This window comes from Nelumbo lutea, chromosome 6, assembly GCF_056320005.1.
Source record: "Nelumbo lutea isolate HS-2025 chromosome 6, American lotus-T2T, whole genome shotgun sequence".
NCBI classification, from domain to species: Eukaryota; Viridiplantae; Streptophyta; class Magnoliopsida; order Proteales; family Nelumbonaceae; genus Nelumbo; species Nelumbo lutea.
In genome coordinates, this window is record NC_142689.1 from 41,869,352 (window position 1) to 41,941,440 (window position 72,089).

Here is a 72,089-nt window from a genome sequence, read left to right on the forward strand (position 1 = left end):
AATCAGAGGCAGTATAAGTACATGATCTGAAATTTTTGTGAACTTGATGTTTTGTTATCTTTTAAATCACTTGCACCCAATCTGAATTGGTTGTATTGGATTAGGACTGATGTTTGTGAGGTCCAAAAAGAGCTTCATATTTTTGATGTAATGGTATTCAGATCTGAATCAAGGCTGCTTTCATTATAAAATTGCAGATCTGATTTCAGGTCTCTGCAATCAATTGAGGCATATAAGACATTTAAGTTGGGACTTGAAAGAGAAGTCTTAAGCTCTTGGGATCAAACTTATTTCAGACCTAACTGCAACAGATTTTAGACCTACTTATTGATATTAGGTTTGGAGTTTTTGTAAGTGACTGTTCTCAAAAGTCAAGTTTTCAAATCTGATTTTTTTTTTTTTTTGGTTAGAACTTGAAGAGCAGCTTGAAGATCATAAATTCAGCAATGATTGTAGATCTGTTTACAGTAGATTTTAGATTTGTTTACTTATGTTCATTTAAGTTTAGAATAGTGTGTAATAAACTCCATTGCTGATTTAGCTAGCTCTCTTTTCCATTGAACATCTACTTCACACTTGAATGTTGGTTTAGTTTCAGTAATGGAGCTATGTTTTTCTAGTTTGCAAATTTATTAGTGTGGATCAGATCTGCGTACGTTCACTTACATTGCTGAAATTCTAATGCAGATCTGAGCACACAACAAAAAAAAAAAAAAAATCAAATAACTTTGGTAGTGTGCTGATTTCAAGAACTCTTAGACTTCTAGGCTAGTTTCAATCTTGTAAATCACTTGTTTATCACTTGCATATCAGATTCCAAGAGATATTTATATTGGCTTTTGATCTTGTTTTTTTAAATTTATTTTATTTTTTTTGTTAGATAGAATTCAAACTTCTTGGCCTTGTAAGTTTTTGTTGTGTATTACAGACTGGTTAAATTATTTACATTGTTTGGAATTGTGTATAGTAGTCTTTTTATTATTTGGTTTAAATTATTTTTAGTTAGAACAAAGCTATTGATCTCTCTTGCAAGTAAATTCTAGCAGAAGAGGCTCCAACCAAAAGAACTCTTGCATATCTGGAAATTAATCTTCAGGAAGTCCTCTATACACCCTTCTCTTTACTTGGAATTTCTCTTGTTAGTTTTATTGTGACTCCCTAACACTAGGAACATTGAGGACAATGTTCATCTTAAGTGTGGGGGAGTGAGCCCGAGGCAAGGGTATGGGGGCTGAAACCATGCACCTCATTCACCCCAACACACATATGCAGGCAATGACATCACCAAAAAAAAAAGACTGGAACCCCTCAAGTTCATTACTATTTATTTGATGATTTTTAAGAAGGAATTCAATGAGTTGAGGGAGACTGATGTACTTGTTAAGTTTTTATTCTTGTGAATGACCCAATTTGATATATGCATGAGAAAAGGGGAGCTGAATATGCTTTTCAGCATGACTAGCCCTAACTATCTTCATGTTTATGGAAGCCCTTGATTTCATGGTTAATGGTCAAGAGAGCTAGTGCACATCTGAAGTGCTAATTCTTGAGGGTCAATAATTGCAAAGAAGGACAAAAGCCCAAATTGACTCCGCTATTTTGAGTTGAATAGTAAAACTAGCAGCTCAGAACATGAGTCCTACCTCAAGTAAGTGACCAGTGTGAGATGGAGCATAAGATGCACTCACACCAAAAAAAAAAAAAAAAAAAAAAAAAAAAAAAAAAAGGAGAGAAAAGTGTGTGAGATGGAGCATAAAATGCACTCACACCGAAAAAAGAAAAAAAAAAAAAAGAAGAAAAGGGTGAGATGGAGCATAAGATGCACTCACCCTTAGAAATAAGTAATTGTGGTGACAACCGAGGTTCAAAGGGGCACTCTAAAGTTGAACTCTCATTGAGATTTAGTTATAGATGTGAAACTTAGTGAAATTTGATCATTAACCTTGACAATTAAGGAGCTGATTTATATATGAATTAGGAGTGAAGGCTAGACTATGAGGAAATTCATATTCTCCTTTCCTTGGATCTGATACATATCTTAAATGGTAATTTACAAGAATAAGAGTTGAGCACTTACAAAAGTTCCCCGACTACTCAATGCATTTCTATCTTAAAAAGTTCACCAGGTAAATGGTGAGAACAGAAGGGGGGAATGTTAAGTTTATGGCTGATGTCTTTGCTTGAGGACAAGCAGACTCCTAGCTGGCAGCTGATTGGCTCCTAGCTGGTGAAGGACGGTACCTGAGAAGAAGACGGTGAAGGATTCCCAGGGACTTGCCCGATGGGAATACTCTAATGCTTAAGTTAGAACGCTGGAGAAAGTAGTAAAGAGTGCAAAGAAGGCTAAGAGTGCAGGTCACGCTAGATCACTGAATGCTCAAGATGAGCTCGAGAGAGAGTTCAGATATACTAAAGATGTTCAAGATGTTCAAGATACCTTTTCCCCTTCGACCATAGGGCTCTTAAATATGAGTGTTCTTGTCAAATCGGGTGTAACTGCCACTGGACCTCTGTCGTAGCCGTTATCTTCCAGGGCTGTGTGAGTAACCGTTGCAAAGTACTACCCAATCGGATGAGTGACACGTCCCGGGAGGACAGATACACCACCATCTATTGAGAGACATGGGTGCATTCTGTCGGGTTGGCAGGGACTCCGCCGTCAATGAGGAGACGTGGTGCAGTCTGACGGGTACGGTCTTGTTAGATAGAAGCTTCCTGATAACATCGCGTCACTTAGTAGCGAGTTACCTTGTAGTGAGCTATCCCGTAGCGAGCTGCCTTGTAGTGAGCTATTCTGTTGCAAGCTACCTTGTAGCGAGCTCCCAGGGCTACTTCAAGGTGATTCCTCTTGAGGTTACTCTTAGGGCAGTTTTTCTGCCTAAGTGTTGGAGCAAACTGGTTATCCTAGCTTGTGAGCTGGGATAGACTTATTTTGGAGTATTCCCTTTCAGTACATTGGGGATCCTCGAGCTCGCGCTATAGCGAGCTCACCCTATGGCGAGCTGTGACATAGCGAGCTGCCCTGTGGGCTCGTTACTTAGTCGCGGTCAGGCTGTGGTGCTGAGCTGTTACTTGTGCTGAGTCATGTCCACATGTCACTGTCTCAAGAGGTCGAGTAAAATCACCCTCCATCATGGAGCATTACCAAATTGCTAAAGAAAAGAGAAGTGAAGGGAAATTGGGATTGTGATTCAGGTGTAGCCATCCCAATTTAATCCTATTTTTTTGTTTTTATTTTCAAATTCTTTTTGGTAAAGTAGTGTTTTCAAATTCTTAGTTAATTATTTTTATTTATTGATAGATCTGATTTATTTATTTTTTCTTTTGTTTCGTCCTTAGGTATAGTTTTTATCTTTGTTTTCATTTCTTAAGCAAACTAGATTTCTATTTAGGATTGTTAGGTTCTATGTTTTCTTTATTTTCAGATTAGAAACTCATTTCATTTCTTGGATTTTTATTGCTGCATACTCTTATTTTTTTATTTTCTGTTTAATCTTTAGAGTAGCGATGTCCCTTCTTTATCTTCATTTCTGTAGTTTTAATTTTTTGCAAAATTAGTTCCTTTATTTTTCTGTTTTCTGTAATTATTTGTTTCTTCCATTAATTAGTTATTTAATCGGGTAATTAATTGTTAATTAGGTAATTATTCAAAATTCTGAATTCGAGTTTAAATTTAAAAATTTGAATTTGAATTTGAATATGAATTTGAATTTTGAATTTAAATTACAAAATTTAAATTTCAAATTTAAATTAAAAAATTTAAATTTCAAATTTTGAATTTCAAAATGCATTTGCATTCCAACATTTAGGGTTTAATATGTTCTAGAGAATGCATCATACTGGATTTTTTAATTGCTGAAATTATCTTGTTAGTTGTTAATGCGTTAGGGTTTTTCATTTTTTAATTGTTCCCTTTGCTGAATTAGTTTGTTTTATTATTTTATGTTAAATTGCTGAATTGCATATTAGAGATAACTGTTCATGCATTTTAACTAGTTGCATATTTTTTGTTTATTGTATTTTTTCGTTAATCCATTTAAGGGCAATCCAATTTAAATAAGATAAGGTGGGGATTTCATCACCCTTCCTTAGCCCAAAAACCACCACCCTTTCACGTGCAATTCACCCTAAACCTTAATTTAAATTTTCGATAGCAAGATCCTTTAGGGGCCCCACACATTTGGTTCAAAAGTGTGCTAAAGTTTAGGGAAGCTTGTGATTACTTTCCATAACCGGCGGTTGGTATTTAAGGAAAGAGGTTAATTGGCTAAGCCTAAGTGGGTTTTTTGGTTACTTAATTAGGTCCTTGCGAGAGCAAGGGGAGCCTCCCATATCCCCACCTCTTACTTGACTAACCAAAGGAAATGGTATAATTCCAAGTGAACCTAAGAGGATTCACATTAGTTGAACCACTAGTTTAGGAAACCTTAGGTCATCCCCTAGGTCATGTGTGAAAGGCTTGCATTTAAAAAAAAAAATTAAAAATTCAAATTTGAATTTAAATTTCAGGAATTTAAATTTCAAAATTAAAATTTGAATTTAAATTTAAAATTTCTAAAAAAAGAAAAAATTAAAAATTAAAAATTCAAATTTGAGTATAAATTTCAGAATTTTAATTTCAAAATCTAAATTTGAAATTAAAACTAAAATTTTAGAAAAAAAGAAGAAAAAGGGACTTTTGAGTTGTATGCTGGGAAGGAGATGTCTAAGGAGAGAAATAGTAGAACCCATACCTGAGATAGAGAGATACCTCCATCACCAGCAACGCAAACAAATGGCTGGGATCGATGATGAATAGCCTAGAATGCTGACGGAGTATTTCACTCCAACCCAATATAACTCTTCATCCTACATACAATTGCCGGATACCGAAGCCTTGCAGTATGAGATTAAATCAAGCACAATTTAGATGCTTTCCTCTTTCTATGATTACCCGAGTAAGGACCCATACAAACACATAGATGAGTTTTTGGAAATCTGCTCCACTATAAGGATCCAAAACTTTAATGACGATGCCCTTAGATTAACTCTTTTCCCCTTCTCCTTGAAAGACAAGGCCAAGCATTGGTTGGGAATTATAGGGAGACCTATTAGAAATTGCATAGAAATGCAGCAAGAATTCCTTAGAGAGTTCTACCCTATAGGATGAACCAACACCATAATAAGAGCCATCACTAGATTCACCTAGACACTGGGTGAACAAATTCACGAGTCCTGGGAGAGAATGAAAGAGTTGTTGAGAGAGAGCACACACCATGGCTTGTCCTAGTGGCAAATTGTCCAAGCCTTTTATGTGAGGATGAAGCATATGCTATTTTCAAAATATTGAGTGAAAATTCCATCAATAACGCATCATTGTATAACTATGAGAGGTCGGTCAGACCTTCAAAGAGGGCAGGGCTCTACGAAGTTAGGAACCGTATAGAACCCGAGGCAAGAATGGACCTGAATGCAATCATTAGAAAAATGGACAAGGTAGATGTTCTAGCCCAAAAGTTTGATCAATTCTTCACATATAACTAGTAACTGGCTCCATCTACACCTTATCCTGATGTTTGTTCCATTTGTGCTAGCCTGGCCCACCAAGTTGATGATTGTCCAATGGCGGTCTAGTTTCCACCATTTATCCAAGAACAAGTTCAGACAACCTAGAGTTTCTCGAGTTCCAATAATGACCCATTTTCAAATACTTACAACCCTGGGTGGAGAAATCACCCTAACCTTTCTTGGAGGACACATCAACCTAACACACAATACTAGCAGTACCATCCATCTAACTCCATGCCCAACATTTTTATAGGCCACAAGTGTAAAGCCAATTCTAGCAAACTTACCCTAGGAACCAGCCGGTCCAACCTTATCAGGTTTACCCACAACCTCCTCAGACTAGTATAGTTGATGACAAATTCATGTGGTTCCAACAGATGAATCTAACTCAGCAGCAGTCTATTGCTAGATTAGAGAGCCAAATAGGACAGCTAGCCAAAGCTAATGTGAGGAGAGAAGTAGGGCAACTACTGAGTCAATCGGTTGCAAACCCTTGAAATCAGCCACCGAGTTTTCCTCCACAGAAGATTCAACCACCTCCTAACAATCCTCAGTTTGAAAATGCCTAGGCTATTATGACCTTAAGGAGTGGGAGGATTTTATAGGACACATGAGAAAAAGAAATTTGAAAACATCAGTGTAGAAGAAATTATGTCAACTCTGGAATCACTTTCGATCGGATCTTGGGGCCAGTGTAAATTTGCTCCCCTCTATTATTTCTAAAAGGTTCAAGATCAGAGAGTTAAAACTTATCCTGGTAATTCTACAACTAGGTGATCGGTCAGTCAAGAGTCCTCAAGGTGTTATTGAGGACATCATTATCAGAGTAGAGGATTGTTACTTTCCAACGGATTTTATCATCCTAGACATGACACCAACCAAGGAACTGAACCATAACTTGATAATCTTAGGATATCCGTTTCTAGCTATTGGCAATGCAAACATCAACTGTAAATTAGGAGAAATGGACATTACATTTGGGAAGCAGAAAGTCTGATTAAATGTCTTTAGTGCCACTAAGTATCCAAACCTAGGAGAAGATGAGTTCATGGTAGAGGTAGTGGACAACCTTGTAGATGCTCTGTTTACCCTTTAGTTAGCCCAACCTGAGCCCTATCTATGTAAGAAAGAAAGTGAGTCTAGGAGTGTAGATATGAGAAGTGAGTGAATGCGTCTGGCTAAAGACGTTAAACTTAGCACTAGTTGGGAGGTAACCCAACGTAATTTTCAATTGCTTTTGCTTTTAGGATTAGAGTTTTTGTTTTCTTGATTCGAGACCAGTTGATAGATCCTGAACCTGTATTGAATCCTTACCTCTTGATTGTTCCCTTTGACCCAAGTCCCTTTTGCATCATTGGGGGCAATGGCAGTTAAGTCGGGGGGTGAGGAAAGAGAGAGAAAAATTGAAGAAAAAGAAATAATAATAATAATAATGAGAGTTAAGCCTTTAGAAATGCAAAACTAAAAATTTTACTGAGAAAATTTTAAGTTTTTCCATTAAAAGAGATTCCCAAACAGAAAAAGTTAAGGAAACTGATAGAAGAATATTGAATTTTGTAGAAGATGGTAGCAAGTAATAGGAGTCAAAATTAGTCTTATTTGAATATTGTCGAAACCGTTTAGAAGTTAGAAAATACTTCCTTGTTAGCCCCTAGCAAAATAAGAAGAGAAAGATTGAGAAATTAGACAAAGATTCTTCAAGTCATTAGAGACAATGGGCTACCCCTGAATAGTGTTTCCAAAAAAAATAAAAGGTTAATGGACACCCTGGACTTAGTAACCAGGTCTCTTCACCTAAGTCAACTATCGAGATTTGCCTCAAATGGAAAAGGGAATGGCCAAAGACAATCACTTAACACTTAGTAACCGGGTCTCTTCACTTAAGGCAAGTGTCAAGATTCGTGTTAAACGGTGGAAGGTAGCAATAAAAATAAGTGTGCCTCTCAAAGTTCAACGGTAGAAATTCATAGTCAGAAATTGTAAGAAGAATACCTGTTTAAAATCAATCTCAGATTTTCTTAACAAACTACAAATGGAAGAGTATAAAATATTTTTAAGCTAAGTTTCTAAAATATTCAAAGCAAGATAGTTTTACCCCTTAATCCCAATACTAATCTATACAAAGTTCGAGAATTCTGGAATTAGGATACTTGGCTGATTTTGTCAAGGATGATCTTGCTATGGGAATGCCTTCTTTTTATATTCAGTAGGATTTTAAGGCTATGTTGGTAAGGTACTAGCAATGATCAAATTCGGGGGTGTGAAAACTCTGTATTTTGATGCCTTAAGGGCATCATTTCAAGGGTATTTTAGGCTTTAGAATAGTCAAAATGTGCCATTTTCCCAATTAAATTCAATATTGTGATCTCTGAGGGTCCCTATGCAAATCCTGGGGAAAACTAGGGAAGTTTCAGTGTTGAAATGCAATTTTTGAGAAGCTGGTGTGAATTCTAGCTGAGAGATGTGGTGTTTCTGTGAAAAACAGAGCATAAGAGGGCGCTTCTATCTGCCAAACCCAGATAGGTGCCCCTCCTACTATATTGGCATACTCCCCTCTCCTTAACAAATGCTAGGGCACCTCCCCATTCATTCTTTTTACCTCTAACAAACCCTAGCCGCCCTAGGCTATCAAATCTCCGCCCTTCACTCTCTCCTAACCTCTAATCTCAACCATCCAAGCCTTAGCAGCCCCTCATACTCTTAGATCTCTCCCTAGATAGCATCCTAGTTGATGCATCAATTTTTTGTGCTAAGTACCTCGTCATTCAGTCTGCTTTCAAGTGGCTGATGACTCAGAGGGCGCAGTGGAAAATTTTGCTAGGTGAGGACCTGGATGCTGAGCTAACCAGGCTGAGATGGTAGTGGACTAGGTGCCGAGATGACTAGAGGGCCGAGCTGCATATTAGGTTTCAAGCTGGACAGAGGGCCAAGTTGACTGGTGGCGAGCTAGATTGATTGTTGAGGTTCGTAGTTCTTTAGAGACCTGCAAGGAATCAATGTCAGAGGACCCAAGGTGGCTAACCCGGCGAGGTCGCTCCGATGCTTAAGTCAGTACTCCCATAGTAGATTGCTAGCTAAAAATCATAAAGTATGAGAGCTAGAATATGCTTACTTGCCCCACCCCCTTTGCCATTGGGGTTGGTGCCTTTATATAGGCATTGTTTGGCATGGGCTTTACGCACCGCATCCGAGATTTCTACGAGGTCGTCTAAGTGGTCCGAGATTCCCAGAGGCAACCTCCATGCACGTTGACCACCCTCTGAAATGTTCGGTACATGGGCCAACTTCCAAGGATCATGGGAGTGTTGGGATAGGCATGCCAAATTTTTTGGTGAGCATGTCTCGCAGGTCGCCACCTGGACCTCAATTAGGCCGACACGCCTTCGAGGGAGGTCGCTCCTTGCGTCATGGTCACTTCGGCTAGTGATGAGGTGCTGCAGGTCGGCCTTGGATGAGGTGCTTCTTGCCGACCTGAATTGTGGTCGAGGTCGCCAGGTCAGCGCCTATGCCAGGTTACTAGGTTGGCGCTTGTGCCAGGTCGCCATCATCTTGGCTAAGGTACGTTATTGCCTAAGTGGTTCCGGGTGTCACCCAGCTGTTCCGAGATGCCACATGTCACAATGTCATTAGAGGGCCAAATCTGCCCTCATCACTAGCCTTGCACCTCACTCTTTAAACCTCAACCAATGACCTTAGGGCGCCACATCACACCAACCAGTCACATTCCTCCATTCTAGGCGCCCAAATTTGCTCCCTCCATTCTGGATGACCAAATCTCAGCCCTACATAATATTGGGTGCTCCCTCCTTTTTTCAGCCTTAGCATCTCCTTAGAACAATCCTAATCCTCCATTCTCAACCCTAAGGTGCCCATATTTCTTCAATAACCTAGCTGCTGCCCCTCTCTTTCTCTCTAATCCTAGTTTTGTCCACCCTTCTCTATAATAAGGACTCGAGGGGCCCTTGAGAAGGGGTTGGTCAATTCATCCAGTTCACAAGGCTAAGGATTCTTGAGGTGTTTAAGGGTTGTAGAAGGGAAGGACGCCCAGTCTTTGTTAGGAGGGGTTCCTACAAACAGTCTAACCAATTTGTAGCTACCACCACTAGATTTTATTAGCCATTCCTTTTGTTTTCTTTATTTTCTTTTATGTTATTTTTGGTTGGATTCTTCCCCCAGGTAAGACGGAAGGCTGTTCTTGAGAAGTTCAAGTTTAGAGGAAGAGGAGAACACCCATGCAAGAGGAGGGGTTCCTGCTTCTAGTTCGCGTAGCCACTACTGCCACCTCTGGATTTGGACCCCAACCAGTTTCCAATAGTTTTAGATTTACTTTTTACGCATGTTTTTATTTTCCGTTCTTTAATTTACAGAATTATCACACCTTAAGGGCATCATTTCAAGAGTATTTTAGGCCTTAGAATAGTCAAAATGTGCCATTTTCCTAGTTAAATTCAATATTGTGACCTCTGAGGGTCCCTGTGCAAATCCTGGGGAAAACTTGGGAGGTTTCAAGGCTGAAATGCAATTTTTGGGAAGTTGGTGTGAATTCCAACTATGAGAGGGGATATTTCTGTGAAAAACTGTGCATAGGAGGGTGCTTCTTTGCCAAACCCAGATAGGCACCACTCCTACTGTATTAGCATGCTCCCCTCTCCTTTAAAAACCCTAGGGTGCCTCCCCACTCATTCTTTTCACCTCTAACAAACCCTAGCCACACTAGGCTAACGAATCTCCACCCTCCACTCTCTTCTAACCTCAAATCTCAACCATCCAAGCCTTAGCAACCTCTCATACCCTTAGATCTCTCCCTAAATAGCATCATAGCCTTACACCTCACTCCTTAAACCTCAACTAATCACCTTTGGGTGCTACATCAGATAGACCAATCACCTTTCTCCAGCTATAGGCGCCCAAATCTGCACCCTCCATTCTGGGTGCCCATATCTCAGCCCTACATAATATTGGGTGCCCATATCTCAGCCCTACATAATGTTGGGTGCCCTCTACTCCTCTTTTTAGCCTTAGAACAATTCTAACCCTTCATTCTCAGCCCTACCTATCTCACCTTTCCTAGTTATGTCCACCGTTCTCTATATAAAGGACCCAAAGTGCCCTTGATAAGGGGTTGGTCAATTCACCCAGTTCACAAGGCTAAGGTTTCTTGAGGAGTTCAAGGGTTGTAGAAGGAAATGATGCCCAGATCTTGTCAGGACAGGTTCCTCTAAGCAATCCAGCCAATCTGCAACTACCGCCACTGGATTCGATCAACTATCCCTTTTGTTTTCTTTGTTTTCTTTTAGGTTGAATTGTGCCCCCAAGTAAGACAGAAGGCTGATCTTGAGAAGTTCAAGGGTAGAGGAAGAGGAGAACACCTAGGCAAGAGGAGGGGTTCCTGCTTGTAGTTCGCCTAGCCACTAATGCCACCTCTGGATCCGAATCCCAACAAGATTCCCATAGTTTTAGATTTACTTTTTATGCATGTTTTTATTCTCTGTTCTTTAATTTCTAGTTTTTATTTTATTTTTGCAATTTATTTTTATCAAACTTAGTTCTTGTCTTCCTTTCTGTAGATCTGAAATTCGGCAGGTAAGACGAAAGGCCTAGCTTGAGGAGTTCAAGGGTCAAAGGATTGATCCAGAGACTGCTACATTTGATCGAGTTGCAGATTTTTTATTTAGTTTTTTCATTTATGTTATTTATTTATTTTTCTGCAGTTTTTGCTTTCAACATTGTTAGAATTTTATTTTTATGGATTTCAGTTCAGTTAATTAAATTTTGTGTTTCTACAATCTCAAATCTTGTTATTTTGTCTGGATTGTAGTACGTAACAAAATTTTCCACTTTCCTGTTGATATGACCCCTTTCTCACCACTAACTACGTTTTGTTGTTATTTTGAGAATTGAAAATTTATAAATATTGAAACTGGAGTTTCGAAGTGGTTAATGACACGCTTCCGGACACACCGGTAGGATAAATGAAGAGTAGGAGGTAAGGATTGGGAGACACAACGATTGTATATGGAAGCAAATAAGAGAGTTCATCATGTAAAAATGACAAATGGAAATAGAAGAGTTGGATTTAAGGAAGGAAGTTTCTTTTTGCTGAACAAAAAGTGGATGTATTGAACATTAATGAAGAAACATCCTTTTTTTGGGGGGGCATTATTGTCTCACTAAAATACTAGTTGAACACATAAGGAAAATATACCATTCATCAAATTAACTCATCAAATGCTGAAAATCAAATTCATCATCTTTCATGAAAATAGTGAATAGTTTTTAGACCCACTCAACCAACACGAGGACCAATGGAATTGTAACCCTGTCCTTCACCCGCACCATGGCAACAGAAGGCATGACCTCAGAGGGTTCAGGGCAATAAGATATGACCAATGTAGAGATCATTACACCAACTACTATCTCTAACATTTTTCTGTCTTCAAGAAAAGCTTTTAGAAATGTCCATTCAGGTGGGTTCACTCTCAAAAAGAAATGATACCAACCCCCAAGCTCAAACCTTGACCATCCGCACCACTAGTGGGATTCCTACCCCGTTCATATTCACTTCTGGTACAACATAACCAAGTCGACGACTTTGAAGAGGAAGACCTTCATGTCTCTTAGTCTATCTTCCCAATCAAGCCAACATCACTTGAAAATGATCTTATGAGGAAGGAAATGGAAAAAATGAAGAAAGAAATCTAGAAATTAAAAGGGGTTCATAACTTAGGGACCACAGACTTTAAGGAAATAGAGGTGATGGGACCTCCGAGAATGGTATCAAAGTTATTTTTATCAAATAGTGACTCCAAAGCCTAGGTACTACCTACACCAGTTTGAGTAAGACTCAGATGGGAGAGGGAAGGGCTTAGCCACCCCTCTCCCAGGTCCAATAGGTGGGGCCTATATGGTACCTCAAGCAAGCAATCACAAATAAACAATTATGATAACAAAAATGAAGCACCAAAACAAGCCAACATAAAGGGGAATCTACTTTATCAATTTTTATGTTTTTTATTTTTTATTTTTTATTATTTTCTTTTACTTATTATTATATTTTCATTATAACATTTGTTTTATTTTGTTATTTAAGGGGTTAACCCTCAGGTTGAAAGCTTGACACTGACTGAACACTTTTCTTAATACATCAGGGTGATCTTCCTGCTTTTTTTCCTTAACCACTATGTCATCCACATAACACTCAATCTCCTTCTGTATCATGTCATGGAGGACACTTGCCATTGCCCTTTGATATGTGGTCTCGACATTTTTCAAGCCAAACAACATCATCTTGTAATAGAAGTTCCTAATTGGCGTCCTAAAGGCTATGTGAGGCACATCCGTGGGGTCCATAAAAATCTGATTGTACTTGCTGTATGCATCTAGGAAGAAGAAAAGCTGATTTATTGTTGTCGAATCTATCAAGACTTCCTTGTTTGGTAGGGGAAACTCATATTTGGGACAGGCTTTGTTCAGGTCCCTAAAATTTGACACAACATCTACAATAAGGTTGGAGGAACTTAGTTTATAGTCATGTCCTAGGAACTTGACTAGACAACTAAACTTAAGATATTGACCTGAATTGTTTGTTCTTCTTCTTGACTGGCACTATGTTGGCTAGCCATTGAGGGTGTGCTATAGGTTTGATGAACCCTGATTTTAGGATTCACATGAGTTTTTCTTTAATCTTTAGGGCTACTTCTGGCTTAAAGACCCTTTGAGGTTGCTTTATAGTCTTGAACTTGGGATCTATACATAAGGGGTGTCTGACAAGGGCTAGGTCCAAACCCGATATCTAGTCGTACGACCCAAGAGAATACATCTTGGAACTTTGTGAAAATGCACATAGATCAGTCCACTTTTCAAACGGGCCCTAGTATTTTGCGATAAAGAAAGGTTCTTACCTTTCAGCAATGTGATCAACTTTTCCTTTTCTTTGGGTCCTAGTTTGGTTAATATGTACAATGGCCGCTTTTCCATTCCTTCTGCAACCATGTTAATTTCTTCCAAGGGTTCTTCTACCGCATCGATGGAATCCGTCATACACTTGGGAGGTGCTTGGATTTCATTGCAATATTCTAAGGTTCTTTCCTTTTGTTCCTGTCATCACGAGTAAGGCTTAGCATTTTCTGGTTTGATTATTAATTATGAATTTAGTATATCTCACTGTTGTACCTCTAGTGTTTGTGATACTTGTTCAGGTTGCGATGCATCTTTCTGTGATGAAACTACGAGAATGTCTTTTTGTAGGAATGATCTAGTGAAATAGTTCTAGTTGAAGCATTACTTAAATTTTCATTAAGAGAAATTTACAATTGTTTTGATCATGTGATTTGAAGATGGCTTCGGGTATACTCATATGTCCAAAGAAAAGCATATACATATATTATGAAAATAACTTGGTGACAATAACTATAACTTGCGATAAGGTCACACATATCATGCTTAGAATATCATAAAATGAATTATAACTTTTAATTACCATAGACTTATACCTCAGGAATAATGGCTTTCTTGGCCGTCGATGGTTTGCTGCCCTCGTAACCTGTGACGATAGTGTAGTAGCTCTTTCCATCATCTCTAGTCATCCATACACATCTGGTTCTCTTCTTTTCCAGTGCTGTTGAAGGCTCGTCCCACACAAGGTATGGTAGTTGTAGTTCCTCTACTTTGGCTATCCTCGTTTCTCCTTCCTCTTCCAGCTCCATGTAGTAGATCGCATCTTACAGGTAGGCATCTAACATGTCAAAAGGAACCTTGGTTGTCAGGATTCTTATCACACATCCCTTGTTCTTGGCTTTTATGTATTGATGGTACATCGACGGGACCAAGCCCAGGTCGTGTATTAGAGGCCATCCTAGTAGGGTATGGTAGGTGGTCCTCCCCGAAATGACCTGGAAGTCCTACATGATGGGGGATGACTCGATTACTACTTGCATTTTGATAGACCCTTCTGTGATAGACACGTTCCCATTAAAGTCAGTCATCTCCATAAGCAAACCCTTGACCATCTCTTGCTGTATGTTCATAAGTTTCAATGTATGGATAGAAAGCAGGTAGACAGAGCTCCTAGGGTCCACCATGGACCTTCTCATCTCAAAACCACCCACCCTTGTTGAAGCTTAATAAAAAATTGTTGAAGCTCCGGGTTTTGTTCAAATATTTTATCAGCATGTCAGGCTGATATTAGCCTAGTGTTCCCACTACATTGATGCTCCCCCCTTGGGTATGACCCGGGAGGGGATCTGTTTCTACTCACACGGAGTTCCTCTTCACAAAATCTTCTAGTTTTACTTTTTGTACAAACAACCTTCTTAAAGAAAAACAATCCATCAGGTCGTGATGCAGTGACTGGTGGAAGTTGCACCATCTTCCCCCACACTTGTCTATCTCTAGATCCACCCATACTGGTAGTGGTGGCAAGTTGATCACTCTAATCTCGACCTACTTGTTCATGATTATTATTACCTCCTTTTTGGTGTAGGAGAAAGAAAAAGGGGTTAGTAAGTCGTTCTTCTTACCTTGGGTGTTGTTTTGGTAGTAAGGCCCCTGCCTGGGCCCTGAGTTGTTGCGAGGCCTCTGGTCCACTACGTAGGCTTCATTCCTCCCATATTGCCCCAGTATCGGCACGGATTGGGTCATGATGTTTTTGACTGTGCACGTTGTTCTTTCTGTGCACCTCCATAATTACCTGAATGTCTCTACCTCAACATTCTTGATGCCTATTCTATAGGCAGGTTGTATCCCTTATACACATTGCTCGATGAAACCCATCTCCATGGTGTGGTCATGGAAGACAAAATGGGTCAATTTCTAGAACTGCATAACATACACCAAAAGATCTTCCCCTGCACGGTGCTCCATGTTCTGCAAGTCAGCCATTGTCAGCTTCCTTTCTAAAGTGAACCACTTCGATGAGAACCTTTGGGCCAGTTTAGCCAATGGGTTGATGCTACCATTAGTGAGTTTAACAAACCAAGTATACGTTGGGCCTGTCAGGAACTTTGAAAATTTATGAACCTTTAGATCCCCATCGAAGGAAAAGGACCTAATAGCATCCTCGAATTTCATACATGCTCTTGTGGGCTTCCCTTCTGCCTATCGTACTGTGGCAACCATTGTGGCGGAGTGTAACCAACGGGAAAGGGCTTGTACAAGATTCGATCGAAGTGTGGTTTTTGTAGAGATGATTGAAGCTTAAGTCTGGTTGCGGCTCTCTACCACCAGCCCCTGGACATATTCTCTCAGCTCATCCCTGCTGAGTGGGGCTTCTATTGTTGGGTCTTGAGGGAGGACCTTGGACTGTTTGACGGTATGTTGTCTCGATAGCATGGGCACGGGGTTAGCCCTGATAGGCTGTTCTGGTGCAATAGGATTAGGGTTGGAGGCGTGATGGCTAGTGGGGGCAGTTAGGGAAGCGGTGGCTGGAGTGAAGGGAGATTGTTCAGTCTGGGTCATCTGTTGGAGGAGGAGCTGTAGGGTGGTCCTTATCTCATTTTTCTTCTACTCGATTTTGTCAACCGAGCTTTAAATCGGGTTTCGAATTCATATACTTTATTTGAGAGAATTATGATGTCGCCTGGTCAGTCGTTTCCATCTTGTATTAATTTCCAACTTCTAGGATGGTATCTTCTAGGATGGTGTTGTGCTCTTCAGGGATTGGTGAAAGGTTGATTTTGTGGGTGGCCATCCTCTGTGATGAAGGATGCTACTAGAGATTCTAATGTAGGTAGGGGTGATTAGGATATGTGGGAATGGTCTCCTTGAAGGACAAAGGAAAGACGAGAGTAGAAAATCAACCAGAAGGCTAGAGCAGAAGAGAGTGATAAGACAGCTGAACTGGGAATCCAATGATTAAGTGAATCAATGGTCAAATGAATGGCTTTTGTTATGAGGAGAATCGTCATTTATAGGGAGGGATCCCAAGGTCTTGAAAGGAAGGAGCCAAAAGTGCTCATTTTCTATGGGAAAAGAGAATATTAGATTCACTATCGGTCATTAAGGAACATTGCTAGGGCTTCTCCATGTGTCTTGTGAGATCTCTCAAATGTTGACTTTCCTTTCACTCGAGGATTCTCATAATCAACATGTTCTATTGCCTTTCGCATCTTATTTAACCGATGTGGCACTAGTGACATCATTGTGTAGTGGGCATCCCTTTTATTAAACCTATGTGGCACCTTATCATGTATGTAACTTAAAATTGCACGTGAGGTTGATATTTAAGTCTGGTTCCTGATGTCCCGTAGCTCTGTAATGGTCTCGGGTTTATCGTAAGACTGCATACTTCCAAAGTTCATTGCAAAACTGCATGTGATTGAGGTTTATTGAAAAGTCACATGCATCTAGGGTTCATCACAAAACCACACACATATAGAATTCATCGAAGGTTTAACTAAAACCTGTTTTAGGATCGTGTCAGGTACAAGTCCATCGTGAACGTGCGATGAACAATGTGTTTATCGCGAGTGTGTGGTGCATTGTAAGTCCATCATAGGTGACCAATGAGCTACAAACTAATTGCAAGCATCCACATAGTATCAATTTGGTGTCTTCCATACTCTATAGGTCTAAGCAAGCACTATGTACCTACATTAGCCCCCGACTTATCAGTAAGTTGAATCTTACCGATAAGCATTTTGTCCTCAGATTTGCCTTGGAGTTGAGCTGAATTGATGCATTGGGTTTAGAGATTGACCCTATTTGATAGTTTACCTCATTTGGATCTTGTTCAGATGAGAAAAGAAAGAAATCCGATTAGGTTCTTCTGTTAGACAGTGTATGCCCTTAGCTCTAATCAGATTGATGTACATTATGCCATTTATTGTAAATGATTAAAGTGCATAATTGATTCATGTTATTATGGTGTGTTTCTGTGTAATACCCTTAAACTAGACACTTATGAGACTCGTGTTAGTTTAGAATCTTCACAACCATTGGATAGATCTAAGGAGATTTATCCTGCCAAGGCTGACATTGATGTGCCGCCAAGTTGGTTGGGGTGGCTTATCTCAGCTGCTAGGGTGAGACTTGAGGTACATGTAGTATGAATTTGCTTGAAACCCTGAACTGGACCAAATTCCAATATTGCCCTGGACCTTGGAGATAGATGGGCAAAACTGGAATGTTACACCTGACTCCTATAATCGATTATGGTTCTTGTTGATCCTACCTCAACACACGCTATGTCATCTTCAATGGAGGCAAATTTGGAATCCTCTTTGGGCAAGAACACCTATGTTGGGAGTTCTTTTTACTTCATATTAGGTATATCCCTCACTTCCCTTTTGGTTTCAGATCTAGTCCGGTTTTGATTCAAAAATGAACATTGAAAATGCAATTTTCTAAATTAGGGAATATAATTCTCGGGTGGGAGAGACATAAGTTTTTGAAATTTTGCCCTACCTTCCTATAGATTCGGTCATCCATATGATGGATCTCCCACTCCTTCAATAGTATCAGTGCTAGGTAGAATTGTTCAGTCCTGTTTGCGCAAATTATAGTTTCTCTAGAAAATGGTTACCAGATTTTGGGTAAATGATATAAAAATTAAATCTTTATTTATCTGCAATATATTTAGAAATGTTCTATTTATACTTCTTGGATTTTGGATTGTTCATGCAGTGGAGATTGAAATCTTTTATGGACACAATGAATCAGCACAACTGTTGTATTCTATTAATTCTTGGTCTATAAATAATTCTTTTTTTTTATTTTTAGATAGAATGTATAGGATTTGATTATGATGTAAATTAATAGAGAAATTAGGCCTTTTTCTATTTTATTTCATTGGAAGAAGAAGCTAGTTTGTGTGGATGAGAAGACACTTGTGTAGATGAGAAATCTGCAATCTACAATTTGCAAAAATCAAATCTACATGCTGCGACTAATCTTTTTCTTGCACGTTTGGATCCATAGGAATAGCCCACTATTTTGTTTTTCTTTTTTTTTCTGATTGTTGATTGTCATTTATCAGATGTATTTACTATCTGATCATCTTCTTGAATTGGATCTTGAATTAAACACCAAACAATAGACCCATTTGACCTAGATTGGACCAAACTAGTTTGACCGAATCTATGGTTCAATGGGGGTTGTTCACAGTGCTAAAATTTCCTTGTGGGCCGAGGGTTTGATGGCTAATTGCAAGATGCAATTCGGCCCACCTCTGTAAAACCCGGTTTTAATTTGTTAAAACTGCTTTAGCCTAATTTAGCATAAATGCTATATGGGCCGACCAACTCTTTGCAGTTCAGCCCATATACATAGATAGTATTATTTGATAATATTATGGGCATTAAATGGGCTGAAAAGGTTTTAAATTTTAATTATGGGTTTTATAGTTATTTAATTGATTGGATCAATTGTAGTTTTTCATACATGTGATGTATGTGATGTGATGTGCTACATACATGGGACATAAGCAATTGGCCCATGTTAATTCGATAGTGGCTCTTATGCACACCATGGCTGAATGCACATCATTGCCATGGTGTCCATAAGATCATTGGATGATCTCCCTGCATGGTGGGCTCCACACTAGTTTTCTTCCCAAGAGGAACCGTGTGGAACCCTAGCCGTTTAGGCCCATTGAAATCTGACTTTGAGAAAGTCAGTGGGAGCCACTTTGGTTTGACCTAAATAAAACTAGGGCATAACCATTCGTTCCCTCCTAAAAATATAAGTGCATGTGATAGGGAGATTGATAAGATGAACTCTAAAGGTCTTCCATCATTATCATGAAAATGGGTCCTTTAGTAATGAGAAGATGCACCATAAAATTGATCTATCCATTTGCTGTTGGTTCTGTTGGATTGTTTCATAAGATGATAGGAGTGTTGGCAATGAACCTTGTCTAATAGAGGCCAAAGGAAAAGCACATAAGATGAGTGGATATGATCCTTCACAGAAGGTAGTGGGGTTATGCAGCTGAAACAATTGGCTCCATGCAATGTATGTGATTTCCCACATTTATAGAGACATACTTCACAGTCTTCGTCACTGAGATAGGAGGGAAATCTTAGAGATGAACAAATGGAAATGGAACATAGATTAAAAGCCATATCTATGTAGTAAACATGAATCAATTTAGGTTGTGGACTAATAATCTGCCTTACCTTTTATCAAAAATGGCAAACGGACAATTCGCCAAGTTGTTGGATGATAACAAACTTTAGGGCCCAAATTATGTTGACTAATTTGGTAACCTTATGCTGGTGTTAACGTCCAAGAAATTGAACAAGGTTGCTAAGAACCTTACTCTGGATCGTCCGTGTGATAGGGCTTCTGAGGCACGTTGGAGAGAGTATCAAGAATGGGAAGAGAAGAACTCTCTTGCCTTGTGCTACATCATAGCCTCCCTCAACTATCCGATACAAAGATAATTCGATCAGATTGAAGTGCCCAACGATATCCTGGATAGTTTGAAAACCATATATGAAAAGCAGAATCGTTCTACTCATTAAAAGGTCTTGAAACTATTCATGACCACAAAAATGACCGAGAGCCAGATAGTTCATGACCATTGTCTCAAGATGATGGGTTACATTAATGAACTAGAGGCACTCGAGTCAGGGCTAGATCATGTCACCAAAGTTGATGCCATCCTAAATTCCTTGCCTCCCTCCTTCAATCATTTTATCATGAATTATAACATGAATAAGTTAAATGTTATCCTTTAGGGACTCAACAATATGTTGCAGAGGGCTGAAGAACTGATTAAGAAGGATAAACCAATAACAATGCTTGTTGAAGGTGGCAATTCGGGTAAGAAGAAGAGGAGGGCAAAGAAAAAGCCTCGGAAGAAGGTTAGCAATCCGCAAAAGCAGAAGAAAGACAAAGAATTGAATGCTTGTCACTTTTGTAAACAGACCGACCACTGGAAGAGGAACTGTCCTCAATATCTAGAGACTAAGAAACAAGGTAATTTTGAATCTTTTATCCTAGAGACCAATTTGTTGGTCACTTCTGCTTCTTGGTGTATTGACTCCGGGGCTTCAATTCATGCATAACACATTGCAGGGGTTCAAGACAAGTAGAAGACTGAGTGACGGATAAGTAATGCTCTACTTGGGGACTTCTGCAATAGTTGCAGCTACAAATATAGGAACTTAGAACTAGTTTTTAGAGAAAGAACAATTGTATTTAATGATTAATTTTTCATACCTAATTTAGGAATAAATTTGATTTCTGTCTCAAAATTGTGTTTGGATGGTTATTCTATCTTATTTAGTAATGTGATTACTATTAAATGGAACAACAAATTCCTCGCATATGGATGGAGAAATTGAGAGTGGTTGATGTGTATGCATGCTACACATCATTTTTATTGCTGTATACATGGTTTTAATGATGTTTTGCAATGGTTTTTACCCTAATTGAGCAGAATTTCAAGAAAACTAAGAGTTTAGGGAAATCTAGGGTGAAGAGATCATACTTTGGCCCATTAAGAAGAAAAGCCCAGCCGAAACCCCATGGGAAGCACTGAAGCCACCAAGGAGGGAGGCCCAACTGCAGCCCAACTAAAACCTTATGGGAGAACAATAGTTCAGCCCATCAAGGAGAGCAATCCAACAGCAGTTTAGCCCACCAAGAACAGCAGCCCAACTACAGCCCTAAGAGAGGCTCAAAAAAGGCGACTGATTTTAGAGAATGAAGAAAGACTGAAAGGAAGAGTATAAAAGAAAAAGAAAAAGAGGGAATTAGGGTTCAGACCCCTGAAGACAAAACCAAAGAAGAAGAAGAACTGCTAGAGAAGAGAGAAGGCTGCTAAATGCAAATTGAAGAGGAGATCGAAGATTGATGCAGAAATCTTAGGTTGTCTTCTTCTTTGATTCTGTAATTTGGTAACCTAGACTCGATTATGGTTTCATGATTTTTCTTTATTGAATCTTTCTTTCTTTCTTTCTTTTATGTGAACCATGATGGATTTCAAATCTGGTATGTAATTAATATTTTAGCAGATCCGATTGATTGTGATTTATTCTTGGGATTCTTGATTAGGGTTTTTGATTAATAAAATAATCTTGGCCGAATTGTTCTTGTTTCTTGGATCGTTTGAATTGGTTGAGAAAGGGTTTAGGTAATCAGATCATCTAATCAAGAAACTGGATCGAATGCATCTTAGAGATAATTTGTGTGGTTCATTTGGCATTTATTCATACTTGAATTAATGACCTTTGAATTCTTTGTTCTTAACACAACTATGGTGATTAAATTTCTGATAGAGATATAGGAATTATTGCTCATAGATAGAGTGGGTTGTGCTCGATAGAGGCTGCTCATAAAATTAGGGTTTCCCCAACCCAAGACTGAATTTCACTTCGGCTGGGCTGCTTAATGATTTCATTACTAAACTGGTTCTGCTAGTTTCTTGCACGCAGTAATTCTTCTCATCATTAAAGGTTGTCTGACCCGAAACTGCTTAGTGTAGTTTGTTAATTAGGAGTTAGGGTTTTCTTTGTTTAATATTTCAGTTTATCAGATAGCAAAAGGTTGATTCAGTACTAGTAGTTGTTGGATCAATCCTCGTGGGAATGATACTCTACTCATCATTATATTACTTGATCGGCTAGTGCACTTGCTAGTGTCTTCTAAGCGCATCAAGTTTTTGGCACCGCTGCCGGGGATTATCACAACAATATTAGGAACCATCAACTAATGTTAATCTGATTTTAATTTTGTATGTTATGTTTATGATATTTGTGTATTAGTCTCTTTATGACTTTGACTTGTACAATTTATGACACGCAGAAGTGAAAAGGAGAGCATCACCTATGATTCCGAGATTGAACAAATTCTCCGTCACCGCCTTAGAGCTTCTAAGCAAGGGAGAGCTGAAAGTGCAGAGATGGCTGAACAATGGACCATGATGGATTATGCCAAACCAACCCTCACCAAGGCAACATCGAGCGTTGTGAGACCAGCAATAGCTGCCAATAACTTCGAAATCAAACCAACAATAATTCAGATGATTTAGAATACAATTCAGTTATGTGGCTTGACTCATGAAGATTCGAACACTCACATTGCCAACTTCTTGGAAATGTGACACATTCAAGCACAACGGAGTTAGTGATGATGTGGTGAGGCTCAGATTGTTTCCGTTCTCATTGAAGGACAATGCTAAGACGTGGCTGAACTCTCTACTAGCTGGATCGATTGCTACTTGAGATGAAATGGCTAGCCGTTTCCTATCCAAGTATTTCCCTTTGTCAAAAACAACAAAAATGAGGAATGATATCACCACCTTCTCTCAGCAGGATGGAGATTCATTGTATGAGTCATGGGAGTGTTACAAGGAATTGCTGAGGAAGGTCCTTCATCATGGACTTTCCGTATGGCTGCAAATTCAGACATTTTATAATGGGTTGACCAAAGCCAATAAGACTATTATGGATGCTGCAATGGGGGATCCATTAATTACAAGACCCCTGAAGTTGCCCATGCACTCGTTGAGGAGATGCCTGCAAACAACTACCAATGGCATTCCGAGAGAGCTCAAGTTAGGAGACAGCCTGGTCTTCACAATGTAGACACCTATACAACACTATCTGCACAAATCGGTGCCCTCAATAAGAAGATAGATGAAATGCAGTTGGCAGCCGTGCATGTTTAGACCATAGCCTGTGAATGGTGTGGGGGAGGTCATGTCAGCACCAAATGTCAAGTTGGAAAACAGTTCATGCTGTCCCCTGAGCAAGTAGATTTTGTTGTTAATTTGCAAAGGCAGCAAGGCAATCAGTACCTTCATGCATTTAACCCTAGATGGAGGAATCACCCAAATATGTCTTGGCAAAATCAAAATGCGGTGAAACCCTTTCTCCAAAATTTCAATCAGCTAGAGAAGAAATCCAATCTAGAGGAGCTGATGACCAAGTTCATAGCAAGTGCAGAAACGAGATTTTAGAACAAAGAGGCATCGATCAAGAACTTGGAAACTCAAGTGGGGCAGTTGGCATAGATGATATCTTCTAGAGTTCAAGGCGCTTTACCCAACAACACCGAGGCAAATCCAAGAGAATAGGTGCAAGCCATTACCTTGAGGAGTGGTTAGGAGTTGCAAGAGGTGGAGAAGAAGGCAAAGGAAGAAGGCAAGATGGGTGCAACCCCAGAAACCAAAAGGGAGGAAGAGCAATCTGATTCAAAGAAAGAGAAAAGTCAACCGCCGCAAGTACCATTTCTGAATAGGCTAAAGCAACACAAATTGGAAAAGGAATTTGGTAAGTTTCTTGAAATTTTTAAGAGTTTACATATTAACATTCCTTTTTCATATGCTTTAGCCCAGATGCCACACTATGCAAAGTTTCTGAAGGAGATATTGGCAAACAAAAGGGAACTAGGAGACGTGGCTATAGTTGCACTGAATGAAGAATGCTCAGCAATCCTCCTCAACAAACTGCCTCAGAAACTGAAAGATCCTGGGAGTTTCACTATTCCTTGCACTATAGGTAGTTTGAAAATTAATAAGGCATTGTGTGATTTAGGAGCTAGTATAAATTTGATGCCATATTCGGTTTTTAAGAAATTAGGGTTGGGTGAACCCCAACCCACTAGAGTTGCATTGCAGTTAGCTGATAGGTCCATATAGCATCCTAGGAGAATCATAGAAGATGTGCTTGTTAAGGTTGACAAATTCATTTTTCCTATGGACTTCATAGTGTTAGACATGGAAGAGGATGTTGATGTCCCACTTATCCTAGGGTGACCCTTCCTAGCTACAGGAAAGACAACAGTTGATGTCCAAAAAGGACAACTCAGCCTTAGGATTCAAGATGAGGAAGTAATTTTTAAAATGTCTAATGCTATGAAACATGCATCTTCTAGTGATGATTCATGTTATATGATAGATGTCATTGATGATGCGGTTGGTGGATGTTTTCAGGTCAATGGTCAATTCCTCAAACCATATATAGCAGATGGAGCATTGCATAACCCATCAACTGTGTACCAAGATGTTCATTGATCCCACTAGACTGTCAAGCTTCAGACAGAAAACAAGCACTTATTGGGAGGCAACCCAATGATGATGAGTAGTTTTTTTTTTATTTATTTGTGTTTCTACTTTTCTTTTTCGTATCATTCGAGTTTTTTTTCTAGGATGTTAATTTTGTAGATTGATGATCTCTCTTAGTGTTTATCATTCTCTCCTCCTAGTTTCTTTTGATCTTAGCAACTAGAGGGTCCAAATGAAGGAGCCCTTCTAGATTTCAGAATGCTCTTCAGGGAAGTTCTCTAAACCCTTTGAAATGCTTGATGTCCCACTGCTCACATTGCTGAATTCATCCTTCTACTTTTTCTATATGAACATTGAGGGCAATGTTCATGATAAGCATGGGGGAGGCTATAGCTGTGCACCTCAATTAGCCCAATACATAAATGCATTGATAGGCTGCATAAACTGGAAATTCCCTCAAGATTATTGTTGTTTATATGGTGAATTCCAAGAAGGAATACGATGAAGTCAAAGGAAATCACTGTAAATGCTAGAATTTGTTCCTGTGAATGATCCAATTTATCACGATACTTGAGGATGAGGAAGTCGAATAGGACTTTTATCATGACCGGCACCAACTCTACTCATGTGTATAGTATGCTTGGTTAAAATCTTAATGATCATCCGAGCTATTAGTGCATCATGAACTGTTAATGCATGAACTTCAACAATTGATTTAGAAAAAAAATAGAAGGAGAGAAAGGGACAAAGTCCGAATTACTCCACTGTCATGAACTGAATAGTAAAACTAGTGGTTCATGATATGAGTTCAGCCCCAACTCTTCTATTCCAAGTTGAATAGTAAAACTAGCAACTAGGAATATGAGTATTATTATCTGCCTCTAGCCTGTGACCCGTGTGAGATGGAGCATAAAATACACTAACACCAAAAAAAATAAAAGAAAGAAAAGAATTTGGTGACGACTGAGGTTCAAAGGGACAAAAATATAGTTGGAAATTCAATTAGGTGCATTAACAGATTTGAGACCAAGCTCGAGATGATGGTTAATTATGGTGGTCAAGGAGCTACTATACATATTGAACGGAATTGAGTGCAGGAGCATGAAGAAGCTCATGTTCTCCCTTCCTTTGTTCTCATGTACGTGGTAAGAGTGGCCAATCATGGGGATGAATCATAATGTTTATACAGGTTTCCCGACCACTTAATGCATTCCCATTCTAAAATTCATTTAGTAGATGGCAATAATATAGGGAATGATCAGCTTATGGGTAATATCTTTGCTTGAGGACAAGAAAAAGCTTAAGTGTGGGGGAGTTTGATGTGTGCGTATGCTACACATCATTTTTATGGTTGTATACATGGTTTTAATGATGTTTTGCAATGGTTTTTACCCTAATTGAGCAGAATTCCAGGAAAACTAAGAGTTTGGGGCAATCTAGGGTGAAGAGAGCATACTTTGGCCCATCAAGAAGAAAAGCCCAGCCGAAACCCCATGGAAAGCATTGAAGCTACCAAGGAGAGAGGCCCAACTACAGCCCAACTGAAACCTTATGGGAGAACAGTAGTTTGGCCCATCAAGGAGAACAACCCAATAGCAGTTCAACCCACCAAGAATAGCAGCCCAACCGTAGCCCTAAGGAAGGCTCCAAAAAGGTGACTGATTTTAGAGAATGAAGAAAGGCTGAAAGGAAGAGTATAAAAGAAAAAGAAAAAGAGGGAATTAGGGTTCAGACCCCAGAAGACAAAAGCAAAGAAGAAGAAGAACTGCTAGATAAGAGAGAAGGTTGTTGAATGCGAATTGAAGAGGAAACCAAAGATTGATGCAGAAATCTTAGGTTGTCTTCTTCTTTGATTCTGCATTTTGGGAACCTAGATTCGATTAAGGTTTCATGATTTTTCTTTATTGAATCTTTCTTTCTTTCTTTCTTTTATGCAAACCATGATGGACTTCAAATCTAATATGTAATTAATATTTTAGCAGACCTGATTGATTGTGATTTATTCTTGGGATTCTTGATTAGGGTTTTCGATTAATAGAATAATCTTGGTCGAATTGTTCTTGTTTCTTGGATTGCTTGAATTGGTTGAGAAAGGGTTTAGGTAATCAGATCATCTAATCAAGAAAATGAATCGAATGCATCTTAGAGATAATTTGCATGGTTCGTTTGGCATTTATTCATACCTAAATTAATGACCTTTGAATTATCTGTTTTTAATGCAACTATGGTGATTAAATTTCTGATAGAGATATAGGAATTATTGCTCATAGATAGAGTGGGTTGTGCTCAATAGAGGCTGCTCATAAAATTAGGGTTTCCCCAACCCAAGACTGAATTTCACTTTGGTTGGGCTGCTTAATAATTTCATTACTAAACTGGTTCTACTAGTTTCTTGCACGCAGTAATTCTTCTCATCATTAAAGGTTGTTTGATTCGAAACTGCTTAGGGTAGTTTGCTAATTAGGAGTTAGGGTTTTCTTTGTTTAATATTTCAGTTTATCAGATAGCAAAAGGCTGATTTAGTACTAGTAGTTGTTGGATCAATCCTCGTGGGAAGGATACTCTACTCATCATTATATTACTTGATCAGCTAGTGCAGTTGCTAGTGTCTTCTAAGCACATCAGTGGTCTTTATGTTCTCCATCCTTCTCTAGGAACCAATATTATCAAAACTACATCAGAAATAATCCCCAAGAAAAGAACTCGTGATACAGTTAATCCCATGTGCCTGTGGCATTACCGACTTGGCCACATTAATATAGATCGTATAACAAGGTTGGTAAAAGATGGTCCTTTAGATTTTCTAATTGAAGAAGATCTTCCAACCTATAAGCCTTGCCTTAAGGGTAAGATGACAAAACAATAATTTATGAGAAAGCTTGAAAGATCTATAGGCACACTTGACCTTATACATACTGATGTATGTGGTCCCATGAATTTTAGGACACGTAACCAACACATTTATTTTATAACATTTACAGATGATTTTTCATGGTGTGGTTACGTGTACCTAATGAGACATAAGTCCAAATCCTTCGAAAATTTTAAAGAGGTTTAGACAAGAGGTCGAGAAATAGTTAGGGAGAGAAATTAAGACCCTTCGATTAGATTGAGGTGGTGAGTATCTCTCTAACGAATTCAATGACTACTTAAAGGAAAATGGGATTGTATCACAACTGGCTCCTCCTGTTACACTACAATTAAACAATGTATCAGAGAGGAGAAATTAGACTCTATTAGATTTGGTCCATTCACTTCTCGTCCACATAGAGTTACCCACATCTTTTTGGGGTTTCACATTAGAGACTTCGATTAAAGTGCTTAACCAGATTCCAACCAAATCCTTTCCTAAGACTCCATATGAGCTATGGACTGGTAAGAAACCTAGTGTGAGACACTTGAGGATTTGGGGTTGTCCGACACATGTTAAAAGAACTAGTGCTGACAAATTGGAATCCAAGACTAGTCGTTGCCTATTTCTAGATTACCCCAAAGGTTTTGTAGGTTACTTATTCTATGATCCAAAAGAGCAAAATGTGTTTTGCAGTCGAAATGTCTCCTTTATAGAGGAAGATTACATTTTGGATAATCTTAATCAAGATGTTGCTCTTGATGAGGAGAGCCTAGGGGTAGTGGGAGATGTCCAATGAAGCCTCCAGTTCATTATAGCTATGACCAAGAAAGTTACTTGGTTGTAGCCATGACTAGTGAGGAGGATCCCGTGACATATATGGAAGCTATGTTGGACATAGATTCATTGAAATGCGTAGATTCCATGAGAGCTGAAATGGACTCAATGGAGACCAATGGAATCTAGACTTTAGTAAATCCGCCCTTAAAAGCAATTGGTTGCAAATGGATCTATAAGAAGAAGAAGGGCCTTGATTATATTGTTGAGACCTACAAGGCTCGTCTTGTCATGAAAGGGTACACTCAGAAAGAGGAAATCGACTATGAGGAATCCTTTTTGCCTGTGACCATGCTTAGATCCATTAGAATCTTGCTAGCTGTAGCAGCATACCATGACTCTGAGATTTGGAAAATGAATGTCAAAACCGCATTCCTAAACGAAGATCTTATTGAAGATATCTACATGCAGCAACCACAAGGATTCATTGCTGCAAGTCTGGAACACATGGTATGTAAACTTAATCGATCCATATATGGACTTAAGCAAGCTTCTTGGAGCTGGAACACCCAGTTATACTCTACCATCAAATTGTTTGACTTTGAGCTGAATCCGAATGAGCCCTATGTTTATAGGAAGATAGTGGAAGATAAAGTTACATTCCTGGTCCTATATGTATATGACATCCTACTCACTGGGAATGATGTAGGGATGTTAACTATGGTGAAAATGTGGATTTCATAACAATTCTCCATGAAAGATCTTGGAGAAGCATCCTACATCTTGGGTCTTCAACTCTATAGAGTAAGATTGAAGAGGATAATAGAATTATCCTAATCTACTTTCATTGACAAGATTGTCAAAAGATACAGTATGGAGAACTCCAAGAAAGGAAATGTTCCTTTTAGGCACGGAGTCACTCTCTCCAAGGGTATGTCTCCCAAGACTCCCGAGGAGATTGAGGGCATGAGAGAGACTCCCTATGCTTCAGCTGTAGGGAGCATCATGTATGCCATGCTGTGCACTCGACCTGACATTGCTCAAGCAGTGAGTGTGGTGAGTAGGTTTCAGTCTAACCCAGGTTAGGAGCATTGGACAGCTGTGAAACACATTCTAAAATACCTTTGAAGGACATATGAGTTTTGTCTAGAATTCGATGATAATTCACTAAAGATCGTTGGGTATACTGATACCGACTTCCAGTTAGACCCCGAGGGTAGAATGTCTATATCTGGTTACATCTTCACGATGGAGTCCTATGTAGTAAGAATGACAGATTCCATAACCCAGGTTGAGCACATCACTGTAAGTGAGGCTGCCTAATGTAAGAAGGTGTTCATTCTAGAATTTGGAATTCAGCACATCACCCATTTCCACATTTGTGTGACAACACTGGATCTACCGGATATTGATATTAAAAGGTATCATCAATGGATAATGTGGTAGACCCATTGGATAAGCCACTAACACAGGAAGTGTTTTAGAAACATGTGGAAAGTTTGGGTCTCTGGCTTATACCCGATTGGACCTAAGTGCAAGTGGGAGCTATTAGAGAGTATATGCCCATAGCTCTAATCAGATTGATGTACATTATTGAAGGGATAGGATATCCATCACATGGACACTCAAAGAATGCGGAATAAGTGGGGGCGAATTTCAAAATTTTCTCCCATCTTTGTAGGGAATCGAATTCCCTGTTTTAGAAAAAATGTATTTTTCAATGATCAATCTTGAACCATTAACCAAACCAGATCTGAACCAAAAAGAGTAAGGGGGAGGATGTACCTGATACAGAGAAACACTATCTCCCAATGGAGGTGTTCATGCCCAAGGAAGGATCCAAAATCTGCTCCCACTGAAGATGGTGCAGTGCAGGATAAAGCAAACTCAGCAGTGTTCTTCCAAAAGAACTTGACCCTTTGCAAGAATCAACAGAATGGCTTGTGAATATAGCTCCAATCAATCTTTTCCCCAAAAGATTGGTATCAAAATCAAATCTTGATTACTTCTGTAGAGAGTAGGAGATCGAACTGCTGGATGCGGCGGCTGCAGGAAGGAGGCGGCAAGAGAGTATTCACAGGGTGAATAATTCTCTCTTCTTGTGATTTCAGCTCTGAAGACAAGAGTATGTTGGTTGCTTGTATAAAGGCTGTCGCCCCCTCCTCCTTTTTATAACCTTAAAGGGATCAGCTCCTAATCCCATTAGGAGTTGGTGATCCAAATTATATTTGGATTAGAAGTCCCTTTAAGTGATAAGGGATAACCCTTATCTTATCTGCAGATCAGATCAGCCATCTCCTAATCTAATTAGGAGGCTTCTAGATCTAAATCTCAAATAGATCTTGGACTCTCTAAGTGGATAGTGTTTATGCCCAATCCTATCAACTGATCCATCTCAAAATTCGCCCCTTTAATTGACTGATCAAATCAGCCCAGTTCGAAATGGGCTTAAGGCCCACTTAAGGTTATGTACTCACTTAGCCTTCCAGACTGTTGCCCAGTTGGGCTTCCTTGTATGGCATGGAACCCAAACATTGATCTACACATAAGCCACATGGGTTCGGTTCAGCCTTTGTTACAAGGCCTAGCCGAATACACTATTATGGACAATGCACCCCCTGAAACCCATCTTATGGGCTCTATGGGCCCAACACTTACCCTAAGTGGTCCCTGGGCCAAGCCACCTTGTAACACCTAGGGACTATGGGCAGATGCAAGATTAGCCAATCAGGTAATATCCTCAATGGCCTTACACTTAACATCTCAGCCCATAATGATCATACACTACCCGACAAGAGAGGACCTCTCCCTCAGCTGCAAGGAACAGCGTTGCACTTTCTACTTATATGGATCCCGGGAATTAAAACCCTTTTGCAAATCATTTCGAAACCATAATATATATACTTTTATATCTCATATAAAATATATTTTGCAAAACAAATCTCAATGGTTGAAATCGGCTGCTGGCAGTGTAGATTTCCATTAGTGAGAGTGCGTCCCCGATCATTACCTTTGTCCGAAAAAGGGGCTGATCCTGTCACTATGATCACCCACTCAAATGAATTCTCAGACTGTCCCAACATACCCAGGTTTTGAACCCCACTAAGGATCTCACTGATTGGTATGTCAAAGACAACCCAATCTGACACATAGTGCAATATCATAATCGAGTCTAGGGGTCGGGTGTAACTTTCCAGTTTTGCCCATCAATTTCTAAGGTCTAGGGCAATACTGGAAATCTGGTCCAGTTCATAGATTCAATTAATCCTACACTGTATGTGCCTAGGGTCTCACCCTAGCAGCTGAGACAGGCCACCCCAACTGACTTGGTGGCACCACAGTGTCAGCCTTGTCAGGATAGGTCTCCCCAGACCGACCCACTGGCTGTGAACATTCTAAACTAACACGAGTCTCATTAAGTGTCCAGTTTAAGGGTAATACACAAAAACATACTAAGAGAACATGAATCAAATATGCACTTTTATTCATTTACAATAAACTCATAAAGTACATCATCTTGATTGAACCTAAGTGGATCAGTCTATTAGACAGTTTTGTATGCCCTTAGCTTCAATCAAAATGATGTACTTTATGAGTTTATTGTAAATGAATAAAAGTGCATATTTGATTCACGTTCCCTTGGTATGTTTCTATGTAATACCCTTAAACTAGACACTTAATGAGACTCTTGTTAGTTTAGAATGTCCATAGCCAGTGGGTCGGTCTGGGGAGACCTATCCTGACAAGGCTGACACTGTGGTGCCACCAAGTCGGTTGGGGTGGCTTGTCTCAGCCACCGGGGTGAGACCCTAGGCACTTACAGTGTAGGATTAATTGAATCTTTGAACAAGACCAGATTTCCAGTATTGCCCTGGACCTTGGAGATTAATGGGCAAAACTGGAAAGTTACACCCGACCCCTAGACTCGATTATGATACTGCACTAGGTGTTGGATTGGGTTGTCTTTGATGTACCAATCAATGAGATCCTTAGTGGGGGTCAAAACCTGGGTATGTTGGGACAGTCTGAGAATTCATCTGAGTGGGTGATCATAGTGACAGGATCAGCCTCTTTGTCGGACAAAGGTAATGATCGGGGATGCACTTTCACTAATGGAAACCAAGACTGCCGGCAGCCGATTTCAATCGTTGAGATTTGTCTTGCAAAATATATTTTATATGAGATATAAAAGTATATAAATTATGGTTTCGAAATGATTAGCAAAAGGTTTTAATTCCTGGGATCCATATAAGTAGAGAGTGCAACACTGTTCCTTGCAGCCGAGGGAGAGGTCCTCTCTTGTTGGGCAGTGTATGATCATTATGGGCTAAGAGGATAAGTGTAAGATCATTGAGGATAATACCTGATGGGATAATCTTGCATCTGCCCATAGTCCTTGGGTGTTACAAGGTGGCTTGGCCCAGGAACCACTTAGGGTAAGTGATGGGCCCATAGAGCCCATCTGATGGGTTTCAGGGGGTGCACTGTCCATAACAGTGTATTCGGCCAGGCCTTATAACAAAGGCTGGGCTGAACCCATGTGGCTGATGTGTAGATCAATGTTTGGATCCCACACCATACAAGGGAGCCCAACTAGGCAACAGTTTGGAAGGCTAAATGAATACATAACCTTAAATGGGCCTTAAGCCCATTTCTAACTGGGCTAATTTGATTAGTTACTTATGGGGCAATTTTTGAGATGGATCAGCTGATAGGATTGGGCCCACACCCTATCCACTTAGAGAGTCCAAGATCTAAATAAGATTTAGATCTGGAAACTTCCTAATTAGATTAGGAGATGGCTGATCTAATCTGCAGATAAGATAAGGGTTATCCCTTATCACTTAAAGGGACTTTTAATCCAAATATGATTTAGGTTAGCAACTCCTAATGGGATTAGGAGCTGATCCCTTTTAAATCTACAAAAGAAAGAGGGGGTGGCAGCCTTTCAACATGCAAGCAATACACATTCTTGTCTTCAGAGCTGAAATCACAAGAAGAGAGAATCTACACCCTGCAAATACTCTCTTGCCGCCTTGCCGCCTCCTTCCTGCAGCCACTGCCTACAACAGTTCAATCTCCAATTCTTGGGAGAAATCAAGATTGGATCTTGATTCCAATCTTTTGGAGAAAAGATTGGTGGGAGTTGTATTCACAAGCCGTACAAGTGATTCTTGAGAAGGATCAAGTTCTTTTGGAAGAACACTACTGATTCTGCTCCACCCTGCACTGCGCCATCTTCAGTGGGAGCAGATTTTGAATCCTTCCTTGGGCGTGAGCACCTCCATTGGGAGATACTACTTCTGTGTATCAGGTATTATCTCTCCCTACTCCTTTTGGTTCAGATCTGGTTCAGTTTATGGTTCAAGAATGATCATTGAAAGTATGATTTTCTAAATAGGGAATTTGATTCCCAATTGAAGGGAGAGAAAAATTTTTGAATTTCGCCACCTTATTCCGCAATCTCTAGGCATCCATGTGATGGATTTCCTATTCCATCAGTGGTATCAGAGCCCAGGTTCAAATCTTGAACCATTCTGTTTCAGATCTGAACCTGCACAAATAGGGAGAAGGCGTTCTACCCAATTTGCGCAGATATGGGTTTTGGGAAATTTGTTCCCAAAATTGATGGACAAATAATCTGAAATTAATTTTATATAAATCTGATTATTATTTAGAATAGTTCTATGTGATTTTCTTGATTTATGGGTCGTTCGTACATGAGGAGATTGAATTCTTGATTTGCGCAGGGAGAAAGACAAGATTTGTAGTTTCTTGAATTTATTTATTACATTTGGTCTGTAAATAATTTTTTTTTTTATTTTTAGACTCAATGTATAGGCATTCGATCTGATGTAATTATTAATAGAAATACGATTTCTATTTATTTTATTTTGGATTGAAGATGGCAGCGCAAAGAAGGATATTTCGCAGATGGGACATTCGCTATCTGCGATTTGCAGTTTGTGAAACTGCAATATGTGATCTAACCTCTCTTTTGCAGGATGGAGTGTGCGAACAGCCCTGATTAACTAATTCTTGATTTTCTTTTATCAGTTATTTAATTTCAGATTGTTTTCTTGAATTCAGGATTTAATTAAAGATCAAACCCTAGACCCATTCAAACCAAGATTGGTTCAAAGCTGTTTGGACAAAATCTAGGGTTTAATCAAGGCTGAAAGTCAGCCCTAATTTTCCCACTAATGGGCCTGAGGATTGATATTTAATTAAATGGTTAATTCGGCCCAACCTGTAAAGGCCCAGTTTTAAATAGTTAAAATTGCTAAAAGCCCACTTCAAAGGATAAAGCTATATGGGCCGAACTGGGTAACCCTAATTCGGCCCATATACCTAGATAATATTAATGGTTAATATTATGGATTTTCAACAGGCTTCCAATGGGCCTTATAGATAATTAATTGATTGGATCAATTTATCCCTGCATGAGATGTTTGGATGTGTGATGTGCTGCGTGCATGGGCCATAAGTGCTTGACCCATGCTCATTCAACAGTGGTTCTTGTGCACACCATGGCTGAATGCACATCATTGCCATGGTGTCCCTTTTGGTCATTGGATGACCTCCCTCAGTGGTGGGCCCCACACCTCATCAAGAGGTTATGTGCGGAACCCTAGCTGATTAAAGGCCCACCAAAATCTGACTTTATGAAAGTCAGTGGGAGCCACTTTGGTTTGACCTAAATCAAACTAGGACGTAATAATTGTTCCTTCCAGCTAATATGAGTGCAACTGATAGGGAGATTCATATGATGAACTCTCTAAAGGCCTTCCATCATTAGCATGAGGATGGGTCCTTCAGCAATGAGGAAACGTGCCAGAAAATGGGCTATCCATTTGCTGTTGGGCTTGTCTAAGTGTTTCATAAGATTATAGGGGCGTCATAGACCGATGTGGGAGGGGCTTCACCAGAAAATGGGAACTCTCTCATGGTACCTTGGCATTCACGAATATGATGGGTAAGCACTCACTGGACAGAAAGGTTTACCTGATGAGGGGATATGATCCTTCATAGAAAGGCGGTGGGGTTATCCAGCTGAAACAGTTAGCTCCATGCACCTTATGTGATTTCCCACATTTCTAGAGACAACCCGTAGTCTCCGTCACTGAGAGAGGAGGGAAATCTCAGAGATGAATAAATGGAAATGGATCATAGATTAAAATCCATATCTATGAAATGAACATGAATCAAATTAGGTTGTGGACTGATGTTTGTTCTTTTATCAGAAAATGGCAAATGGATCTTTTGCAAATCTTCTTGATGACAACAAGCTTAAGGGCCCAAACTATGCCGACTGGTACAGGAACCTTATGCTGGTCCTAGCTTCTAAAAAGCTGGACAAAGTGGCAAAGAATCCTGCCCCAAAGCGTCCGGGTGACAGGGCTTCTGAGGCCCGAAGGAGAGACTATCAGGAATGGGAGGAGAAAAACTCCCTTGCCCGGTGTTACATCATTGCCTCCTTGGACAACCCAATACAGAGGCAGTTTGATCAGATCGAACTTGCCAAGGACATATTGGATAGTCTCAGGACGATGTATGAAGAGCAGAATCTTTCTACTCGACAAAAGGTCTTGAAATAGTTCATGACCACGCAAATGTCCAAGGGCCAACAAGTTCACGACCATTGTCTTCGGATGATGGGTTACATCAACGAACTGGAGGCTCTTGGATCCGGGCTGGATTTTGCAACCCAGATAGATGCTATCCTTAATTCTTTGCCTCCTTCCTTTAATCCGTTCATCATGAACTATAACATGAACAAGCTGAATGTCAGCTTACAAGAGCTCAGCAATATGTTGCAAAGAGCAGAAGAACTTATTAGAAAGGATGAGCCTGTAGCTATGCTTGTTGAAGCTAGCAAGACGGGCAAGAGAAAGAGGAAAGCAAAGAAGCCTCAGAAGAAAGCCACTAAGGGTAAGAAGTAGAAGAAAGACAAAGCATCGGATGCCTATCACTTCTGCAAGAAGACCGGCCACAGGAAAAGGAACTGTCGTGCCTACCTGAATCCAAGAAAGGTAATTTTGAATCTTGTGTTATAGAAATCAATTTATTGGTAGCTTCTGCGTCCTGGTGTATTGACTCCGGGACTTCAACTCATGCATGTAACTCACTACAGGGGTTCAAGGTAAGCAGAAGGCTGAGTGAAGGAGAAGTTACACTTTACTTGGGGACTACTGCAACTGTTGCAGCTGCGGCAATAGGAACTGTGGAGTTAATTTTTAGAGAATGAATAATTGTACTCAAAGATTGTCTTTATGTACAAAATTTAAGGAGAAATTTGATTTCTGTTTCAAAACTGTGTGCAGATGGTTATTCTATCTTCTTTAGTAATACGATTACTATTAAAAGAAATAACATATTCATCGCATATGGGAAACTAGAGAACGGTCTCAATGTTCTACATCCTTCTCTAGAAACTAACATAATCGAAACTACGTCGGCTGAAATCCCCAAGAAGAGAGACCGTGATACAATTAATTCCACGTGTCTATGGCATTACCGACTTGGCCACATCGGTGATGACCAAATCACAAGGTTGGTAAAGGATGGTCCTTTGGATTTTCTAACTGTAGAAGATCTTCCCACCATTTAACGGTAAGCCTGAAAGATGTCTAGGCCAACTTGACCTAATACATACTGATGTATGTGGTCCCCTGAGTGTTAGGACACAAAATCAACATGTGTATTTCATCACCTTCACAGATGATTTATCACGACATGGTTACGTGTACCTAATGAGGTACAAGTCTGAATCCTTTGAAAAGTTCAAAGAGTTTAGAGAAGAGGTCGAGAAACAGTTGGGGAGAGAAATTAAAGCCCTTCGATCTGATCGAGGTGGCGAGTATCCCTCTGACGAATTCAGGGACTACTTAAAGGACAATGGGATAGTATCACAATTAGCTCATCCTGCTACACCACAACTTAACGGTGTTTCAGAGAGGAGGAATAGGACCTTATTGGATATGGTCCGGTCACTTCTCATACACCCAGAGTTACCAACATCCTTTTGGGGTTACGCATTAGAAACTACGATTTACGTGCTGAATCAGGTTCCAACCAAATCGGTTCCGAACACTCCATATGAACTTTGGACTAGAAAGAAACCAAGTGTCAGACACTTGAAGATTTGGGGTTGTCCAGCACACGTTAAAAGAACGAGTGCAGACAAGTTGGAATCCAAGACCAGCCGTTGCCTATTTGTAGGCTACTCAAAAGGCTCTGTAGGTTACCTATTCTATGACCCAAGTGAACAGAAAGTGTTCTGTAGTCGAAATGCCCAATTCTTGGAGACCGATTACATCCTGGACACCCATCGTCAGGAAATTGTTCTTGATGAGGAGAGCTCAGGAGCAGTGGGAGATGTCCCGCAAGTTCCAGGTAGTGACCAACCTAGAAGAACCACTCCGGTATCTAGCCCACTAGTCCATTACGGTTATGACCAGGATAGTTACCTAGTGGAAACCTTGACTAGTGAGGAGGATCCCGTGATTTACGCGGAAGCTATGTTGGACATAGATTCCCAGAAGTGGGTGGAGGCCATGAGAGCAGAGATGGACTCAATGGAGGCCAATGGAGTCTGGACTCTAGTAGATCCACCCTCCGGGGTAAAAGCAATCAGTTGCAAATGGATTTACAAGAGGAAGAAGGGCCCCGATGGTAGGGTTGAGACCTTCAAAGCTCGTCTGGTGGCAAAAGGGTACACTCAGAAAGAGGGCATCAATTATGAGGAAACCTTTTCGCCTGTGGCCATGTTTAAATCCATTAGGATCCTGCTAGCTGTAGCAGCATACCATGATTATGAGATTTGGCAGATGAATGTCAAAACTGCATTCCTGAATGGAAATCTTACTGAAGATATCTATATGCAGCAGCCGCAAGGCTTCATAGCTGCAGGTCAGGAAAACATGGTATGTAAACTCAATAGATCCATTTATGGACTTAAGCAAGCTTATAGATCCAAGGGTATACTGATGTCAATTTCCAGTCGGATCCAGATGATAGAAAGTCTACATCTGGATATGTTTTCACGATAGGATCGTGTGCTGTTTGCTGGAAAAGCAGCAAACAGGGGTCCACTGCGTACTCCATGACCGAGACCGAGTACATTGCCGCAAGTGAGGCTGCCAAAGAAGCCGTGTGGATGAAGAAGTTCATTCACGAGTTGGGAATAGTTCCGTCTAGCACATCACCCATCCCATTGTTGTGTGACAACAATGGAGCTATTGCTCAGGCTAAGGAGTCACGAGCCCACTCGAAGTTGAAGCACATCACGAGGAAGTACCATGTACTAAGGGAGATTGTTGGTAGAGGGGACGTCCTGATTCAGAAGGTAGCGTCAGCGGAAAATGTAGCAGACCCATTGACAAAGCCACTATCACAGAAAGTGTTTGAGAAACACGTGGAAAGCATGAGACTCCGGCTAGTACCTGATTGGACCTAAGTGCAAGTGGGAGATGTTAGACAGTTTTGTACGCCCTTAGCTTCAATCAAAATGATGTACTTTATGAGTTTATTGTAAATGAATAAAAGTGCATATTTGATTCATGTTCCCTTGGTATGTTTCTGTGTAATACCCTTAAATTGGATACTTAATGGGACTCATGTTAGTTTAGAATGTTCACAGCCAGTGGGTCAGTCTGGGGAGACCTATCCTGACAAGGCTGACACTGTGGTGCCACCAAGTTGGTTGGGGTGGCTTGTCTCAGCCACCGGGGTGAGACCCTAGGCACTTACAATGTAGGATTAATTGAATCTTTGAACTGGACCAGATTTTCAGTATTGCCTTGGACCTTGGAGATTTACAGGCAAAACTGGAAAGTTACACCCGACCCCTAGACTTGATTGTGATACTACATTAGGTGTCGGATTGGGTTGTCTTTGATGTACCAATCAATGAGATCCTTAGTGGGGGTCAAAACCTGGGTATGTTGGGACAGTCTGAGAATTCATCTGAGTGGGTGATCATAGTGATAGGATCAGCCTCTTTGTCGGACAAAGGTAATGATCGGGGATGCACTTTCACTAATGGAAACCAAGACTGCTGGCAGCCGATTTCAATCGTTGAGATTTGTCTTGCAAAATATATTTTATATGAGATATAAAAGTTTATAAATTATGGTTTCGAAATGATTTGCAAAAGGTTTTAATTCCCGAGATCCATATAAGCAGAGAGTGCAACACTGTTCCTTGCAGCCGAAGGAGAGGTCCTCTCTTGTCGGGCAGTGAATGATCATTATGGGCTGAGAGGTTAAGTGTAAGACCATTGAGGATAATACCTGATGGGATAATCTTGCATCTGCCCACAGTCCCTGGGTGTTAAAAGGTGGCTTGGCCCAAGGACCACTTAGGATAAGTGTTGGGCCCATAGAGCCCATCTGATGGGTTTCAGGGGGTGCACTGTCCATAACAGTGTATACAGCCAGGCCTTGTAACAAAGGCTGGGCTGAACCCATGTGGCTGATGTGTAGATCAATGTTTGGGTCTCACGCCATACAAGGGAGCCCAACTGGGCAACAGTTTGGAAGGCTAAATGAATACATAACCTTAAATGGGCCTTAAGCCCATTTCGAACTGGGGTAATTTGATTAGTCACTTAAGGGGCGAATTCTAAGATGGATCAGTTGATAGGATTGGGCCCACACCCTATCCACTTAGAGAGTCCAAGATCTAAATAAGATTTAGATCTAAAAACTTCCTAATTAGATTAGGAGATGGCTTATCTAATCTGCAGATAAGATAAGGGTATAAGGGTTATCCCTTATCACTTAAAGGGACTTCTAGTCCAAATATGATTTGGGTTAGCAACTCCTAATGGGATTAGGAGCTGATCCCTTTTAAATCTACAAAAGGAAGAGGGGGCGGCAGCCTTTCAACATGCAAGCAATACACATTCATGTCTTCAGAGTTGAAATCACAAGAAGAGAGAATCTGCACCCTACAAATACTCTCTTGCCGCCTCCTTCCTGCAGCTTCCGCCTACAGCAGTTTGATCTCCAGTTCTTGGGAGAAATTAAGATTGGATCTTGATTCCAATCTTTTGGAGAAAAGATTGGTGGGAGTTGTATTCACAAGCTGTCCTGGTGATTCTTGAGAATGATCAAGTTCTTTTTGAAGAACACTACTGATTCTTCTCTACCATGCACTGCGCCATCTTCAGTTGGAGCAGATTTTGGATTCTTCCTTGGGCGTGAATACCTTCATTGGGAGATACTACTTCTGTGTATCAGGTATTATCTCTCCCTACTCCTTTTGGTTCAGATCTGGTTCAGTTTATGGTTCAAGAATGATCATTGAAAATATGATTTTTTAAATAGAGAATTCGATTCCCAGTTGAAGGGAGAGAAAAATTTTTGAAATTCGCCCCCTTATTCCGCAATCTTTGGGCCTCCATGAGATGGATTTCCTATCCCTTCACAGTCTACTTCCTGGGGAAAGATGCCATTGGAGCATTGGTTGGAGTACTGGTTCTAATCCCATGGAAGGAGGGATGTAATGGTAAACGGTAAGAATAGCTAGTGTCAACTCGCTACCTTCATTTTGTATATTGATTCCCGCTTCCATTTCCTAGGACTTTCTGACTATGGCTTGCACATGATTTTGGTCCACTTGCTATTCTTGTTGCCAATGGCCACTAGCTACCCTTGGCCTCTATGTTCTTGGGTTATTTGTACGAACAGATGGATGACACTGTCCAACAAATATTGTATCAGCTACATCTGTGCTCCCTTCCTGTGGATGTTTTTGTGTGAGCGCTTGATTGAGGTCGGTAGGGGAAAATTCTGGCTCCAAGATAGCAGGCACAAGCAATTCAAGATGAGTGAAATCAACTTGAAGTTGGCTTCTCTCGATGAATTCGCATGGAGGTCATATACTCAGGCTGTACATCACACAACGTAGTTCTGTGTCAGAATTTTGGTTCCTAAAGATGTTGATCAGCAATGCACCATGGGGATCAAGAGTCCTGCTGTAGGCGTAGCACAACTAATAACTTGGCCTGGTGTCATAGCATATCTTGATTGCACCGTTAAAGATCAATTGGCCATTTTTCGTCCAAACCGGGTACTCCAAAAGTTTGGTTATGATGACATGGGTGCCCAATTCTTATGATCCTTAGGAGAGGATGTTTTCTGGGTCCGTCGCCATGGTCATGCATTTCCTAGGTGTTTGCAAATCACTATCACAGGGTATTAAAGGGTTCAATGTTGCCTATCTTTGTGCATTGTTCGAGGGTTTTAAGATGCTGATGAGATGAAACCCTCGCCCGCACCACATCTTGGCTCCTCCCAAAGGTCATGCGGCTAACCAGGGTCAGAGTCCAGCCACTCCCCCATCGCATCCTCCAAGGAATGTGATCCCGAGGCGTGAGGACAAACACCCTATTTTCAAGGAGGGGGAGAGTATGAGATGAAACTCTCATAGCGAAGAAGCCTAGGACGGTGAGGGTGTATCGCGTAGCTGAGCCACGAGCCCTTGTTTCAGATGTAGCCTCATCGCGGGCGGAGGAGCATTGAGATTGACACTCGTCACCACCAGTCTGAGATGAGGTCAAGAAACCCTTCTGCCCTTGACCCGGGGAAGAAGAATGCGGCTGACACAGAGTTGGCACAATCAATAGTGCTTATTCTTACTAATAGGGTTACTTCCATTCGTGTCTCGAGCGGATGTGTTAAGAAAATGGTTCCCTACCTTCGGAGAAAGGAGCCTAAAAAGGTTGACTTTATAAGAACCCGTACATCCATGTAATTATATCATGTTATTTGTGATTAATTAATTTGTTCTTCTGTTTTTGTTGCTATTTTATTTATATTCTTCTGTTCTGAAGTGTGTGGAATCAGAAAGCACATAGCCTGGTGTGGAGGCCCAGAGGTCCCTTGCGAGGACGCTATAGGCGGTAAGACATGTGTAATTTTCTGTTTACTGATCATTATCGTTTCTCTTAGCCTTGTATTGTGATTAAGCTATGTACTGGTCATTCTTAATTTTCTATTTTTACCGCAGATGTCATTTGATGTAGATCCTTGTACCATACCAGTCTCGCCAATTATCAAGTGACTAGTGCAAGAATTGCAGTCATCGCAGCCCCCCAATTAGGGACAGGAAGCTGTTGAAAGCTCTGGCATCAATGGTATTTCCCCAATCACCGAGGGTTCCTGGGGTCACAGCTACTCCGGAAGATCTATCAATCAGCGATGCACCTGAACCACCCATCTCTAGGTTGCATTAGAGTGACATTGGGGTACAGAAAACCACTGTGGCCGAGATGTGTGCTGAGGCACTAATAACCCTGCATTTTGACGCCTTAAGGCCATCAATTCAGGGGTATTTTTGGCCTTAGATTAGTCGAAGTGTACCCTTTTCTCAGTTAAAATTAATTATGTGACCTTTGAGGGTCTGTGCAAATTATGTAGAAAACTGAGAAGTTTTCGTTGCTAAAGTGCAGTTTTTGGGAAGCTGGTGGAAAGACCAGCTGAGAGATGGGGTGTTTTCGTAAAGCTCTAAGAATAGGAGGGCGCCTCCTATCTATTAAACCCAGTTGGCACCCATCCTACTGTATTACCATGCTCCCCTCTCCTTAGCAAACCCTAGGGAGCCTTTTTAACCCATTCTTTTCCTCCATAGCTAACCCTAGCTGCCCCAGCTGTGTAATCTCCACCATCCACCCCTTCTAATTTCCACCATCCATTTTAGGGCTCTCCTTTGTAGCTTTTAAACGCTAGGGCGCCACCTATTATGCTAATCCTCACCATTCAGCTCCCCTACCATTAAATCTCAGCCACTCCCTCCAACTTCTATCACAACCATTCAATCTAGGGTGCCACCTATTCTTTTCATCTTAAACCTTCAGCCCTAGATATTCTAATCTACACCCTCCATTTCTAGGTGCCAATATATCAGTCTTACATAATATTGGATGCCCTCTCCTTCCATTATCAGCCATAGGATCACCCCAAAATCATCTTAGCCATCCATTGGAAACCCTAGGGCATCCCTAACTTTTCTAAATCCCAACTGTCGCCCCCATGTTTCTCCCTATTTCTAGTTATGTCCACCATTCTCTGTAGAAGGGATTGGTCAATTCATCTAGGTAAGAAGGAAGGCTGATCTTGAGAAGTTCAAGAGTAGAGAAATAGGAGGATGCCCAGGCAAGAGGAGGGGTTCCTACTTGCAGTTTGCCAACACCACTATTGCGACCTCTGGATTTGAATCCCAACCATTTTTTCTTCAGTTTTAGAATTACTTTATGTTCTTTAATTTCCAGTTCATTTTTCCTTCCTGATAATTTTACTTTTATTAGATTTAATATGCACTTTATTTCTTTTCTGCAGATCTGGAATTTGGCTAGGTAAGACGGAAGACCTAGCTCGAGAAGATTGAGGGTCGAAGGAGAGATTCAGAGATTGCTACCTCTGATCGGATTCTCAGACATTTTTATTTCATTCCTTTTATTTATTTGTTTCTATTATTTATTTATTTTGATGTACTTGTTATTCTCAATACATTTTGAATTTGGTTTTAATGAATTCCATTTTTTTAATTAATTAATTTTATACTTCTGCAACTCCCCTTGTGTTCTGTCTCCTGGATCTAAGTACGTAGTTATTTTTCCCCTGCTTCCCTATGGATACGACTCATTCTCATCACTTTACAAAAACCAACTAGTTGTTTGATAATTGAAATAAAATTATAAATGTTTAAACTGGTGTTCTGAAGTGTTTAACAACGCACTTCCGGACACACCAAGTTTTTGGTGCCATTGCTGGTCAAGACGAAATAGTGAAAGGTGGGGTACCAGCGCATTGCAAGACTATGGGAGAGAAGAGAAGAGAAGATTAATTGGATTGTGTTTCAAGTGTAGTCATACCATTTTATTTTTGATTTTTGATTTTTATTTTCAAACTCTTTTCTTTTGGTAGAATGGTGATTTTTGAATTTTTAATTAATTTTTTAGATCCAATTTATTTTTTTTAGTATTATTTTTCTTATTTTTTTTCTAGATCTATTTTTCTTTCTTTATTTTAATTTCTTGTTCTAATTTCTATCTTATTAGGTTTGTGTTTTTCTTTCATTTCAAATAAAAATACAGAATTTTTATTTTATTTTATTTTATTTTATTTTATTTATTGCCGCATAATTTTCTTTTGTTTATTTTATTTTTGGTTTAATTTTTAGAATAGCAAGTTTCTTGTTAGAATTTATTTTGGTTATTGTTAATCATTTTAGCATAATTAATTCTTTTATTTTCTATTTGTTATTACTATTTGTTGCCTTATTTAATTCTTTCTTTTTAGTTATTTAATTGAATAATTAATCGTTAAATAGGAAATTGTTTAAATTTTTGAATTTGAAATTAAAATTAAATTTTAATTCGAATCTAAATTTGAATTTCAAATTTAAAATTTTGAATTTCAAAAAAACAAAAAAAATCAAAAATCAAAAAAATAATTAATATCTTAAAAGTTTTGCATTTGCATTCCAACATCAAGGATTTGATATGTTTTAGAGCATGCGTCATATAGGATTATTTAATTGATGAAATTATTTTGTTAGTTACGAATGTGCTAGGTTTCTTTTTATTTTAATTGCTTCTCTTGCTTAGTTTATTTTGTCATTTTTTGTGATATTACTAAATTGCATATTAGAAATAATTGTTCATGCATTGTAATTAGTTGCATTTGTTGTGTATAAGGTGGGGATTTCTTTACCCTTCCTTGGTCCAAAAATCACCACTCTTCACCTGCGATTCATCCTAACCCTAATTTAAAATTTCGATAGCAAGATCCTTTAGGGAAGCCTCACATTTGGTTCAAAGGTGTGTTGAATTTTAGGAGAGCTAAAAATTATTTTCCATAACCAGCAGTTGGTGTCTAAGGAAAGAGGTTAAACGACTAAGCCTAAGCTGGTTTTGTGGTTACTTAATTAGGTCCTTACGAGAGCAAGGGGAGCCTTCCACATCCCCACCTCTTACCTAACTAACCAAAGGAAGTAGTGCAATTCCAAGTGAACCAAAAAAGATTCACATTGGTTGAACCACTAGTTTAGGAAACCCTAGGTCAGCCCTAGGTCATGTATTTTTATTTTCAAACTCTTTTCCAAAGTTGAATTTAAACTTTAGAATTTAAATTTCAAAATCCACATTTGAAATTAAACTCAAAATTTTAAATTCAAATAAGGAAAGGAACTTCTGTGTTGTATGTTGGGGAGGAGATCTTTAAGGAGAGAAACTATAGAAACTATACCTGAAATAGAGAGATACCTCTATCATCAACACCGAAATCAAATGGCCAGATTCAATGATGCCCAACCTAGAAAGTTGAAAGAATACTTCACTCCAACACATTACAACCCTTCATCCTACATTAAGTTACCTAATACTCAGACCTTATAGTATGAAATTAAGTCATGTACAATCCAGATGCTCCCATCCTTTTATGGGAATCCAAGTGAAGACACATACAAGCACATAGATGAGTTATTGGAAATATACTTCCTCTCGATGTGCTTCGACTTTGAGTGGGCTCATGGCTCCTTAGCCTAAGCAATGGCTCCAGTGTTGTCACATAATAGTGGAATGGGTGATGTGTTGGATGGAAGTAATCCTAATTCTTGAATGAACTTCTTCATCCAAACGATGTCCTTGGCCACTTTTGGCAATGTACTCAGCCTCGATTATGGAATCTGCTATAGATCCTTGTTTGCTACTCTTCCAACTAACTGCACAAGACCCCATCATAAAGATGTATCCAGATGTAGACTTTCTACCATCTGGGTTTGACTGGAAATCGGCATCAGTATACCCCTGGACCTGTAGTGAACTACCATCAAATACCAGACAAAACTCTTTTGTCCTTCGAAGGTACTTGATTATGTTTTTCACAGCTATCCAATGCTCCTGACCTGGGTTAGATTGAAACCTACTTACTACACTCACTGCTTGAGCAATGTTAGGCCGAGTGCATAGCATGGCATACATGATGCTCTCTACGACTGAGGAATAGGGTACCTCTCTCATAGTCAACTCCCTCTTTTTGAGTGTACCCTTTCACCATAAGACGAGCCTTGTAGGTCTCAATCTTACTATTGGGGCCCTTCTTCCTCTAATAGATCCATTTGCAACCAATTGATTTCACCCCAGGGGATGGATCTATTAGAGTCTAGACTCCATTGGTCTCCATTGAGTCCATCTCAACTCTCATAGCATCTACCCACTTCAAGGAATCTATGTCCAATATAGCTTCCGTATAAGTCATGGGATCCTCCTCACTAATTGTGGCTTTCATCAAGTAACTTTCTTGATCATAGTTGTAACGAACTGGAGGCCTGGATACCCAAGTAAACCTTCTAGGTTGGTTACTATCTAGATCCTATGGGACATCTCCCTTTACCCCTAAGCTCTCCTCATCAAGAACAACTTCTTGTTGATGATTGTTCAAGATGTAATTTTCTTCCAAGAAATGGGCATTTCGACTGCAAAACACATTTTACTCTTTTGGGTCATAGAATAAATATCCTACAGAGCCTTTGGGGTAGCCTACAAATAAGCAACGACTGGTCTTGAATTCCAATTTGTTAGCACTTGTTCTTTTAACACGTACTAGACAACCCCAAATCTTCAAGTGTCTTACACTTGGTTTCTTACCAGTCCATAGCTCATATGAAGTCTTAGGAACGGATTTGGTTGGAACCCTGTTCAACACGTATGTCGCAGTCTCTAATGCGTACCCCCAAAAGGATGTAGGTAGTTTTGAGTGTACAAGAAGTGATTGGACCATATCCAATAAAGTCATGTTCCTCCTTTTTGAAATACCATTTAATTGCGGTAAAGCAGGAGGTGCTAACTATGAAACAATCCCATTGTCCCTTAAGTAGTCCATGAATTCATCAGAGATATTCACCTCCTCAATCTGATTGAAGGGCTTTGATCTGTCTCCCTAACTATTTCTCGACCTCTTGCATGAAATCTTTGAACATTTCAAAGAATTCATACTTATGTCTCATTAGGTACACGTAACCATATTGTGAATGATCAACAGTAAATGTGAAGGAATGAGAGATCCATCATATGGATGGCCGAACCCTGCAGGTAGGTTGGGCAAAATTTCAAAAATTTCCTCTCCCCTCATCTAGGAATCACATTCCCTGTTTTAGAAAATCTGCATTTTCAATGATCAACTTTGAACCATAAACTGAACCAGATCTGAAACCAGAAGCAGGAGAGGGATATACCTGATATGGAGAAACAATATCTCCCAATGGAGGTGTTCACGCCCAAGGAAGGAACCAAAGACTACTCCCACTGAAGATGGCGTAGTGTAGGATGGAGCAGAATCAACAGTGTTCTTCCAAAGAACCAGATCCTTCACAAGAATCAGTTGGACGACACGTGAGCATGACTTCCAATCAGCCCTTTCACAAAGGACTGATATCAAGAACCGTTCTTGATCACTCCTACTGTTGTGGAGATGCACTGGGAATGGCGGCGACGACAGGAAGGAGGCGGCTGGGATAAAATAGGGCAGTCTTACTGGAAGCTATTTTCTCTCTTCTGTAATCTTTTCTTTGTAGGTGAGAATGTATTGATGCCAAGAGGCTGCCAGCCCCTCCTCCTCTTATAACCTTAAAGGGATCAGCTCCTAATCCCATTAGTAGTTGCTGATCCAAATCATATTTGGATCTGGATTCCCTTCAAGTGATAAGGATAGACCCTTATCTTATCTACAGATCAGATCAGCCCTCTCCTAATCTTATTAGGAGGTTTCCAGATCTAAATCTTATTTAGATCTAGACTCTCTGAGTGGATAAGGTTAAGACCCTATTCTATCTGCTAATCTAATCTCAGATTCGCCCCTTTATTTAACTGATCAAATCAACTCAGTTCGAAATGGGCTTTAGGCCCAATAACTATATGTGCTCACTTAGCCTTCCAAACTGCTGCCCAGTTGAGCTTCCTTGTATGGCGTGGGACCCAAGCATTGATCTACACATCAGCCATAAGGGTTTGGCCCAGTCTTTGTTACAAGGCCTAGCCGAATTCATTGGAAAGCCCAATGAACCCCTTGAGCCCATCACATGGACTATATGGGCCCAACACTTACACTAAGTGGTCCCTGGCCCAAGCTACCTTGTAACACCTAGGGACTGTGAGCAGATGCAAGATTAGCCCATCAGGTATTACCCTCAATGGTCTTACACTTAACCTCTCAGTCCATAATGATCAAACACTGCTTGACAAGAGAGGACCTCTCCCTCACCTGTAAGGAACAATGCTACACTCTCTGCTCACATGGATCCCGGGAATTAAAACCTTTTGCAAACAATTTGAAACCATAATATATATATTTATATCCGTATATAAAATATATTTTGCAAAAAAAATTTCAATGATTGAAATTGGCTGTCGATAGTCTTGGTTTCCATTAGAGAGAGTGCATCCCCGATCATTACCTCTATTCAACAAAAGGGGCTGATCCTGTCACTATGATCACCCACTCAGATGGATTCTCAGACTATCCCAACATACACAGGTTTTGACCCCCTCTAAGGATCTCAGTGATTGGCATATCAAAGACAGCCCAATTTGACACCTAGTGCAGTATCATAATCGAGTCCAGGGGTTAGGTGTAACTTTCTAGTTTTGCCCACTAATCTCCATGGTCCAGGTCAATACTGGAAATCTGGTCCGGTTCAAGGTTTCAAGTAAACCTACACTACATGTACCTCGAGTCTCACACTGGCAGCTGAGACAGGCCACCCCAACACTTGGCGGCACACCAGTGTCAGCCTTAGCAGGATAAATCTCCCCAGACTTGTCCAATGATAGTGAACATTCTAAACTAACACGATTCTCATTAAGTGTCCAGTTTAAGGGTATTACACAAAAACACACCACTATAACATGAATAAAATATGTACTTTATTCATTTACAATAAATGTCATAAGTACATCAATCTGTGTCCCTAACTATTTCTTGACCTCTTGCCTGAAATCTTTGAACATTTCAAAGGATTCAAACTTATGTGTCATTAGGTACATGTAACCATATCGTGAATGATCAACAGTAAATGCTATCAAATAAACGTGTTGGTTACATGTCCTAACATTCAGGGGACCACATACATCAGTATGTATTATGTCAACCATGCTTGTAGATATTTCAAGCTTTCCCATGAATAGTCGCTTCCTCATCTTACCTTGAAGGCAAGATTCATAGGTTGGAAGATCTTCTATAGTTAGAAAATCCAAAGGACCATCCTTTACCAACCTTGTGATATGATCTATCTTAATATAGTCAAGTCGGTAATGCCATAGGCATGTGGGATTAACCGTTTCACGTGTTCTCTTCCTAGGGATTATTTCAGACATAGTTTCGGTTAAGTTTGTTTCCCGAGAAGGATGGAGAACATAGAGACCATTCTTCAGTTCTCCATAAGTTAGGAATTTGTTATTCCGTTTAATAGTAATCACGTTACTGAATAAAATAGAATAACCATTCAAATACAACTTTGAGACAGAAATCAAATTTCTTCTTAAGTTTGGTAGATAAAGACAATCTTTTAGTACAATGATTCATTCTCTGAAAACTAATTCTACAGTTTCTATGGTTGTAGCTGCAACTGTTGCAGAAGTCCCCAAGTAGAGTGCAACTTCTTCGTCACTCAGTCTTCTGCATGTCTTGAACCCCTGCAATGTATTACATGCATGAGTAGGAGCCCTGGAGTCAATACACCAAGAAGCAGAAGTGACCAACAATTTGGTCTCTATGACAAAAGATTCAAAATTACCTTGTTTCTTGGCCTCCAAGTGTTGAGGACAATTCCTCATCCAGTGGCCGATCTATTTGTAGAAGTGGCAGGCAACTGATGTCTTGTCATTCTTCTGCCTTTTAGACTTTCCAACCTTTTTCCAAGGATTTTTCTTTAACTTCTCCTTCTTCTTGCTCAACTTGCCACCTTCAACAAGCATGGCTATGGGCTTATCCTTCTTTATCAGTTCTTTAGTCCCCTACAACATATTTCTGACTTCCTGAAGTCTAACATTTAGCTTATTCAGGTTATAATTCATGATAAACTGATGGAAGGAGGGAGGCAAAGAGTTTAGAATGGCATCAACTTTGGCGACATGATCAAGCCCTGACCTGAAAGCCTCTAGTTCATTGATGTAGTCCATCATCTTTTGACAATGGTCATGAACCATTTGGCTCCTAGTCATTTTAGCGGTCATAAACAGCTTTAAGACCTTTTGCCGAGTAGAATGATTCTACTCTTCATACACCGTCCTCAAACTATCCAAGATATCCTTGGACACTTCGATCTGATCGAATTGTCTTTGTATTGGATTGTCGAGGGAGGTTATAATGTAGCACCGAGCAAGAAAGTTCTTCTCTTCCCATTCTTGATATTGCTTCCTATGGGTCTTAGAAACCCTATCACCTGGATGATTCAGAGTAGGGTTTTTAGAAACTTTGTCCAATTTTTTGAATGTTAAAACTAGCACAAGATTACAGAACCAAACAACATAGTTTGGGCCCTTAAGCTTATTATCGTCAAACAATTAGGCGAATTGTCTGTTTGCCATTTCTGATCAAGGGTAATGCTAATTATTAGTTCAGAACCTAATTTGATTAATGTTATCTTACATAGAAATGGCTTTTAATCTATGTTCCATTTTCATTTATTCATCTCTGAGATTTCCCTCCCATCTCAGTGACAGAGACTGGTGTATCCGGAAGTGCATCGTTAAACACTTCAGAACACCAGTTTAAACATTTATATTTTTATTCTGATTCTCAAACAGCTACTAATGTAGCAAAGTGATGAGAATGGGTCGTATCCATAGGGAAGCAAGGGCAAAATAATTATACACTCAAATCCAGACAAGAGAACACAAAGGAGAGCTGCAAAAATATAAAATTAATTAATTAATAAAATGAAATTCTTTAAAACCACATTCAAACAGTATTGAGAATAACAACTGCATAAGAAGAAATAAATAACAAAGACAAATAAATAACAAGAACGAAATAAAAATGTCTGAGAATCTGATCAGATGTAGTAGTCTATGGATCTGTCATTCGATTCTCGAACTTCTCGAGCTAGGCCTTCTGTTTTACTTGGCCAAATTCTAGATCTATAGAAAAGAAAGCAAAGATCAAACGGAATGAAAATAAATTGCAAAAAGAAAGAAATGGAACTAGAAATGCAATAACATAAATTAAAACTAAAACTAAAGAGATTGGTTGGGATCTGATTCCAGAGGTGTGATGTGTGGCTCATTGTGACACCAGCAAGTGCACTAGCCGCTCAAGTAATAGAGTAGTGATGTGTGGCTCATTGTGACACTAGCAAGTGCACTAGCCGTTCAAGTAATAAAGTAGTGAGTGAAGTATCGTTCCCACGAGGATTTAGGAAACAATTACCAATACTAAATTGAACATTTCTTATCTGATCAACAAATAAATCAAAACTCTAATGAAAGCTAAGAAATCCTAAATTAAAATCTATCTAAATCATTGGTCCAATTGCCTTCAATTCAGGTTAGAAGAGTAAGCAGTAAATGTCAATCTCAGAATTCAGCAATCTATCAATTTGGATCATTCGAATGAATCATGATTGAGCCTTGGTTTGGTGAAACCCCAAGGTCATGAACAGCCTCTCTCAAGCGCATGTTCATCCTATGCATGAGTGACGGTTCTTCTATCTCTAGCAAGAATCTAATCCCCATGCATGCATTTCTTCAAACACTTCTAAGGCATCAATTCAAATCTGAATTGATCACCAACTGAATTGTGCAAGTTATCTCTAACCTTGCACTCAATTCAGTTCTTGAATAGTAGATCTGAATTCTTAGAGTCTCTCTCAAGCACTCTAGGAATTCCAAGCTGTAGATTAATTCGCCCAATCTGAAATTTGCAGATCTGAATTCTCTTTCAAGCAATTCAGATCTTGCAATCACAGATCTGAGAATTCAGATCTGAGTTTTGAAGGTTAGTTGGCCGAATTGATCTGCAATCACACCCTTATTCAAGAAACTTCAAGTACAATGCATGATCATTTGAATGAATAAAAAAGAATTAGATTGCTGAACTGAAATTTTACAAGCTGAAATACATCAAGGAAGAATGGAAACAAGGAGAAAGAAGAAAGAACATATAACTAAGAAACTGAATTCAAATCAAAAGAGAATGAAACTACAAATGATTTATTACAGAAGATCTTTGAATCACAAACTCTCAATTCGAACTCACCTTCTTCTTCTAGCTTGCTTGTCTTGAACTTCCTTCAGCCCTTCTTCTTCTTCTTCCTTGCGCCTAGCCTTCTTCTCTTCTCTTCTCTCAAGGTGGCCGAACCTCTAAGAGTGGGAGAGCCTTCCTCTCAAGCAATTGAACAACTTTCTCCCCTCCTAGAGGCCTCCTTATATAGTTTTTCAAGGGGGCTCTTGCCCCTTCTTGAAGCCTCTAGAATGGGGTGTATTACACCCCTCATGAATCTTCTAGAGTGCTCCCTCCTTCTCTTCAAGAAACTCCTAGAAGTTGCCGCCCCTAGCTCCCTTTGGGCTGCTATTTGGGCTACAACTTAGCTTGCTTTTGAGCTCATGTGGGCTACACTCTAGGCTGTTATTTGGGCTAAAAATGGGCTGGGCCAAAATTTCCTTCTTGCTAGGCTTCTTCCCTTGGATTTTCCAAAGAGTTTCACTTGCTCTTCTTGGGCCGAATGAAATTCTCTTGCTTTCATGGCTGGGCCGGGCTGAACTTGATAAATTTTGGGTTTTCTTTTCTTGCTTTTGCCTTCTTTTTGTTGATTTGGCTCCCCCTGAAATCTTTCTTGCAATCAAGTTAAAATAGGGCAAAATTTAATTAAACCATCATAAAATTTCATGCAAAAACCTCATAAAATATAGATAAATTGTAGGTTCATCAAATACCCCCACACTTAAGCTTTTGCTTGTCCTCAAGCAAAGACATCAGCCATAAACTTAACATTCCCCCCTTCTATTCTCACCATTTACCTGGTGAACTTTTTAAGATAGAAATGCATTGAGTAGTCGGGGAACTTTTGTAAGTGCTCAACTCTTATTCTTGTAAATTACCAATTAAGATATGTATCAGATCCAAGGAAAGGAGAATATGAATTTCATCATAGTCTAGCCTTCACTCCTAATTCATATATAAATCAGCTCCTTAATTGTCAAGGTTAATAATCAAATTTCACTAAGTTTCACATTTGTAACTGAATCTCAATGAGAGTTCAACTTTAGAGTGCCCCTTTGAACCTTAGCTATCACCACAATTTCTTAATTCTAGGGGTGAGTGCATCTTATGCTCCATCTCACCCTTTTCTTTTTTTTTTTTTTTTTTTTTTTTTTCGGTGTGAGTGCATTTTATGCTCCATCTCACACACTTTTCTCTCTTTTTTTTTTTGGTGTGAGTGCATCTTATGCTCCATCTCACACTGGTCACTTGCTTGAGGTAGGTAAATAGGGCTCATGTTCTAAGCTGCTAGTTTTACTATTCAGCTCAGAATAGCAGAGTCAATTTGGGCTTTTGAACCTTCTTTGCAATTATTGAACCTCAAGAATCAACACTTCAGATGTGCACTAGATTTCTTGACCATTAACCATGAAATCAAGGGCTTCCATACACATGAAGATAGTTAGGGCTAGTCATGCTGAAAAGCATATTCAGCTCCCCTTTTCTCATGCATATATCAAATTGGGTCATTCACAAGAATAAAAACTTAACAAGTACATCAGTCTCCCTCAACTCATTGAATTCCTTCCTAAAAATAATCATCAAATAAATAGTAATGAACTTGAGGGGTTCCAGTCTTTTTTTTAGGTTATGTCATTGCCTGCATATGTGTGTTGGGGTGCATGAGGTGCATGGTTTCAGCCCCCATACCCTAGCCTCGGGCTCACTCCCCCACACTTAAGATGAACATTGTCCTCAATGTTCCTATTGTTAGGGGATCACAAAAAAAAAACAACAAGAGAAATACCAAGTAAAGAGAAAGGTGTATAGAGGACTTCCTGAAGATTAATTTCCAGATATGCAAGAGTTCTTTTGGTGGGAGCCTCTTCTGCTAGAATTTACTTGCAAGAGAGATCAAGAGCTTTGTTCTAACTAAAAATAATTTAAACCAAATAATAAAAAGACTACTATACACAATTCCAAACAATGTAAATAATTTAACCAGTCTGTAATACACAACAGAAACTTACAAGGCCAAGAAGTTTGAATTCTATCTAACAAAATAAATAAATAAATAAATTTAAAAAAAACAAGATCAAAAGCCAATATAAATATCTCTTGGAATCTGATATGCAAGTGATAAACAAGTGATTTACAAGATTGAAACTAGCCTAGAAGTCAAAGAGTTCTTGAAATCAGCACACTACCAAAGTTATTTGATTTTTTTTTTTTTTTGGTTAGAACTTGACTTTTGAGAACAGTCACTTACAAAAACTCCAAACCTAATATCAATAAGTAGGTCTAAAATCTGTTGCAGTTAGGTCTGAAATAAGTTTGATCCCAAGAGCTTAAGACTTCTCTTTCAAGTCCCAACTTAAATGTCTTGTATGCCTCAGACCTGAAATCAGATCTGCAATTTTATAATGAAAGCAGCCTTGATTCAGATCTGAATACCATTACATCAAAAATATGAAGCTCTTTTTGGACCTCACAAACATTAGTCCTAATCCAATACAACCAATTCAGATTGGGTGCAAGTGATTTAAAAGATAACAAAACATCAAGTTCAAAGAAATTTCAGATCATGTACTCATACTGCCTCTGATTCTCATGCACTTCAGAACTGATTTTACCATTCATGGCTTAAATTTTCATCAATGAGGCAAGTCTGATGCATCAAATTGTGAATTGGGTGCTGTCACTACCCGAATTCACATCAAAATAGAGTGGGTTCAGGTCTGAGTTCAGATGAACTCAAATCTGAACCTAGCAGAATGCAGTCCTGCAACTGGCTGAACTCAGATCTGAACTTCAAATCTGAGTTACAGATTTGAAAACTCACATGCTATTTTTTCATTGTTTTCTTTTTATTTTCTTTATCTATTTTTTTTCTTTTTTTTTTATAAATCTAAAACAAAACACAGCAATGCAACCAAAATCTTTTTGGATGAGTGCAGGTCTGATTGATGAATGCAATTCAGATCTGAACTCATTTTAAATTTTTTTTTTTTTTCGGTTGAGTGCTGCAGTTCTGCTATAGCAGATCTGAGTGCCGAATGCAACTCAGATCTGCAACACTCATGATTTTGTGATTTTTTTCTTTTAGAGGGTAATAACTTCAAGATAGAAAGCAAAACAGGTCTCCTTTTATTAAAATTAAACTGAAACAAGGAAAATAAAGTAATCTACTAAAGAGAAAAGAAGCATAACTACAGTAATACAACAGTTGCATTCAAAACAAAAATGAAAAATTAAGCAAATTAAACCAACTATGAATGCAATGCTGAAGAACTACATCTACCAGCTACACTAAATCAACAATCAAATATGAAGTAGGTCAACAATGGGAAAGAGAGCTAACTAGATCAGCAGTGGAGTTTCATGCTAATTACTGTACTGTAGCAGCCCTGCTACAGCTCTGAATGCTAGTGGAATGCACTGCTGCTTTTATTGAATATGTGAGGCATCACAATTATTCAATCCAAACACACATCCTCACCAAATTTAGATTGGGTACAAGTGGGTAAAGCCAAGAATTCAGTCCACCCAGAATTCATAGAATGCTCTGTATCAGTTCAGTCCTCACATCATATCAACTGCATTTCAGATTTGAATTTCTCTCATTCTTTGCTATCCATTCACCCTTGAGGCAGGTTGGATGTATCATAGGGTGGATTGGGGTAGTGATGGCACCCAATTCACCTCAAACTTGCATCGGTTCAGATCTGAGTTCAGAGGAATTCAGATCTGAACTGAGCAGATCTGTAACAGCAGAATTCAGATCTGAACTCAAGTCTGAGTTTGGATCTGAATTCTCAATTGCCTTACCTTCAGTTATTGCTACCAAATTGTTTTTGGGGAATAGCAGAAGTGCCCTAGGGTGAATTGGGGTAGTGATGACACCCAATTCCCCTCAAAATTGCATCAGTTCAGGTCTGAGTTCAGAGGAACTCAGATCTGAACTGTTGCAGATCTGCTGTAGCAGAATTCTGATCTGAACTCAGATCTGAATTCTGATTCGAATTCTCAATTGCTCCTCTGGTTGTTCAAAAGATCTCCCTTTTTTTTCTTTTCATTTTATATATATATATATATATTTCTTTTTTTGTAATGGAAAAAGAAATAAAATTCTGAAACACAAGCAATTCTTTTCAGCTGAGTGCTGCAGATCTGAAATCTGCTGATCTGAGTGCCGAATGCAACTCAGATCTGCAACACTCATGTTTTTTGTGAAATTTTTTTTTCTTTTTTTTTTCTTTTTGAAGGGAACAACATCAAGATTGAATAGAAATCAAATATGCCTTTATTAAAATGAAACTGAAACCAGAAAAAGAGAGTAATCTACTTAAGAAAGAAGAAACATAACTACATGAGTACAGCAGTTGCAGTCCAAGCTGAAATGAAAAAGTTAGCAAATTAACCCAACTATGAATGCAATGCTCAATGAGATCAGATTAAGAATGCTCAATGTTTCCTAATATTGCTTCTCTAAATCCCCGGCAACGGCGCCAAAAACTTGATGTGTGGCTCATTGTGACACTAGCAAGTGCACTAGCCGTTCAAGTAATAAAGTAGTGAGTGAAGTATCGTTCCCACGAGGATTTAGGAAACAATTACCAATACTAAATTGAACATTTCTTATCTGATCAACAAATAAATCAAAACTCTAATGAAAGCTAAGAAATCCTAAATTAAAATCTATCTAAATCATTGGTCCAATTGCCTTCAATTCAGGTTAGAAGAGTAAGCAGTAAATGTCAATCTCAGAATTCAGCAATCTATCAATTTGGATCATTCGAATGAATCATGATTGAGCCTTGGTTTGGTGAAACCCCAAGGTCATGAACAGCCTCTCTCAAGCGCATGTTCATCCTATGCATGAGTGACGGTTCTTCTATCTCTAGCAAGAATCTAATCCCCATGCATGCATTTCTTCAAACACTTCTAAGGCATCAATTCAAATCTGAATTGATCACCAACTGAATTGTGCAAGTTATCTCTAACCTTGCACTCAATTCAGTTCTTGAATAGTAGATCTGAATTCTTAGAGTCTCTCTCAAGCACTCTAGGAATTCCAAGCTGTAGATTAATTCGCCCAATCTGAAATTTGCAGATCTGAATTCTCTTTCAAGCAATTCAGATCTTGCAATCACAGATCTGAGAATTCAGATCTGAGTTTTGAAGGTTAGTTGGCCGAATTGATCTGCAATCACACCCTTATTCAAGAAATTTCAAGTACAATGCATGATCATTTGAATGAATAAAAAAGAATTAGATTGCTGAACTGAAATTTTACAAGCTGAAATACATCAAGGAAGAATGGAAACAAGGAGAAAGAAGAAAGAACATATAACTAAGAAACTGAATTCAAATCAAAAGAGAATGAAACTACAAATGATTTATTACAAAAGATCTTTGAATCACAAACTCTCAATTCAAATTCACCTTCTTCTTCTAGCTTGCTTGTCTTGAACTTCCTTCAGCCCTTCTTCTTCTTCTTCCTTGCGCCTAGCCTTCTTCTCTTCTCTTCTCTCAAGGTGGCCGAACCTCTAAGAGTGGGAGAGCCTTTCTCTCAAGCAATTGAACAACTTTCTCCCCTCCTAGAGGCCTCCTTATATAGTTTTTCAAGGGGGCTCTTGCCCCTTCTTGAAGCCTCTAGAATGGGGTGTATTACACCCCTCATGAACCTTCTAGAGTGCTCCCTCCTTCTCTTCAAGAAACTCCTAGAAGTTGCCGCCCCTAGCTCCCTTTGGGCTGCTATTTGGGCTACAACTTAGCTTGCTTTTGAGCTCATGTGGGCTACACTCTAGGCTGTTATTTGGGCTAAAAATGGGCCTTCCTTGCTGGGCCAAATTCTCCTCATAGCTAGGCTTTATTTTCTGGGGTTTTCTCAAGGAATTCACTTGCTCTTTTTGGGCCGAAGTGCTCTCTCTTGCTTCCACGACCGGGCTGGACTGAAATTGGTCTTTTTGAACCTTCTTTTCTTGCCTTTTTCCTTCCTTCTCTTGGATTGATTATCCCTGAACCTATTCTTAGCATTAAGCTAAATTAAGGCAAAAATTAATAAAACCGGCATAAAAATCCATGCTAAAGTCCTCAAAAATTATAGATAAATTGTAAGTTTATCACTTGGGTCCCATGCCATACAAAGAAGCCCAACTGGGCAGCAGGTTGGAAACTAGTTAAACACTGAACACTTAATGGGCCAAAAGCCCATTTCGAACTGGGCTGATATGATCACCAGTTCATAGGGCGAATCTGAGATTAGTGTTAGTAAAAGGATTGGGTCTTTGACCTTATCCACTCTAAGATACCAAATTCAAATTAGATTTGAATCTGGTAACCTCCTGATAAGATCAGGAGTTAACTAACTTAATCTGCAGATAGGATTAAGATTAACCTCTATCCAAATACTGATTTGGATTGGGATAACTCCCAAAATATTGGGAGGTTTCTTAATCAAGAAGAAAGAGGAGAAAACTCTAGCAGAAATATCATATTTCAAACTAGGGGGTTTGATAAAGCAAGAAACACATCCTGCAATCTGAGATTTGATATCTCACAGACTCCAGAGAGAAGAGACAATTCTGCCCTCTTCGTCCCTAGACTTTTCCTCCTTCAACCACCGCCACTACCTATTGGAAGATTGGATCTTTGCAGCAACAGGAAGTCAAGAAAGCAGTTCTTGACAATAGTCCTGCAAGAAAGACACTAGGATTCGGTGTTCAAAGTTTCCATAGGGTTCTTGTGAAGAATCCAGTGTGTAGGACGCACCCTGCTGGTTCCGTTCCATCCACAGCTGTGTCATCTTCAGCAGGAGCGGATCTTGGTCACTTCTTTGGGCGTGAACACCAACTTTGGGAGATATTATTTCTCTGGATCAGGTATAATCCTTCCTGTTTCCTTTTGGTTCAGATCTGGTTTGTTTATGGTACAAGTAGGATCCTTGAATAATGTATTCTAAATTTTGGGAATATTATTCCCATATGGAAAAAGGTAGGAATTTTTTTTGAAATTCATCCCCATTCCGCACCTTTCTTGGCATCCATTAGATGGATCCTATCATTCTTTCACTATTAAATTAGAAATGGAAGCTATAACAGCAGAAAATCAGATTTGAAATCTGTCAACTCATCCAAGTAACCTATAGAATTAATAATCTATATTCTACAGCAACCTAACCTAGATGCATTCAGCAAGGGGAAAGAAGAAAAGTCTGAAACTACTGAAACTAACTAGATCTGAACTAGGCAAAGCAGTAATAGGAAAATTCAGATCTAAATCATACTACAAATATTAGAAAATATAGATCTGAATCCTACTACAACGGAAAGAGAATTCAAATTAACCAGTGCAGAACTAAAAGAAAAGATTACCTAAATCAATAATTGAGTGTGTGCAGATCTGAAGAACTACATCTACCAGCTACACTACTGAATTAGAACAGCTATGTATGTTTTCTTTTTCTATGTATTCAGATCTGAATTCTGATTTCAACAATGAAAAGTAATGTATACAGATCTGAACCACACCCTTTTTATCAAATATGCAAGACTAGAATGCAGCTACACTACTGAAACTAGAACAACAGACTTAAAATTTTTTTCATGTGTGCTCAAATCTGCATTCTGATTTCAGCAATGACAGTGAATGTATGCAGACCTGAACCACACAATTTTATGAAGTATATAGAATAAAAGAAAACACAACTCCACTCCTGAAACTAGAACATTATTTTATGAAAGATGCAAGACTATACTACTGAGACTAAAACAGCAATCAGGAACGAAGATCATAAATCATTTTTTTTCCAGTGTGCTCAGATCTGATTTCTGAATTTAGCAATGACAGTTAATGTATATAGACCTGATCCACACTATTTTTATGAAATATGCAAACTAGAATGCAGCTCTACTACTGAGACTAAATCAGAAATTAAAGATCAAGTAGATCACCAATAGGAAAGAGAACTAACTAGATCAGCAATGGAGTTTCTAGCAAATGCACTAGCCATTCAAGTAATAGAGTAGTGAGTAGAGTATCGTTTCCACGAGGACTTATATAGCAATTACTAGTAATAAATTAGTCTACTGTTATCTAATCAGCCGAAATGTAGAACTAATGAAAATCCGAAATTCTAACTACAAAGCTATTTCTAATACATTGGACCAAACACCTTGTATGCAAGTGAGGAGACAAGCTAAAGATGCATAGAAAAATAAATTCAACAACTAGTTTTTTAGGCAATTCGAGTAGAATAGGATTCAGCCTTGGTTTGGTGAAATTCCAAAGCAATGAACAGCCTCTCTCGAGCGCATGTTCAATCTATGCATGAGTGATGGTCCTTATATCTCTATCAAGGATCTAATCATCATGCATGCATTCAGATCTAGCAATTCTAGGGCTTCATTTCTGTTGGATGATCATCAACTCAGTTGAATGAACACCAACCGAATTGTGCAAGTTATTTCTTAACTTGCACTCAATTCAGCTCTTGATTGACAGATCTGAATTCTTACAATTCTTCTCAAGCAATCTAGGAATTCTAAGAAAGAGGAACAATTCGGCCAGACTGAATTAAAGCTACCAGAATTCTTTCTCAAGTAATTCAGGTATTACAAGTTCATGATCTGAAATCACAGATCTGATTTTAAAGAATAGCAGTTCGGATCTCACTATTCCATGATCTGAATTTACAGATCTGATATTGGAAAATAGCAATTCAAACCTTGTAAATTCATGATCTGAATTTTCAGATCTGAGATTTCAGACTAGCAGTTCGACCAACAATCCACAATTAAATTCCAAACAAGAAACTTCAAGATTGAATCTACTTTACTCGAATGAATTTAGAAAACAAATTACAGAATTGAATTTACATAAAACAAGCTTTGATTACAGCAAGAAAAGAAATTTTGATGGAGAAATTACATAAATCTTAGCTGAATTCGATTATCAAATGGTGCAGAAAACAAGTGAGGATGAAACCTTGATCTCCAATTGCTTTATCCCCCTTCGAATTCAGCTTCTTCTTCTCTTGAAGTTGCTTGTTCCTCCTCTCTTCTCCTCTCTTGCGCCTATCTCTCTCTCTTTTTCTCTCTTAGAACAAAAGCTCAAGGAGATTTGAAATCAGATGTTGGACCCCTTTTCCCTTGGCTCTCTTCTTCTTTTATAGCCTTTTCCTCAACCCCTTTCCTCCTCTAGAAAGTTCTCCCATCTAGAAAGTTCTCTCATCTAGAAATTTCTCTCCTCTAGAAAGTTCTCTCATCTAGAAATTTCTATAGTGCGGTTCCAGATGCTTCAGGCTCGATTTTGACCCCAATTCAGTCAATGTCTATCAAAACTCAAAACATGAAAGTTCTAGACCTTGAACTGGACCAGAATTCTAGAAATTGCCCTGGACCTTGGCGATTAATGGGCAAAACTGGAATGTTACACCTGACCCCTAGACTCAATTATGGCATGACACTAGGTGGCAGATTGAGCCATCTTTGATATGCCAATCAATGAGACTCTTAGAGAGGGTCAAAACCTGGGTATGTTGAGATGGTTCATGAACCCATCTGAGTTGGTGATCATAATGAAAGGATCAGCCCCTTTGTCAGACAAAGGTAATGATCGGGGAAATGCACTCTCTTTGATGGAAACCAAAACTGTTGGCAGTTGATTTCAATCATTGAAATTTTGTTTTGCAAAATATATATATTTATGCGATATAATATATATATAGGTTTCCAAAATTGTTTGCAAAAGGTTTTAATCCCCGAGGTCCATATAAGAGGAGAATGCAACATTGTACCTAGCAGTTGGGGGAGAGGTCCTCCCTTGTCGGGTAGTGTTTAATCATTATGGGCTGAGAGGTTAAGTGTAAGGCTATTGAGGGTTAAACCTGATGGGATAATCTTACATCTGCCCACAATCCTTGGGTGTTACAAGGTGGCTTGGCCCAAGGACCACTTAGTGTAAGTGTTGGGCCGATAGAGTCCATATGATGGGCTTAAGGGGATCACTGGGCTCTCCAGTGAATTCGGCTAAGCTTTGTGACAGAGGCTGGTCCGAACCCTTGTAGCTGATGTGTAGATCAATGTTTGGGTCCCATGCCATATAGAGAAACCCCGACTAGGTAGCAATTTGGAAGGCTTAAGTGAACACATACACTTAATGGATCGAAAGCCCAATAAGAGCTGGGCTAATTAGATTAGCTTGAATGGGGCGAATCTGAGATATGGACCAGCCTTAAAGGATAAGGAAAAGTCACTATCCACTCAGTAAGATTTCAGATTTGAATATGATTCAAAATTGGAAACTCCTAATCAAATTAGGAGGGTTGATCATGACCTGCAGATTAGATAAGGACTTTACCTTATCACTTAAGGGGATAAACATCTCCTAATGGGATTAGGAGCTAATCCCTTTAGGATTATAAAAAGAGGAGGGGGCGGCAACCTCAAAACACACTCATCTCAGATACAAGTTCAACACAGAAGAGAGAAATCAGCATACAGTAAGACTGTGCCAATTTCTCCCTGCCGCCGCCGCCCTTAGCAGTTCATCTCCACTCACGTGGGAGTCATCAAGAAGCGTTCTTGATTTTAGTTCTTTGTGAAAGAATTGAAAAGAAGTTGTGCTCACCTGCCTTCCAATGGGTTCTTGCAAAGGATCCTGTTCTTGTGAAGAACGTTGCTGATTCTGCTCCGTCCTACACTGTGACATCTTCAGTGGGAGCAGTCTTTGGTGACTTTTCTGGACGTGAACACCTTCGTTGGGGGATACTAATTCTCCGTATCAGGTATTTCCCTCTCCTTCTGTTTTGTTCAGATCTGGTTCGGTTCTTGATTCAAGATTGATCCTTGAAAATTAGTTTTCTAAAATAGGGAATGTGATTCCCAATTGTAGGAAGGAAGGAAATTTTTGAAATTCGCCCATTCCATTCCGCTTTATCCGGGTGTCCATTTGATGGATCTTTCCATTCCTTTAGTGGTATTGGAGCCATGGTTCAAATCTTGAATCAAAATTTTTCAAATCTGAACCTGCGCAAATGGGCAGAAGACGTTCTACCCTATTTGTGCAGTTTTTGTTTTTTGTGAAATTGTTCCCATAAATATGGGTGAATGATCTAGAATTAAATTTTATATAAATCTGAATTTTATATGGAATGGTTCTTTATATTTTTCTTGGTTTTTTGGGTTGTTCATACAATGGAGATCGAAATCTTTTATTCTTAACACATGGATATCTGCGATTTGCAGATTTTTGTTTATTCTTTACATTTGGTCTGTAAACAATTTTTTTTTATTATTTTTAGACTGAATGTATAGGATTCTATCTGATGTAATAATTATAGAAAATTAGGTTTTTCTATTTCTGTATTATTTTTGGATCGAAGTTGGCGGCGCTAGAAGGAGAATTCACAGATATGAAAATTGCTATTTGTGATTTGCAATTTGTGAAACTGTAAAACTGTGAACTAACCTCTATTTTGTAGGATGGAGTGTGCAAACAGCCCTACTTGACTGATTTATGTTTTTCTTTTTTATTTAATTTCAGATCATTAATCTTGAATTAATTCTTGAATTAAAAATCAAACCCAGACCAATTCGAACCAGATTTGGACCAAATCAGTTGGACCGAATCTAGGGTTTGATGGGACTAATTTCAGTCCTGATTTCTCCCACTTTTGGGTCAGGGATTGATGTTTAATTGCAAGTATTAATTCAGCCCAACCTGTAAGGCCCAATTTTAAATTATTAAAACTACAAAAGCCTACCATTCGCATGCAAGCTATATGGGCCGAACTGCTAACTGCTATTCATCCCATATACCTAGATAATATTAATTGTTAATGTTATGAACATTAAATGGGCTTTAAAATGGGCTTTACAGATATTTAATTGATTGGATCAATTCTTCCTACAGGTGATGTATGGATGTGTGATGTGCTGCATTCATGGGCCATAAGCACTTGGCTCATGCAGATACTACAGTGGCTCTTGCACACACCATGACTGAATGCACATCATTGCCATGGTGTCCCTTATGGTCATTGGATGACCTTCCCTTCATGGTGGGCCCCACACCCCTAAAAAGGACACGTGCGAAAACCCTAGCCGAATTGGGCCACCAGAAATCTGGCTTTATGAAAGCCAATGGAAGCCACTCAGGTTTGACCTAAAACTAGGGCGTAACTTGTTCCCTCCTAAAATATGAGTGCATGTGATAGGAAGATCCATATGATGTACTCTTTAAAGGCCTTCCGTCATTAGCATGAAAACGGGTCCTTCAAGTGATAAGGGGAAGCACCAGAAAATGGGCCAACCGATTTGCTGTTGGATCTGTTGGATTGTTTCATATGATGATAGGGACGTCATAGACCGATGTGGGAGGGGCTTCACCAGAAAATGGGAACTCTCTCACGGTACCTTGGCGTGGTCGAATATGATGGGTGAGCACTCACTGGATAGGAAGGTTTACCCGTAAACGGCTATGAACCTTTTTTGATAGAGGCCAAAGGGAAAGCTCATGTGATGAGTGGATATGATCCTTCACAGAAAGGTGGGGTTATGCAGCTGAAATAGTTAGCTCCATGCACCCTATGTGGTTTCCCACATTTCCATGAGACATAATTGTCGCTATCTCCATCACTGAGATTGGAGGGAAATCCCGGTGATGAACAAATGGAAATGGGACATAGATTAAAAATCCTTATCTATGTAGATAACATGAATCAAATTAGGTTGTGGACTGATGTCTTGCTATTTTACCAGAAAATGGCTAACGGACAATTCGCCAAGCTTCTTGATGACAACAAACTTAAAGGACCTAATTACGCTGACTGGTACCATAACCTCATGCTGGTATTGACTTCTAAAAAATAGGATAAAATTTCCAAAAACCCTACCCCGGAGCATTCGGGTGATCGGGCTTCTGAGGCCCGTAGAAGGGACTACCTTGAGTGGGAGGAAAATAACTCTCTGGCCCGCTGCTATATCATAGCTTCTCTGGACAATCCAATACAGAGGCAGTTCGATCAGATCGAACTGGCCAAGGACATATTGGACAGTCTAAAAACTATGTACGAAGAGTAGAATCGTTCTACTCGGCAGAAAGTCTTGAAGCAGTTCATGAAAGAAGTGGTAAAGGCTGAAATAATTAAGTTGTTAGATGCTGGGATCATTTATCCTATTTCTGATAGTTCTTGGGTAAGCCCTGTGCAAGTTGTGCCCAAAAAAGGGGGTACGACTGTTGTTCCAAATGAGAAAAATGAACTCATCCCTACTAGAACCATTACCGGATGGCGTGTGTGTATTGACTATAGAAAATTAAATGAAGCCACCCGGAAGGACCATTTCCCTCTCCCATTTATGGATCAAATGTTGGAGAGGCTAGCCGGGCATGAGTATTATTGTTTCTTGGATGGATATTCAGGGTATAACCAGATACCAATTGCACCAGAAGATCAAGAAAAGACCACTTTTACTTGCCCATATGGAACCTTTGCATACCGAAGGATGCCCTTTGGGTTATGCAATGCCCCAGCAACCTTTCAGTGATGTATGATGTCTATATTTTCTGATATGGTTGAAAAATTTATTGAGATCTTCATGGATGATTTTTCAGTTTTTGGCTCTTCATTTGATGCATGTTTGAATAATCTGGAACAGGTGCTTACTAGATGTAAAGAAACACATCTTGTGTTGAATTGGGAGAAATGTCATTTTATGGTGCAAGAAGGCATAGTGCTTGGACACAAGATCTCTCAAAGAGGTATAGAAGTCGACAGGGCCAAGGTGGAGGCAATTGAAAAATTACCAACCCCAACATCTATTCGTTCTTTGAGAAGTTTCTTAGGACATGTCGGATTCTATAGAAGGTTTATTAAAGATTTCTCAAAAATTTCCAAGCCATTATCTACCTTGCTTCAGAAAGAAGTGCCTTTTGAATTTTCAACTGAATGTCTTCATGCTTTCAACATCTTGAAAGACAAATTGATCCATGCACCTATCATGATAGCACCAGATTGGACCCTCCCATTTGAATTGATGTGTGATGCGAGTGATTTTGCTATAGGAGCTGTTTTAGGACAAAGAATGAACAAACATTTTCAGCCAATTTACTATGCTAGCAGAACCTTGACTGGACCCCAACTCAATTACACCACCACAGAAAAGGAGCTGTTAGCAGTAATATTTGCACTTGATAAGTTTCGTTCATATCTGATATTATCCAAGGTTGTTGTCCACACAGATCACTCGGCATTAAGGCACTTGCTTACCAAGCAAAACTCAAAACCAAGACTGATCAGGTGGATCCTTTTATTGCAAGAGTTTGACATTGAGATTAGAGACCTGAAGGGTGCTGCAAACCTGGCTGCTGACCATCTCTCCCGGTTGGACACGGTAAGCTCAAAAGAGGAGATAACCAGCAACATTCGAGAAGAATTTCCGGATGAGCAGTTGTACTCAATACAGAAATACTCATATCCTTGGTATGCTGATTTTGCTAATTATCTAGCTGCACAAGTCCTTCCTCCTAACCTTTCATATCAACAGAAAAAGAAATTCTTTTCTGATGTAAAATACTATCTGTGGGAGGAACCCTTTTTGTATAAATTGTGTGCAGATCAGATCATAAGGAGATGTGTCCCCGAGGAGGAGATGGAGTCGGTACTCCAATTTTGCCATGATAAAGAAGCAGGAGGTCATTTTGGAGCTAGTCGCACGGCAGCCAAGGTTTTGCAATCAGGTTTTTATTGGCCCACACTCTTCAAAGATGCCCATCGGTATGTGTCCACATGTGACAAATGCCAAAGATCGGGAAACATTTCCCGACGGAATGAAATGCCCCTTTCCAATATTTTAATCTGTGAAATCTTTGATGTTTGGGGTATAGATTTCATGGGACCTTTCCCGAATTCTTTTGGGAATAAGTACATCCTCGTTGCAGTTGACTATGTATCCAAATGGGTAGAAGCCATGGCTTTACCCACAAATGACTCAAGAAGGGTAGTACACTTCCTAAAGAAGCTATTCTCCCGATTTGGCACTCCGCGAGCTATAATTAGTGATAGGGGAACTCACTTCTGCAATAGCCAATTTGAGAGGTTAATGCAGAAATATGGAATTACACATAAATTAGCTACCCCTTATCACCCTCAAACCAGTGGCCAAGTGGAGTTGGCTAACAGGGAACTCAAAAGAATTCTGGAAAAGACCGTAGCATCCACCAGAAAAGATTGGTCCATCAAATTAGATGATGTATTATGGGCATACAGAACTGCATTTAAGACACCTATTGGCATGTCCCCCTACAGATTGGTCTTTGGTAAAGCATGCCATTTACCAGTTGAATTGGAACACAAGGCCTATTGGGCTCTTAAATTCTTAAATTTTGACATTCAGGCCACAGGGGCTAAAAGGCGGTTGCAATTGAATGAATTGGATGAATTCAGACTTACCACCTATGAGAATGCCAAAGTTTATAAAGAAAGAATAAAAAACTGGCATGATAAGAACTTACTGAGACGGGACTTTTATGTAGGCCAACAGGTATTGTTATATAATTCCCGTCTCCGCTTGTTTCCAGGTAAGCTGAGATCCAGGTGGTCTGGACCCTTTACCATTTCACAGGTTTTTCCCCATGGGGCTATAGAACTCACCCACCCAGTTCAGGGCACGTTTAAAGTAAATGGTCAGCGCCTGAAACCATATTTAATGGGCAGTACTGTACCCCCTCCATCCACTGTTTATCTAGATAACCAATAATCTCTTATGCCTGCTCATGAACAAGTTAAGGAATCTTTTTGTCATTTATCTTTTTAGAATATTAGTTAGTAAAATAAAGATCTTTTTCTCAAAATTCCAATTCTTTAAGGACTCAGTTCATCATTTTCTTTTCTTCAGTTTGCTCTAGCAAGTGTGACTCCCTAACACTACGAACATTGAGGACAATGTTCATCTCAAGTGTGGGGGAGTGAGCCCGAGGCTAGGGTATGGGGGTTGAAACCATGCACCTCATGCACCCCAACACACATATGCAAGCAATGACATCACAAAAAAAAAAAAAAAAAAAAAAAAAAAAAGACTGGAACCCCTCAAGTTCATTACTATTTATTTGATGATTTTTTTTAAGAAGGAATTCAATGAGTTGAGGGAGACTGATGTACTTGTTAAGTTTTTATTCTTGTGAATGACCCAATTTGATTTATGCAGGAGAAAAGGGGAGCTGAATATGCCTTTCAGCATGACTAGCCCTAACTTCCTTCATGTGTATGGAAGCCCTTGATTTCATTGTTAATGGTCAAGAGAGCTAGTGCACATCTGAAGTGCTAATTCTTGAGGTTCAATAATTGCAAAGAAGGACAAAAGCCCAAATTGACTCCGCTATTCTGAGCTGAATAGTAAAACTAGCAGCTTAGAACATGAGTCCTATTTACCTACCTCAAACAAGTGACCAGTGTGAGATGGAGCATAAGATGCACTCACACCAAAAAAAAAAAAAAAAAAAAAAAAAAAAAAAGGGTGAGATGGAGCATAAAATGCACTCACACCGAAAAGAAAAAAAAGAAAAAAAAAAAAAAAAAAAAAGGGTGAGATGGAGCATAAAATGCACTCACCCATAGAAATAAGTAATTGTGGTGACAATCGAGGTTCAAAGGGGCACTCTAAAGTTGAACTCTCATTGAGATTTAGTTACAGATGTGAAACTCAGTAAAATTTGATTATTAACCTTGACAATTAAAGAGCTGATTTATATATGAATTAGGAGTGAAGGCTAGACTATGATGAAATTCATATTCTCCTTTCCTCGGATCTGATACATATCTTAAATGGTAATTTACAAGAATAAGAGTTAAGCACTTACAAAAGTTCCCCGACTACTCAATGCATTTCTATCTTAAAAAGTTCACCAGGTAAATGGTGAGAACAGAAGGGGGGAATGTTAAGTTTATGGCTGATGTCTTTGCTTGAGGACAAGCAAAAGCTTAAGTGTGGGGGTATTTGATGAACTTACAATTTATCTATATTTTATGAGGTTTTTGCATGAAATTTTATAATGGTTTAATTAAATTTTTGCCGTATTTTAGCTTGATTGCAAGAAAGATTTCAGGGGGAGCCAAATCAACAAAAAGAAGGCAAAAGCAAGAAAAGAAAACCCAAAAATTTATCAAGTTCAGCCCGGCCCAGCCATGAGAGCAAGAGAATTTCATTCGGCCCAAGAAGAGCAAGTGAAACTCTTTGGAAAATCCAAGGGAAGAAGCCTAGCTATGAGGAGAATTCGGCCCAGCAAGGAAGGCCCATTTTTAGCCCAAATAACAGCCTAGAGTGTAGCCCACATGAGCTCAAAAGCAAGCTAAGTTGTAGCCCAAATAGCAGCCCAAAGGGAGCTAGGGGCGGCAACTTCTAGGAGTTTCTTGAAGAGAAGGAGGGAGCACTCTAGAAGGTTCATGAGGGGTGTAATACACCCCATTCTAGAGGCTTCAAGAAGGGGCAAGAGCCCCCTTGAAAAACTATATAAGGAGGCCTCTAGGAGGGGAGAAAGTTGTTCAATTGCTTGAGAGAAAGGCTCTCCCACTCTTAGAGGTTCAGCCACCTTGAGAGAAGAGAAGAGAAGAAGGCTAGGCGCAAGGAAGAAGAAGAAGAAGGGCTGAAGGAAGTTCAAGACAAGCAAGCTAGAAGAAGAAGGTGAGTTCGAATTGAGGGATTGTGATTCAAAGATTTTTTGTAATAAATCATTTGTAGTTTCATTCTCTTTTGATTTGAATTCAGTTTCTTAGTTATATGTTCTTTCTTCTTTCTCCTTGTTTCCATTCTTCCTTGATGTATTTCAGCTTGTAAAATTTCAGTTCAGCAATCTAATTCTTTTTGATTCATTCAAATGATCATGCATTGTACTTGAAGTTTCTTGAATAAGGGTGTGATTGCAGATCAATTCGGCCAACTAACCTTCAAAACTCAGATCTGAATTCTCAGATCTGAGATTGCAAGATCTGAATTGCTTGAAAGAGAATTCAGATCTGCAAATTTCAGATTGGGCGAATTAATCTACAGCTTGGAATTCCTAGAGTGCTTGAGAGAGACTCTAGGAATTCAGATCTACTATTCAAGAACTGAATTGAGTGCAAGGTTAGAGATAACTTGCACAATTCAGTTGGTGATCAATTCAGATTTGAATTGATGCCTTAGAAGTGTTTGAAGAAATGCATGCATGGGGATTAGATTCTTGCTAGAGATAGAAGAACCGTCACTCATGCATAGGATGAACATGCGCTTGAGAGAGGCTGTTCATGACCTTGGGGTTTCACCAAACCAAGGCTCAATCATGATTCATTCGAATGATCCAAATTGATAGATTGCTGAATTCTGAGATTGACATTTACTGCTTACTCTTCTAACCTGAATTGAAGGCAATTGGACCAATGATTTAGATAGATTTTAATTTAGGATTTCTTAGCTTTCATTAGAGTTTTGATTTATTTGTTGATCAGATAAGAAATGTTCAATTTAGTATTGGTAATTGTTTCCTAAATCCTCGTGGGAACGATACTTCACTCACTACTTTATTACTTGAACGGCTAGTGCACTTGCTAGTGTCACAATGAGCCACACATCAAGTTTTTGGCGCCGTTGCCGGGGACTTAGAGAAACAATATTAGGAAACATTGAGCATTCTTAATCTGATCTCATTCAGCATTGCATTCATAGTTGGGTTAATTTGCTAACTTTTTCATTTCAGCTTGGACTGCAACTGCTGTACTACTGTAGTTATGTTTCTTCTTTCTTAAGTAGATTACTTTCTTTTTTTTGGTTTCAGTTTCATTTTAATAAAGGCATATTTGATTTCTATTCAATCTTGATGTTGTTCCCTTCAAAAAGAAAAAAAAAAAAATTTTACATAAACATGAGTGTTGCAGATCTGAGTTGCATTCGGCACTCAGATCAGCAGATTTCAGATCTGCAGCACTCAACCGAAAAGAGTTGCTTGTGTTTCAGATTTTATTATTCTTTTCTTTCATTACAAAAAGAAAAAAAAAACAAATAATAAAAAAAAGGGGGAGATATTTTGAACAACCAGAGGAGCAATTGAGAATTCGGATCAGAACTCAGATCTGAGTTCAGATCTGAATTCTGCTATTGCAGATCTGCAACAGTTCAGATCTGAGTTCCTCTGAACTCAGACCTGAACTGATGAAATTTTGAGGGGAATTGGGTGTCATCACCACCCCAATTCACCCTAGGGCACTTCTGCTATTCCCCAAAAACAATTTGGTAGCAATAACTGAAGGTAAGGCAATTGAGAATTCAGATCCAAACTCAGACTTGAGTTCAGATCTGAATTCTGCTGTTACAGATCTGCTCAGTTCATATCTGAATTCCTCTGAACTCAGATCTGAACCGATGCAAGTTTGAGGTGAATTGGGTGCCATCACTACCCCAATCCACCCTAGGATACATCCAACCTGCCTCAAGGGTGAATGGATAGCAAGGAATGAGAGAAATTCAAATCTGAAATGCAGTTGATATGATGTGAGGACTGAACTGATACAGAGCATACTATGAATTCTGGGTGGACTGAATTCTTGGCTTTACCCACTTGTAACCGAGCTACATTAGCTAAGGAGGTGTATGTTTGGATTGAATAATTGTTATGCCTCAGATATTTAAGAAAAATTAGCACTTTCCAAGTATTTCTTTTAGCATTCAGATCTGTAGCAGGGCTGCTATAGTGCAACAGTTAGCAGACCTGATTTCAGATTTCTACA

The 72,089-nt window shown here is 39.3% G+C and overlaps 1 non-coding gene across 1 annotated transcript; it reads right to left on the reverse strand.

The window, feature by feature from the left end:
* Positions 1-22,769: 22,769 nt before the first annotated feature.
* LOC148848744 (small nucleolar RNA R71) lies at positions 22,770-22,876 on the reverse strand. Its single transcript, XR_016101542.1, has one exon. It is a non-coding gene; the product is annotated as a small nucleolar RNA R71 (small nucleolar RNA).
* Between the last annotated feature and the right edge of the window lie 49,213 nt (positions 22,877-72,089).